The 70258-nt window shown below is 43.3% G+C and overlaps 1 protein-coding gene and 23 non-coding genes across 25 annotated transcripts in view; all 24 read left to right on the top strand.

Annotated features, from left to right (window-relative positions):
- Positions 1 to 20177: 20177 nt before the first annotated feature.
- Positions 20178 to 46895, top strand: midn (midnolin). Of its 2 annotated transcripts, none has more exons than XM_061683354.1 (8): positions 20178 to 20656; positions 22033 to 22264; positions 24279 to 24366; positions 24457 to 24519; positions 35722 to 36258; positions 36825 to 36948; positions 37057 to 37380; positions 43621 to 46895. In XM_061683354.1, exons 1-8 carry the CDS (start codon positions 20587 to 20589, stop codon positions 43881 to 43883), a joined length of 1701 nt encoding a protein of 566 aa, XP_061539338.1. In that variant the 5' UTR covers positions 20178 to 20586; the 3' UTR covers positions 43884 to 46895. The 2 variants fall into 2 exon arrangements, with proteins under 2 accessions (XP_061539338.1, XP_061539339.1); XM_061683355.1 differs by having other exon boundaries at positions 20581 to 20656; positions 21909 to 22264.
- A 10914-nt stretch (positions 46896 to 57809) lies between these two features.
- Positions 57810 to 57884, top strand: trnai-aau (transfer RNA isoleucine (anticodon AAU)). The gene has a single exon. It is a non-coding gene; the product is annotated as a tRNA-Ile (tRNA).
- A 257-nt stretch (positions 57885 to 58141) lies between these two features.
- trnai-aau (transfer RNA isoleucine (anticodon AAU)) lies at positions 58142 to 58216 on the top strand. The gene has a single exon. It is a non-coding gene; the product is annotated as a tRNA-Ile (tRNA).
- Positions 58217 to 58462: 246 nt separating this feature from the next.
- Positions 58463 to 58537, top strand: trnai-aau (transfer RNA isoleucine (anticodon AAU)). The gene has a single exon. It is a non-coding gene; the product is annotated as a tRNA-Ile (tRNA).
- A 258-nt stretch (positions 58538 to 58795) lies between these two features.
- Positions 58796 to 58870, top strand: trnai-aau (transfer RNA isoleucine (anticodon AAU)). Its single transcript has one exon. It is a non-coding gene; the product is annotated as a tRNA-Ile (tRNA).
- A 926-nt stretch (positions 58871 to 59796) lies between these two features.
- Positions 59797 to 59871, top strand: trnai-aau (transfer RNA isoleucine (anticodon AAU)). The gene has a single exon. It is a non-coding gene; the product is annotated as a tRNA-Ile (tRNA).
- Positions 59872 to 60464: 593 nt separating this feature from the next.
- trnai-aau (transfer RNA isoleucine (anticodon AAU)) lies at positions 60465 to 60539 on the top strand. Its single transcript has one exon. It is a non-coding gene; the product is annotated as a tRNA-Ile (tRNA).
- Positions 60540 to 61131: 592 nt separating this feature from the next.
- Positions 61132 to 61206, top strand: trnai-aau (transfer RNA isoleucine (anticodon AAU)). The gene has a single exon. It is a non-coding gene; the product is annotated as a tRNA-Ile (tRNA).
- Positions 61207 to 62120: 914 nt separating this feature from the next.
- trnai-aau (transfer RNA isoleucine (anticodon AAU)) lies at positions 62121 to 62195 on the top strand. The gene has a single exon. It is a non-coding gene; the product is annotated as a tRNA-Ile (tRNA).
- Positions 62196 to 62452: 257 nt separating this feature from the next.
- trnai-aau (transfer RNA isoleucine (anticodon AAU)) lies at positions 62453 to 62527 on the top strand. Its single transcript has one exon. It is a non-coding gene; the product is annotated as a tRNA-Ile (tRNA).
- Positions 62528 to 62787: 260 nt separating this feature from the next.
- trnai-aau (transfer RNA isoleucine (anticodon AAU)) lies at positions 62788 to 62862 on the top strand. The gene has a single exon. It is a non-coding gene; the product is annotated as a tRNA-Ile (tRNA).
- Positions 62863 to 63119: 257 nt separating this feature from the next.
- Positions 63120 to 63194, top strand: trnai-aau (transfer RNA isoleucine (anticodon AAU)). Its single transcript has one exon. It is a non-coding gene; the product is annotated as a tRNA-Ile (tRNA).
- Positions 63195 to 64558: 1364 nt separating this feature from the next.
- trnai-aau (transfer RNA isoleucine (anticodon AAU)) lies at positions 64559 to 64633 on the top strand. The gene has a single exon. It is a non-coding gene; the product is annotated as a tRNA-Ile (tRNA).
- A 582-nt stretch (positions 64634 to 65215) lies between these two features.
- On the top strand, positions 65216 to 65290 carry trnai-aau (transfer RNA isoleucine (anticodon AAU)). Its single transcript has one exon. It is a non-coding gene; the product is annotated as a tRNA-Ile (tRNA).
- A 260-nt stretch (positions 65291 to 65550) lies between these two features.
- Positions 65551 to 65625, top strand: trnai-aau (transfer RNA isoleucine (anticodon AAU)). Its single transcript has one exon. It is a non-coding gene; the product is annotated as a tRNA-Ile (tRNA).
- A 257-nt stretch (positions 65626 to 65882) lies between these two features.
- On the top strand, positions 65883 to 65957 carry trnai-aau (transfer RNA isoleucine (anticodon AAU)). Its single transcript has one exon. It is a non-coding gene; the product is annotated as a tRNA-Ile (tRNA).
- A 258-nt stretch (positions 65958 to 66215) lies between these two features.
- Positions 66216 to 66290, top strand: trnai-aau (transfer RNA isoleucine (anticodon AAU)). Its single transcript has one exon. It is a non-coding gene; the product is annotated as a tRNA-Ile (tRNA).
- A 592-nt stretch (positions 66291 to 66882) lies between these two features.
- On the top strand, positions 66883 to 66957 carry trnai-aau (transfer RNA isoleucine (anticodon AAU)). Its single transcript has one exon. It is a non-coding gene; the product is annotated as a tRNA-Ile (tRNA).
- A 592-nt stretch (positions 66958 to 67549) lies between these two features.
- Positions 67550 to 67624, top strand: trnai-aau (transfer RNA isoleucine (anticodon AAU)). The gene has a single exon. It is a non-coding gene; the product is annotated as a tRNA-Ile (tRNA).
- Positions 67625 to 67882: 258 nt separating this feature from the next.
- trnai-aau (transfer RNA isoleucine (anticodon AAU)) lies at positions 67883 to 67957 on the top strand. The gene has a single exon. It is a non-coding gene; the product is annotated as a tRNA-Ile (tRNA).
- Positions 67958 to 68214: 257 nt separating this feature from the next.
- On the top strand, positions 68215 to 68289 carry trnai-aau (transfer RNA isoleucine (anticodon AAU)). The gene has a single exon. It is a non-coding gene; the product is annotated as a tRNA-Ile (tRNA).
- Positions 68290 to 68548: 259 nt separating this feature from the next.
- On the top strand, positions 68549 to 68623 carry trnai-aau (transfer RNA isoleucine (anticodon AAU)). Its single transcript has one exon. It is a non-coding gene; the product is annotated as a tRNA-Ile (tRNA).
- Positions 68624 to 68887: 264 nt separating this feature from the next.
- Positions 68888 to 68962, top strand: trnai-aau (transfer RNA isoleucine (anticodon AAU)). The gene has a single exon. It is a non-coding gene; the product is annotated as a tRNA-Ile (tRNA).
- A 1246-nt stretch (positions 68963 to 70208) lies between these two features.
- Positions 70209 to 70258, top strand: part of trnai-aau (transfer RNA isoleucine (anticodon AAU)) — a 75-nt gene continuing 25 nt past the window's right edge. The window contains exon 1 of the tRNA in view: positions 70209 to 70258. This exon is cut by the window's right edge and continues 25 nt beyond it. This is a non-coding gene — a tRNA (tRNA-Ile).

Below are 70258 nucleotides of genomic sequence, written 5' to 3'. Positions count from 1 at the left end.
ATGATCGCTGGGATAGGCTCCAGCATGCCCGCGACCCTTGTGAGGATAAGCGCCTCAGAAAATGGGTGGATGGATGGATATGACTGGAATGCTTTGAGGTTGGAACTTACACATTTTCTACTTCCAAGCTGTCATCTTTGCATCATAAGACAATTGTCTTCTAATTGCTTCGGGGAAACCCTGTTTTCCATCCATCCATTTTCAACACCGCTTATCCTGGTTAGGGTCGCGGGACACTGGAGCCTATCCCAGCTGACTTCAGGCGAAAGGCGAACTACACCCTGAACTGGTCGCCAGTCAGTCGCAGGGCACATATAGACACGGACAATCATTCGCACTCACATTCACACTGTCACTGAGTGGGAACTGAACCCACGCTGCCTGCACCAAAGTCAGGCGAGTGTACCACTACACCATCAGTGACTGAAACCCTGTTTTGTAACGGAAATTTACCAGAGCAGGCTGCTCCATGTAATGTCTTTAGACGTGGTGAAGCAGCAAGTGGCTCACTGCCGAAGGTTATTTTTGAAGGCCTTGTTACAAGTAAACAATTGTTGGCTTGGTGTTTCGTACAATCAGGAAAGCACCTGGCTGCCATGTTAGTCAGAAAAGTTGGTGTTTGCTCTATTTATTTACCTATTTTTACATAATATTAGATTAAACTTATTTTTTTTGTACAATAAATATATTCTCTTTTTTGACATTCTCGTAACAGTCTTCATATATATATCTTTTTTTTACCTGACTTCACTAATTACTATAAGTGTAACATTCATTTATTCATTTTCCTTACCGCTTATCCTCACTCGGGTCGCAGGCGTGCTGGAGCCTATCCCAGCTATCTTCAGGCGAGAGGCGGGGTACATCCGGAACTGGTCGCCAGCCAATCACAGGGCACATATAAACAAACAACCATTCTTACTCACATTCACACCTACGGGCAATTTAGAGTCTTCAATTAATCTCCCATGCATGTTTTTGGTGATGTGAGAGGAAACTGGAGTCAACGCCTGCCATCTGCCCCCACCCCCACCCAAAAAAAAAAATTGCTCCCTGAAATGATTTTGTATCACGTAATGGCATGACTTGATCAATGCTGACCTTTATATGGTGAATTTGCGCCCCGTGTGGAGGTGCAGTACATCCATGTGTTCAGAGTGAATATGAATCCCAGGAATGACGTCAAAATATAGAACATTCCTGTCGAGAAATTATTTTTTGATACTGAGTCTAACAATCCAGAACTATCTCAAGTGCTGGCATTTCCCCATCCTAACATGAAAAAAAACAAGGTTGTCACTCAACAAAATACTAACTTTACTCACAGTACGATCAACGCCTGCCATCTGCCAGTGGATTTACAACTTCCTGATGGGCAGGACGCAGCAGGTGAGGCTGGGGCTGGAGCTGTGGTGCGGCCGACACAACCTGGAGCTGAACACGCTCAAGACTGTAGAGATGATCGTGGACTTCAGGAGGCATGCTTCGTCACAGCTGCCCCTCATGCTATCCAACTGCCCTGTGTCAACCGTTGAGACCTTCAAGTTCCTGGGAATTACAGTCTCTCAGGACCTGAAGTGGGAGATCAACATCAATTCCATCCTCAAAAAGGCCCAGCAGAGGATGTACTTCCTGCAGCTTCTGAGGACGCACGGCCTACCACAGGAGCTGTTGAGGCAGTTCTACACAGCAGTCATTGAATCAGTCCTGTGTTCTTCCATCACAGTCGGGTTTGGTGCTGCTACAGTAAAGGATAAACTCCGACTGCAACGGACAATCAAAACTCCTGAAAATATTGTCGGTACCCACCCCCCAACCCACCCTCGAGGACTTGTACGCTGCCAGAACTAAGACAAGAGCATGTAAAATCCTCTTGGACCCTCCACATCCTGTTCACCGCCTCTTTCAGCTCCTTCCCTCAGGTAGGCGCTACCGAACAATGCAAACTAAAACAAGCAGACATTCCAACAGCTTCTTCATTCTTGCCACTAACTTCTTAAACAGTTAACTTACAATACCATTTCACCATGGTGCCAATTTTTTGCCGGGTTTGTTGTCACATTTCTGTCGGGCCAATTATACATTACTCATGCACTCACTGCACTGCACTATTTGCATATCTGTTGCACTGCACTATTTGCATATCTGTTGTTGACCAATACTGGCCACTCATGTGTCACAAGACAAGGTACTACTGTACATCATTTGACTCTTCATTATTGTATTTTTTATGATGGATAACAAGTTTTGAACCCAAGTCAATGAAAAATTGTGGCAAACCTTCGCAGGTCACGTAAAATGACATGTAGTGCTAGATCTGGCCTGCAAGCCTTGCGTTTGACGATTGTGCTCTAAATTGTAAAAATATGAATGATTGTCTATAGAGTATCTGGATAGAAATGAATCTTTGAACATGACTGATATGGAAACAGAGCTCTGGTTGTTGTGACTCACTTTTGCAACACACTATTCCGCCCATATGTAGTAAATATTTAACTATGCCTCATCGCTGGCATTCTGTGTATATTCTGAGCCTTTCTCAGAAGTTACGGCGGATTTTCTCCCAGTGTACTTTGGCCGTTATTGCTGTCATTTTTCCACAAACATCCAAGCTCAGCTGAGAGGACACTGACCTCTCGTTTGTGCACAACAACAGCGGGGGGAAGAGGGAAATGGGCAGGGAATGGATGACGTCGCCAGTTGGAGCTATTTCGGGAATATTGTGAAGGGCGCCCCCCCTCATTCCTCCCAGGCAAGGGGGGCTGATGTGGAAACTCTCCATGTTGACCTTCTGGAGGGCGGGTCAGCAGGGGGGTTAGTGCAATACCTCAACAGACTGCGGAAAAGTGTGTGTGTGGGGGGGGGGAGGTTGAAATTTCGAGAGCGGAGCTCACGAAAGAAAAAAGTCATTAGGTAAAAAGTGACGAGAAAGTTATAAAAGACGAGGAGGGCTGGCCAAAATGGATTTAGCCTGCAGCTTCGGCTACCCCGATGGAGGAGGATTAGTGGGCAGAGATTGTGTATGTGCGTGCGTGTATTTGTGTGCATGGTTAAGTGTGTGTTTTCAACTATGTGGGAGGAGAAGGAGGAATAGGGCGATTTGGCAATTCTGAAATTTGCTTCTTGCACCAACAAAGGAAATGCCTGTATCTGGTGATCATCACACACACACACACACACACACACACACACACACACACACACAATTTCCTCTATGTGCAGAGATGGCAAAAGTATTCAGAAGTCCTCATTCAATTCCTTTACTTAAGTAAAAGTAAAAAAGTACAAACTCTGAAATGTACTTAAGAACAAAAGCAATTTTTTTACCGTCAGTTATATACAACACCTGTTTTGTTAACTTGGCACAACAACAACAACAAAAAACATCTCTGTCGATAAAAGGTACTTTCCCTCTTTCATTAGCTTAGTGTTCCTACCGAGATGAAAAAGAAAATCACTGTAAAACAGTTTTGGTAAATTCTGACAGTATAATCAGGGTTAAAATGACAGCATGTGCTACATGAGCACAACAAAACAGTAAGCAGTCGCTCACCGTGCCGCCCAACATCAAACAATTCTCTTAAATAAGATCAAGGATGGGGAATACCTCGTGAGCTCGTTTTTGTCATCGTGTGGATGTTGAAAAAAGTAGCAACCCCATTTTGACAAAGTGAAGAGTAGAAAGTACACATATCAGTTTTCAAATGTAGTGTGTAAACCCAAAAAGTTCAGAAAAATAAATACTCAAGTTAAGTACAGATACCTGAAAAATCTATTTAAGTATTGTAATGCAACATTTGTACTTCTCTCCTTCCCACCACACACACACACACACACACACACACACTAACACACACAATTTCATCTCAGTGTGTGTGTTTTCTCTGACTTGGTGTGTGTGTCCCCCTCCTTTCTCACACACACTTCTGCACAGGCTGACCCGAAAGAGCACCATTACCACTCGACTGAATGTCCGGAGTTTTGTTTCGCCACAACTAATGTGCAAGACGTCCATTGCGCATTGCCAAAATCCACCTACCCAGCCTCCCACATTCCCTGCCCACTCTCAGCTCACTTTCTCCCCTTCGCTTTCGTGCATGCTTTCTTCTCTTTCACGCACTCCACGCTGACACCTAACCTCTGTGTGACCACCACGTCCTCAGGCACCGCGCCGCAGGCTGTCAGAATAAACAAACCGGACAGTTTTAAATTTGTAGTTGCGTCCCGGTGGGTGGATTTCATTGGCTTATTTAGCACATGTTCCAGCAGGAGTCCTATTGTGTGGTCTGCAATTATCAAGTTTGTGGGGGTTTTCAAGAGACGCCGTTTGGATTTTTGTCAGAGCTTGATGACAGTGGTGGGTAGTCCAAATGTACTAATGCAATTCTACCTCAATTTACAAGTGTCCCCAGGTTTTCAAGCCGTCACTCAGCCATTGTTAGACTCCCTAGACTCTTATTAATCTTCCCCAACCTCCTATTAGCCTCTACCTTACTCTTATAATCACTTTCTATACTCGTAAACACCTTTTAAACTCTTAAACATACATCCATCCATCCATTTTCTGAGCCGCTTCTCCTCACTAGGGTCGCGGGCGTGCTGGAGCCTATCCCAGCTGTCATCAGGCAGGAGATGGGGTACACCCTGAACTGGTTGCCAGCCAATCGCAGGGCACATACAAACAAACAACCATTCGCACTCACAGTCATGCCTATGGGCAATTTAGAGTCTCCAATTCATGCATGTTTTTGGGATGTGGGAGGAAACCGGAGTGCCCGGAGAAAACCCACGCAGGCACGAAGAGAACATCCAAACTCCACACAGGCGGGGTCGGGGATTGAACCCAGGTCCTCAGAACTGTGAGGGTGACGCTCTAACCAGTCGTCCACCGTGCCGCCCTTAAACATACATTAATGCACAATACTAGTATGGTACACTATGTACATTTTATTCCTTGTAATATGTGTTTTAATTATCATTATTATTTTACTGTTTTTATGTTTCAGGCCCGAAAGCGTTTATTTGAAAAAAAAAATTACAGCATACACTCAAAATCTTGCGATATGACAAATAATGTGCGATATGAATGTGACAAAAAAATACACAATGCACTGACGCCGCAATTAGATGAATCACAATATAGTGATGGAACACTGTATTATTATTGTCCATCCATCCATCCATCCATTTTCTGAGCCGCTTCTCCTCACTAGGGTCGCGGGCGTGCTGGAGCCTATCCCAGCTGTCATCGGGCAGGAGGCGGGGTACACCCTGAACTGGTTGCCAGCCAATTGCAGGGCACCTACAAACAAACAACCATGGCCACTCACATTCACACCTACAGGCAATTTAGAGTCTCCAATTAATGCATGTTTTTGGGATGTGGGAGGAAACCAGAGTGCCCGGAGAAAACCCACACAGGCAAGGGTAGAACACGCAAACTCCACACAGGCGGGGCCGGGGATTGAACCCGGGTCCTCAGAACTGTGAGGCTGACGTTCTAATCAGTCGTCCACCGTGCCGCATTATTATTATTATTATTATTATTATTATTATTATTATTATTATTATTATTATTATTATTATTATTATTATTATTATTATTATTATTATTATTATTATTTGCTGTAAATTAGCCTCAGTATGGCTCCTGAGAAAGTGAAATATGTAAGTGACTGTGCTATTAAGAAACCCTGGAAAATTTGCATAGCGCCCGCTGAACTCTCGCTGGTTAAGTGAGCCTTCCTCAGTCCCTGCTGCTGGAGCTTGCTGTGCAGGGGGGGGGAGAGCGAGCGAGAGAGAGAGAGAGATCTACAAAGCACTCTCTAGAGGCCATGCCATTTAAAGGTACAACACACAAATTTACTTCAGTGTATGTGCTACCTACGGCTTAAAAACACTTCAGAAAAAAAGTACATCTCATCATTTTGTCTTTTTTTTGTGTGTTCTTATTTTCATACAATACAGTGCTCTTTTTCTTTATTAAAACATAACAAAACATTTGTAGGTTTTTTTGGAGGTTGTTGGTTTTTTTGGAGGGCTGGAACAGATTAATGGCATTTCCATTAATTTCAATGGGGAAAGTTGATTTGAGATACGTTATTTGTCACAGAATGTCATTGTCATAGAATGAATTAAACTCATATGTCAAGGCACCACTGCAACATATACAGTAACTGTACTTAGTAGATTTTTCAGATATCTGTACTTTACTCGATTTTCTGGTGACTTTTATCTTTTACAGCATACATTTGAACACAGAGAGGAAAACATTTTTTTTAAAATGAAAATAGATATTGTATATAATTGTAAAAATTCATTTACAGTATTTTACTTTTGTACTGAAGTACATTTCAGAGTCGGTACTTTTTAAATTATACTTAAGAGAAGATGTTAAACCACTACCTCTACTTCAGGGGTGTCAAACTAAAATTCACGGTGGGCCAAACTCAATATTTAATGAAAAAAAATCACTGTGATGTGCATGTTTACCTTTTCCGCAGAAATGTAGCGTTAAAGTTTATCATTGACAACAAACTTAAATTTTGCTTAAGCACTGAATCTGGAATAAACAAACTTTAGTATTATAAACATGAGAAATCAAATTTGCGATGAAAGACATCAGTGGTATTTGTTTGTTTTGTATTTAAATAGATAAAATGAATTCTTCTATCTCTCTATCTTATATTTATCTATCTCCAACTACCTTTCTTTTTTATGTAAATCTTTTTTCAAAGGCCAACAACAAAACAACCGATAAAAATAAGAATGTCCTTCAATAAAAATCCAAACCTCAAACAATTAACAGTCCCTGCCTCGGAGTTGATAAAGGGCATTAAAAAAACATTAACTCAATTATGTTATATTCTTTGTTACAGCCACGTTGCTCCGCACATGACAAACAAGTCTGTCTTTTACTTTAGTGAACAGACAATCTGCCTCCCACCTGTCTTGGAAGTTAACTGTTTTCCATCTTTCGTTTGGCCATTTTTGGGAAGGGGAAGTGTAAATTTGCTCAAGGAGACTGGTAGCATAGTTGCTAATGACTGCAACAGAAAGGGAAGGGGCGCTTGCCGGTCTAGACTGATGGGCCAACACACTAGCAAAGCATTCTGGGATTTGTAATATTAGTGGTGCATGCGGCTATATACTGGCGGGCCAACTCTAATACACATTAAGTATGGTCTTGTGGGCCAAATTTAATTACATCGTGGGCCAAATTTGGCCCCCGGTCCTGAGTTTGACATATATGCTCTACTTCTTTTACATTATTTGCTGCACGTCTACTTGAATACATAGTGTGACTACTTTTACGATGATTCATGCAAGCACAGTGACACACAAGTGAGAAGACAAATGGTCTGCAGAATATGGAGTCACAGTGTCAAATTTCCTTGTTACAAACGTGATAGGATGAGCCATAACAGAACATTGTATTCTCACAGTGACAACGCCTCATTGTGTTACTACACGCAAGCCGTCCTGACAATTCTTTGTTTTGCTTTGATCTGACTTCAGTACGGCAATTTTTAGGAAATAGTCTTGAGTGGAGGAGTCCCACAAGGATTGTAAGCATTGTGCAATGTTTTGTTTTCTCACGGGAATTTATTTGGAATTCACATAAGAAGTTGAGGACTATACAGTCTATATATCTCAATAAATACTGGAAAAGCTTTGTTTTCGGAGTTCTATTCAAAAAGTGAAACTTGTGTAATAAATAGACATAGAGAGTAAAATATTTCATTACAATAGATTACATCTAACCAAACAAACCAAGGACAACTTTGAATGAAATCTTACAACATTTTTAAGATACCAAACAAATCAAGGTACATTTCTTAGATTATATTAAGTTCCTGGAAGAACAAGTGCCCTGAAAATCGTTGTTTCAGACTAATTACAGTGAGATCATAATATATTCTTTCTTCTAGAATTGACTAGCAAGTACTGGTAGTTTATTTATCGATTAGTACCGCAAACATTACTACCTCCTAGCTTGTATGAAGAGTTTTCCCCATCTATCCATTTTCAAGTGCTTATCCTCATTAGGGTCACGGCAAGCTATCTTATCCCATCATTTTTACATTTTTTTTTTTTTTTTTTTGGTTTTGGTTTGTGCCACCATCAACTATTTAGCTCTCTTTCTCCAAAACAGTTCACTCAGTTCAGTTGGGTACATGAGTTTCCACTGAAAAAGGTCCCAAAATGACGGTGCCACCATCACACTGGCTGGGTGTGCCCATTGAACAACATATGGTGAAAGAATCACTCTTGTCACGCTCATCTGCAAAAAATGTTGCGATTTCTTTTCTACCCTTTCCTGAAACACTTTAGTGAATGACTAATCGGAATGCAATCAGCACAAGTGTGAAAGAGACACCACCCAGGTTACGTAAAGAGACCTCTGACTTAACTAGCAGATAACGTTAATTTTGTCACTCTAATTAGAACAGTGTCTGTATCGCAAGTCAAGACAAGATACATGGCAAACTTCTTGTTGACTCGATGATTGCAGCCACGTAGGAACGCGGTGACTAAAAGGCATGAATGGAGTGTAACACAGGAACAAAAGAGACAAAATGTTCCGAATCAGTTTCCTACAAAAGAAACAGTCACATGGATATTAGTTGAGACATATTACACTGAGCTTTATTGAGAAATGTTTTGGTCCGCATCTATTTTTTCCCTTTGGGCGCTGTTCAGTCTGAGATTTTTCTTCTTCTTTTTTTTTAAATTAACAACTGAATCATAACATTAATAAAACTGTATATACTTTTCATGTGTGTCATTATTAGTGAATGACAGCTCGTCACAGCAGAGTAATGGTGTGAATACCAGTTTTGTGAGTCCAGTGGACCCCTGCCTATTCTGTGCTTAAATGGTTGTAACACTGCAACACCGATTTTATTCATGAGCCCTTCTTTGGTGTTTTGCATTGTTTGTTAGCATTAGGCTAAACAGATTTTAATAAGGCAAAGCTATGTGGTTGTTTTAAATACAACACACGTAATTGTCTTAACAATTAACAATAATGTTAAACTGGGATTGGCAATAAGCAGCTGGAAGACTCTTTTTTGAAGAATTGTTTAGTATCTGCCAAACTTCTGCTTGTTGTGGAGTTGAGTTCACTGCCACCATATATTGCTTGTAGCTTAAATGTTTATTTATTAGTCAAAGCACTAAATCATTCAAATGACAGCTTTTATCTTGAAAAAAATATTTTAAAAAATTATGGTTTACTGTAGCTACTGTACTTTTCTCCATGCAGTCCTCAACATTTTTGATCAAGCCCAAATGAAATTGAGTTTTATATATATATATATATATATATATATATATATATATATATATATAGGCGGCATGATAGCTGGAGTTGGCTTCAGCACGCCTGCGACCCTAGTGAGGAGAAGCGGTTCAGAAAATGGATGGATGGATGGATATATATATATATAGTATTGTCATCATAGAATTGTTCCAGTGATGGCAAAGAGGACAAATGTGATGATAACCACAGAACAGGAAATTGAACTAATTGAACTACTCAGTACAATATGAGTGCCACAATAAATTGAATATCAGTTCATCCATTTATCAATTTTTCGTACCGCTTCTCCTCACTAGGGTCGCGGGCGTGCTGGAGCCTATCCCAGCTATCTACGGGCGAGAGGCGGGCAACATTCTGAACTAGTCGCCAGCCAATCGCACGCCACATATGAACAAACAAACAATCGCACTCACATTCACACCTATGGGCAATTTTGGGAGTTTTCAATCAACCTACTATGCATGTTTTGGGGATGTGGGAGGAAACCGGAGTACTCGGAGAAACGAGGTGAACATGCAAACTCCACATAGGCGAGACCGGATTTGAACCCGGGTCCTCCGAACTGTGAGTCAGTTGTGCTCACCAGTCGTCGACCGTGCGACCAATGTCCATTAAAATCCATCAAATGTATTGTACATTTGTAACAATGAGAATCATCACCATCATCATAGCTTACATTTATATACTGCCTTTCCTGGGACCCAATACTGTATTACCTAACCTACATAACATTAATAGCATGTAGCTAAAAGCAGTGCTGTTTCTTGTTTCATTATACATTGGTTAACTTTAATTTATACTTGTATGGCAGTTAATAAAGATTTTATGATGGTGACAGTTGGAGCCTGAAACAAATTAATTCCTATGGGAGTGTTTTGGAATTGGAATAACTTGGTAGTCATTGTGTTCCACTGTTCTTGATAGCTCACGATGAATTTTTTATTTATTTATTTACTTATTTTACGCTTGGCGTCGTTGTCGTGACTCACATTGAAGTAAATGGTGTCCGACCTCACAGTTACTGTAAACTGTGACTACGTCCCAGTCTGAAGTGACACGTTCTTTTTTTGTCCCCCAAGCCGCGGCACGTTCGCTTTGGCACATTCTCCGCACTCCTCAGACGAATCGCCGCCGGGCTCGAGATGTGTCATCGCTCATCTGTGCTGTGAGTCGAGAGGCGGGACGAGCAGCACTTCAGATGACTTTTTTTTGTTTTTGCTAGTGATATGGGCACTCCTTTCCACACTGATGTCCATCACCATACTACTGTACTGTAATCTGTATTAATTCAGGGCGATATTCTCCCATGTGCATATATAGGAAAATTCTCCAAATCAATTTAAATCTTTCATTTACGCACCTTCATACCAGATACACACCCTGGGTGGAGCAACCCTAAAGTGTCGGCGTTCCCTGTCAAATCTGGCCTTGCGCGCATTCCCTTTTCATCTAATGTGCTTCGTAGAAAATTATAATAATAATAAATCAAGCGGCCTGAATAGGTGCAAAATGTTATTGCACTTGAAGTTTGGATGCAGTTACAATATATGGCACCCATACTAAGAATATTGGAAAAGACTTTCAGAAAGCTATATCATGTACTGTCACAGTTGTTTTCATTTTATTTTAATTCTTTCTTTCTTTGTTAAACACAGTCTCATTCAGCATACCAACATTGGCATATACAGACTCCGCTCTCCCGCCTAACCAATCGCATGCCTAACCAGTGTTTCACGCTAATTAATTTCAATAATCTCGATTAGGGTTTTCATTGTCCCCAACCACCGTGGCCACACAGAGAGACATTTTTTACAGGGAAAAAAAAAGAAAGATGGAACTGGCTCACTGAAGACAAACAAGCGGAGGGACACAATCTCCCTCTAATTATAGCATCTAAATTCATTGTAATCCTGTTATTGTAATTGTACATTTAATCATTTGTTCACAAAGCTAGCTGCTAATGCGAAGGAAAACAAGCATATGTGACGTCAAGCCACGTGATTCCCACAATGCAATGCGGACTTCTTTTTGTGTGTGCAATAATGAAGGTCCTTATTGTTACATTAATTGCGGTTGTCCTTTCTGTGTATGTTAACAGTGGTTATTGGAATGTATACCTGATTTAACTGTCACATTTATTGCTTTATGTTGTACTCTTTGTTTTGTGTGTGAAAGAAAGACTGCATGGTCAACTCCTCTACAAGATGGTGACCATCAGGGTGTTACCTGTCTTAAGCAATTAAGGACTAATTATAACAATATCAGTGTGGTACATAATGACCCTAGAAAAAATAATAAGATCAGGAGCATTATGTTATCCTTTTTCGAATATCCCTGTAGTATAACAATAAGTGGCACATATAATTATAGACAGAAAAGCTACAATTTTTGTTTCTCAGTGCTTCGGTTACAGTTGCGTGTCCATTCAAGTCAAGGGGTTCAAGTCCAAGTGAAGCCACAAGTCAAGTTGCAAGTCCAAACGTCCATTTTCCGTACCGCTTATCCTCACTAGAGTCGTTTCAAATCCGGCCCCGCCTGTGTGGAGTTTGCATGTTCTCCCCGTCCCTGTGTGGGTTTTCTCCGGGCACTCCGGTTTCCTCCCACATCCCAAAAACATGCACGGTAGGTTAACTGAAGACTCTAAATTGTCCGTAGGTGTTAATGTGAGTGTGAATGTTGTTGTTTTTTTTATATGCACCCTGCGATTGGCTGGCGACCAGTTCAGGTTGTCCATACTGTTCCATGTAAGCGCAAGGACCCCATTGAATTCCATGGTGTTTAGAATAGCTCTTGACTAAGATCCTATTAGTGCATGCTCCTAGTACTTTACTGCAAAACTGAACAACCCTCAAACTTTCAAGGATTATGGTTCTGTCACAGTAGGAACTCCATTGATTTTTAATTATAGTCTCTCCTCGATTAAAGCAGATGGGGCAGAATATCAACTTCCTGCCAGAGCCAATTTTCAGATGACTCTTTAAACTTTCTCGGATTGATTGTGAACACTGTGTAAGCAAAAGATGCTTTTGGAAGCTGCTGTCAAACCAGGGTGGTGTATCAGCAAAAATGTATGTTGTCACTGTCGCTGATGACCATAAGAATTAAGAATCCTGCCAGTTGTATGGAATTAACTGCTGGTTAATCATGTCGTAAAATAGTGCAGGAAAAATGGAGGTCACGACGCAGCAGAGGCGCAGTTGTAGTAGTTTGCGGTTTCAAGAATGACATACTGTTAAAGCTGTTACACTACCACTGAAGACAGAAAATTGTCTGGTTGACTTTAAATCCCCCAATCCATGTCTATGACATGTACAAAACAGGTTTACCACAAAAAGCGGAAAATTGTGGTTTGGAATTTGTACTGCTATTCCATGTCAGGGCTGTTTATACAACAGCAAATTGAAAAGTCAATACACAATATACAACTATACAGCCACTGCCTCACCTCAATTACAGCTGTGATACTACTACTGAAAGCGTAAAATTGTGGGTTTGACATCTTACCCCCATTCCGTGTTGCTACCTTTTATACAATAGCAAATCTGGCTTTTACAGGCAGTGTTAAAGGGGCTACACAGATGCTGTCTAGCCACTGTTACAGCTTCGATACTATTTCCAAAGGTGGGAAATTGTTGGTCGACTTTACACTCATGTTCCTTGCTGTTTATACCACAGCAAATGGAAAAGTCAGTGCAATGGGGGCTACATAAATGCTATCCCACCTCCGTTACAACTGTTATACTCCCACCGAAGGCGGAAAATTGCCAGGTCGCAGATTCCAACATATTATTGATCCTCATGTCACACGCTTGCTTCGGCTGTCTGCGTACACACCGTGTTGTGTGACAAAATAATTATCTTTCTTCGATTACATTGTTTGTATGATCGTGAAAAGCCACAATTGAAATCACGGTCAGAATTCGATTAAATCGTTCATCCCTACTTCATACCCCAATCCATTCCGTGTCTATAGCATTTATACAGTAGCAAATGGGGAAAAAAGATGGCTTTCACCGGCAGTATAAATAGACTACACAGACTACCCCACCTCCCTAATACAGCTAAGATGGAAAATTATAGGGTTGAATTTGTGCCCCCATTCCTTGTCAGTGCAATTCATACAACATTAAACCAGAAATAGGCAATTTTTGCATACAGTGAGTGGTGACAATACAGGTGACATGTTTGATCTGTTTTACAGTCACATAAGAAAGGTATGCCGAGGTATGCTGGCACAGGGAATGCAGCGAGGTGAGGCGGCAGACGAGGTGCAGTGGTCCCACCCGCACTCAGTCAGTCAATCAGTTCTTCAATCAGTCATTCAGTCAGAGTGAATCAGCAGGAAACGACGGCAACAGGGAGAGCGGCGGTGGGCTGACCGAATGGGACATGCTTCATTTTCCTCCCAAAGCAGAGGGCGTCTCGTTGGTGACTTTGATGGATAGGAATGTTGCTCACACACACACGCCCACACATGTCCCACACATGTTGTTGTTCACACATAGACAAGCCTGTTGTAGGCACACGCAGGCTACACAGTCCCACCAGATCTCATGTCCAATGTGAAATGTTTACAACCCGCCCACGCCGTCGCTGCCTTCCTCCCCTGTCAATAAAGCCTTCCCAGAAGTATGTGAGATGCATTATGGCGTCCACGTACGGGGGTTGTACTCATGTCCTCCATCATGGAACAACTCCTGTGCAGCACATTTGGTTTCTAGGCCACTTGATGACAAATGCATGCATTAACACGCTTTACTTTGCCATAAAGGATGAAACTGGGACATTTTGTTCTTTCTGAAGTGGATTAGAACAAATGAACTGACTAGACTAGAATTGAATCACGTTAATGTCAATAGGCCAATGAGGAAATTTGCCCAGCATTTCAGCGACAAACGATGCCTCTAAACTAGCACAAAACTTTTGTTTTAATGTTTATATCCAATACATCAGGATATTTATTATGTGAAACCTCCGTCCAGTGAGCATCAAAGGTTTAGCTCTGCACATTTGGCTTTGTCGTTGATTTTTTTTTTTTTCAACTGACAACAATAAATGACTTGTCACAATTAAGGCTTTCACATTTTACAGTGGTTAATGACTAGAACACTTGAGCTAATGTAACCTCTACTGTCCATGCTCACTGTAACATGTTTTACAATAAAATCACAGGCATTAAGTGCTTCAGAATTTTGTAAAGCGACTTTGCAATAATTGTCAGACATTAAAGATATTTACACATTACTCTAAATGATAGTTAACTTTTTTTTCTGACAGGCAGCACAGTGAGCTAGAGTTTAGCATATCTGCATCACAGTCCTTAGGTCGTGGGTTTGAATCTTGGTTCCGGCCTTGCTGTGCCCTGTTGCGTGGGTTTTTTTCAAGGTACTACTTCCTCCCACATTCCAAAAACATGCATCTTAGAATCATTTAAGTGTCTAAATTGTCCATATGTGTGAACGTCTGTCTTGGCTAGAGATCAGTTTAGGGTGATCCCCATGTCTTGCGCAAAGTTAGCTAGTATAGGCTTGTGTATGTATGTATGTATGGATGGATGGATGGATGGATGGATGGATGGATGGATGGAATGTTAAATTAAAAAAAATTCCATACAGTTAGTAAAGTTTTGATTATGGCTCAGGAACAGATTAATTGTTTGATACTGTGTTGCTGTACCCAGAGAGGAACTGTGGGACTGCATGAGGAAGTCTGGCAAAGACGTACGTTAGAATAGGACTAGACCTGTTTGAGGGCAGCAGAACAGTGGTGAGGTGTGCTGTAGATGTGACAGAGGAGTTTAAGGTGGAGGTGGGACTGCATCAGGGATCTGCTCCGAACCACTTCCTCTTCGCAATAGGCTGACAGATGAGGCTAGACAGGAATCTCCATGGACCATGATGTTTGCAGATGACATTGTGATGTGCAGTGAAAGCAGGGAGCAGGGGGAGGAACATTTAGAAAGGTGGAGGCATGCACTGGAAAGGTGAGAAATGAAGATTATCTGAAGTACTGTCATCAAGAACATATTCAAGGCACTGAAGAGACAACAGGTAGCAGAACTGGAGGTGGCGGAAATGAAGATGTTGAGGTTTTCTTTCGGAGTGACCAGGTTGGATAGGATTAGAAATGAGCTCATCAGAGGGACAGCCAAGGTTGGATGTTTTGGAGACAAACTTAGAGAGAGCAGACGTCAGTGGTTTGCACATGTCCAGGAAAGATAGTGACTATATTGGTAGAAGGATGATGAGGATGAAGGTGCCAGGCAAGAAGGCTTTTGGTGTGAGAGAGATGCAGAAGATAGACTTACAGTAGATGGAAAAGGATAACGCATTGCGGTGACCCCTAATGGGAAAAGTCAAAAGGGAAAGAAGAAAAAGTGTCGCTGTATGAAACCGCATACATCTGCTGCAATATATCCCTCAAACCTGGCATCTGTGTCAAAGACTGGATCAACACTGCATGGTTAAAGAGACCTAATACTGATGTTTTGCTCTCAAGTGGCACAAAAACAAAATGCGTCGTGGAAAAGTCATGAAAAAAAAAAAAAAAAGCGAAGCATGGAATAAGATATCTTCAGATCACAATCTGGCCTCTTCTAAATGTGGATAAATAGCTGATACTTATTGGCTGTCTCCCAATGAGAGTGCAGCATAAACAGCCAGATCGAATAGACCCTGTAATTGTGTCACTGAAATACACCAATAGGTCATGTATATAGACCATTGTCTGCCCAAACAACACAAATAAGCATCATAAAAAACACACTGTAAAGATAAATTACAGCAAAATAATTAAATACGGTCTAAATATGCTATATTAGAAGTGTGTCCAACATTAAATAAGCAAAACAATTGCAGACGCAGCCGGTGGGATCATGTGTTTACCTTTGTTTAAATCAGTGGGGGCAGGAGAGTAAGTCCAGGCTAACTAAACACTATATAATATTTAATATTGTTTTTTTGCTTCCGGTCACTTGTCCCTCGCAAACACACATATCTCAAATCACTTTTTCCAGTTAAAATGAATGAAATGCCATTAATCTGTTCCAGCCCCCCCCGGCCCCCCTCCCCCCAAAAAACAACAAAAATATTTGTAATATGTTTTGTTTAATAACAAAAATAGCCCTGTATGATAATGTACTTTATAAAACATGGACCATACTAATAACACATTTGAATAGATTGTAAAAAAAAAAAAAATAGTTTGTCAATCATGATTAATTCATTGCGACTCCTTCTGGTGTCCACAACTTGGGAGGTAATATAATACAGTCATGAAGACAGAAACGAAGAAGACTTTCACAACTACTGTAAGTGACTCAGAAAACTGCAGTAATATTAGTCGCTTACCCGCTCGCTGGGGATGAAGAATATACATTATGTCTTTGACGATTGTCATATTGTCTGTCTACATGAGTTAATGCTCAGTTTGTGATGCTATGCTATGTGATGCTCTATTGATGCTATTCATGAGCCCATCTATGGCGTTTTGCACTGTGTGTTAGCATTAAGCTAGCGGGAGGCAAAGTTGTATGGTTGTTTTAAATACATAATGTGTAATTCTCTTAGTTTGATGTTTAGTTTGACAGTAAACTTCAATGAGGAATGGCAATATACAGCTTGAAGCCTTTTTTTGAAGAATTGTTCACTATTTGACAAACTGCTGCTTATTGGGAGGTGAGTTGAGTTCACTGCCACCATCTAGTGCTTGTATCTCTAATTTTTGCTTTCAAGTTAAAACTAGAAACAAGATAAAAGATGACAAATAAGTCAGAAAAACTTCTAAATTGGGTCACTTGTCTCTCACGGCACAGCAATATAGGCATTCAATCGGAAATGGGGAACTTGGACCTGCAGTGTAAATCCATCCAAAGACTTTGCGGCTTGAACGCAGCCATTTTGCAGTACCTCAGTGTGAAAGAGGCTAACGTGAACATTGTGTGACGCACACGTTGCATTTTCAGTTCAAACGTGATGTGTAGTTCTGGCAAATGAGGTCAGGTCGTTCTGCATGGCTGAAAGAGGAAGTCCAGAGTGACACACATCAGCGCACCTTAACCTCCGAAAGGTTAAAGGTTCAAACATCTCTTTTCACTTTGTTGCACTGAGTCAGCATGTGCGAGCGGGAGTGAAAGAGATGACGACAGATAAAGAGACAGAAGGAGCCATGCGAGCTAAGCAAAGGCTTATCTCGTCTTTGTTTGCACGTGGAGTCTCTGGAAGATAACACCTGTGGTTTTTTTTTTAACACACTCCACTGTCTCTCACTCACTCGCACACACTAACACTTACATGCAGGATGATTCAGTTCTCAGACAGCATGATCATTCACTGAAGTGGTGGTGGTGGGGAGGGGTGCACGACGTCCTCTCCCTGCTGTGTTTGTGATCAGACATTCTGTGCTGCTTCCAGACACATTGTACAGCTCTCTTCCTGTGCGGCTTTGAGGTGGATTGCATTGTGATAATTATCATCATACCTCACAGTGTACGCGTTTCAGGTCTGACCAGTGCTATATCCACAGTCAATGTTGGGAAGACAATGACAACAACACTTTGTATTGTCAGGTTACATTCATGTTTGTGAAGTATTAACTTTGTGGACAAGTTGTTAGTGTGTCAGCTTCACAATTCCCACGCTGCCTGCCCCAAAGTCCGGGGAATAGACAGACCACTACACCATCTGTGACTAATGATAACCATAGTACCAAAAATGGAAAGTACTTTGTCATAGGTAAGCGTTTGGCTGCTCAGTACAATTCGTCCATTTTCTATAGAGCTTGTTCTCATTAGGGTCACGGACGAGTTGGAACCTATTTCAGCTGACTTTACGCAAAAGGCGAAGTACACCGTCGACTGGTCGTTAGACAATTGCAAGGAAAATATAGACAAACAATTCATACTTACATTAACAAGTCAATTTAGAGTCTTCAATTAACCTGACATGCATGTTTTGGGAATTGGGAGGAAGCACCGTTAAAACTTACAAACTCCACACAGGAGGGCCTATACTAAGATTCAAACCCAGGATTTCTCAACAGTGAGGCATACATGCTAATCACACATCCACCATGCTGCCCTTTTTTTTTTAGCTTCATTACACATTGGTTAACGTCTCTCTAAAATTATTTTTGCAACCATCATCATTTTCCGAATATTTTCCTTATCTCATGTTAAAATACAGTACATACATTGACTCAAGTACAGTAAGTATACACCTACACTTAGATTTAGTTGGGTTTCGATGATTATCCAGGCGTAGCCTACATGTAGTAATAATTGATAAACATCCATTTTAATACATTAACTCACCGGCCATGACAATACTCGTGGACTTCATCATACTTTGTATTCAGTAAATGCCACTGATGATAATTCTTGATATAATAATGTCCTTTCATCAATCCATTTTCTATAGTGCTTGTCCTCATTAGGGTTCACATGTCAGCTGGTACCTATCCCATCTGACTTTAGGCAAGAGGCGGAATAAACTCATCCAAGCACAGGGAGAACATGAAAACTCCACACAGGAAGGCAGGAGCCCGCATTCAAACCCTGAACCTCATAACTGTGAGGCAGATGTATTAACCACTCGGTCACCATGATGCCTAGCTTTTTTTTTTTTTATTTAAAAAAATATATCAAAACGATCTAAATCTACTATTTTCTTGCTTTTCTAAATAAAAGAAAATAGTGTATACAGATATACACAACTAAAATATAAGAAATATAACTAATTCATTATAAAATTAAATGAATATAAAATGTGTAGAGCCAGGTTTGTTTTCATTTTAATGTTGTTTGTTCCTGGAGTTACTTAAAGCAAACATAATTTGTTTCTTGGCTTTGCTAACTCGTAAAGTCAATATTAAAGTCAATATTCATGTCATCCTGCATGAAATTCTGTCATTCATCTTCCATACCGCTTGTCCTCACCAGGGTCGCGGGTGTGCTGGTGCCAATCTAAGCTGAATCTGGGTGAGAGGCGTTGTACACCCTGCACTGGTCGCCAGCCAGTTGCTGGGCACATATAAACAAACAACCATTCGCACTCACATTCACGCTTATGGGCAATTTTGAGTTTTCCTTTAACCTACCATGCATGTTTTTGGGAAGTGGGAGGAAACCGGAGTACCAGGAGAAAACCCACGCAAGCACAGGGGAGAACATGCAAAATTCCACACAGGCGAGGCCAGCTTTGAACCCGGTCCTCAGAACTGTGAGGCGGATGTGCTAACCAGTCGTTCACCGTGCCGCCACCTGCATGAAATAGATTAATTCAAATGAATAGAACAACAATGTAGTAACTATAACCTAGTAACTTTCACCTGAATCCTATTTGTTCCTGGTAGTCTTGTCATGTAACAGTGTACAAACACGTTGTAACTGTACTTAAGCAGAATTTGTACCCATCTGTACGTTACTTCGAAAATGCAATTTCATTCAACTTTGACTTTTACTCCATTTCCTAAATAAAATGTATACTTTTACTCCAGTACATTTCCACTAGCCACCATTGTCATTTGTTACTCCAAAGTAAAATCTGAATAAATTATTGATGACAAGATTTGTAATATCAGAAAATTACTGTTCAATAAGTAATATTCTACAAGGTGACTTAAACTTCATCAATTCTCATCAAGTTATTTTCTATTACGGAACGTATACTTTGACTCAAGTTTTTTTTCCCAGATAAGTTATTCAAAATATTGGTTCCTGGATATGACGAGTTTGTTTACAAATGTACCTTATATCCAGGGGGCGTGGTCAGTAACCTTTCGTGCTGACGTCACAGCTCACTGACAACCCCGGCACGTAATCAACAACAAAAAAATGTTTTATTGGTGTTAAGGTCGAACGGAAACACGCTTGTGGTTTTTAATTGTCCCTTTCAACTTTTGTGCAGGTCAGGCGAGTGGGTCAGACACTAAGTACCACTGCAAACTATTTATTTCAACATTTCGTCATGGCGTTAGGAACATTCTTTCCCCGCCGGCTTACGGAAATAGAACGAACCGACCTTTGGAGGACAAGTCCACCTTAAATAAATTTAAAAAAAAAAATCATTGACATCACATCCGAGGAGTCTCCTTAAGAGGCGCCTCGCGGACGTTCTTGAGCCCGAGAGAGAGGCACTGTAGACCGAATAGATAGCTAAGAAGCAACGGGCGGAAGCGTTTTCGTACACCTTGTGGATATTTCGTTTCACTCACCTTCTTTTTGGGGGGAATTCGCCTCTGTTCTGTTCGGTTTTATACCTTACATGCCAAAGCTGGGGGAACAAATTGGACCTACTTCCACGCGAAGCTTCGCGGTTCTCGCCACAGTCATCGGTAAGTACCGTACACCTTTTGAATAATGACTAAACTATATAATATTCGTCAGCTTTTGAGGCGAAAACGTTAGCCGGCTTCGTAGCCGGCTCGTGTTAATTAAAACAATAACTTGCACGTCATTGTTGTGCTTGTGGTAGTGATAGCCGACTATCGTTTTTTTTATAGTAAAAAGAAAATAAAAAAATAAGAGGGTTAGGTCTCTATTATAAAATATATTGTATTTAAAAAAAATAATAATTAACAATAGGCCACTACGAATTGTATGCCATTATGAAACAATATTATTAGGCAACTCCTTGGCTTGATATAACCTCCTTGGTGGCCACTTGGTGGCGATCGAGGTTCTTCTAACGTGGAAGGTGGGCTAACTTTTCTCCAAGAAGAACAGGCATAACTACAGCAAATTTATATTGATATGCTATAAATATTGAAGTTTAAAAAAATGCTCTATGATGGGACATTTTGAGAAATACACACAGATATTTAGTCTTAGTTTACATACTCAAATAAATCCATTGATTACACTCATTCTTATATTCAATATATTCATTGCTCGTTCTCGTTTAGTGTTGCACACCACATAGAGAACCAAATCACACACATGCAGGCATGCAAGGAGACGTGTCGGAGTAAAGTGTGCAAACAGTGCTGCACCCATTGAGCTTTATGTAGTCACTTAATAGCAAATTTATTTTTATTTATTTATTTATTTTAACTTTTACTGCCCCTGTAATAGAAAATCGATGGATGGATAGTATTGCAATGTGTTGCTTCCACCAGAGACAGAACAGTATCCAGCCTCATTATTATAAATGATTGCTTGAATGAGATGCTGGGATTTATTTTATTATTATTTTTTTAAAACATATATTGGTGTAAATGTGGTGAAATTAGAGCGTTGTGGTCTTCATTTGCTTTATCTATGGTGTCATTTATTATGAATGGCTTTTAAGTCTCTTGCCCTCCACGTGGGTGTAAACCTCGCCCCCCTATTGGCTCGTCCCCGGGTGAGCTCTCTCGCCATTGGTCCGCCGTGCAGGGGGTTTGTCTTTAGAGTCGACGCTGGATCATCGGGATACTTTTTGTGTGCGCGACGACGCTCATTGTCGCTCGTGTTCCACGGGAGCCTGCGCGGGTACTATTGTAGCCCTACGTCGCGTCGAGTGTACTTAAATACCGAGAGGAATATACGTGCTTTTGTGTGGCGTGGACGAGCCTCCCCTTTTGTGGTATTCACTCATCCATGTAGCATTGAGCTGCGGGGACACTATAGCGACGGATCGCTCACCTCCACGCCCTCCTCCTGCTCTTCTTATTCTCCCTCGTCGACTCCAACACCTCCGGTTCATCCTCCACCTTCCCGCGACCCACAGGTTATCGGATGGACCAGCATCCCAGCGCCCGGAGCTGCACCAGCCGCGGGGCTTCTTCGTCCTGCGAGGCCGCCCCCGCCGAGCCCTCCATGAACCTGCACATCCACTCCACCACCGGCACCCGCTTCGAGCTCTCGCTGCCCCAGGAAGAGACCGTGGACGGGCTGAAGAGGAGGCTCTCGCAGCGGCTCAAAGTACCCAAAGAGAGGCTCGCCTTGCTGCACAAAGAAACGTGAGTCAAATATTTCACGTTAAGTGTGTATCGTAGTACACGTTTGAGTAGGAAAAATACATTTAGTCTGAGGAACTCTTTCTTGGCTGCAAGGGTGGGAAACGTCCAGCCCGTGGCCCTGCCATGCATTTCTCAAACCATGGAAGAACTGCTATAGAAAGTCTAAATGTACATAATATGTAATCATATTCAACATGCAGTCGATCATTGCATTGTATTTTTACAGTATGGCCTTCTGAGGACTGAAACTGCAATGGAAAAAGGTTTCACAACCCTCATTTAGTGGTAGTACTGCAGCTAAACATGCATAAAATTGCATAAAACATTCTGGCAATGTGTAAATAATCACTTTCAATGTTATTTATGGAAAGACCTTTTGATATGAGTTTTTAAGGGGGTCCAATTTAGAACACACATTCAAAGAGGCTCTCAAATATCGAATCAAATATCCATCTGCCCAAAAGCCTTCCATCCACCATACATATCTAACGACCACGGCATAATGCAACATGACATAATTCAAGCGAGTGCGCACACAATCATACATTGAACAGCACTAAGACATAATGCTGGATGTAACACAGAAAAATGTCAAAAATTAAACTCAACCTCTTATTTTTGCTCATCTTATTCTGAGAGGTATTCAGGAAACAATGTGTTTATTATTATCCTGGTTACATGGATGTGTTATATCTTAGACATTAGGAGCCGCTCTCAGTACGATGAAGTACTAAATATTAAAACTCGGCAGAAGGGTAGATTGCGCAGGTGTACCCAATGTAATTGCAATGGTGTCGCAATTATACACAAGGGGACACGTCGGTCACTGGGAGGGTATTGATGGGACGATGCATTGATTAATCCCTCCCACCTTCTAAACAGGGAGGCCAGAATTAATTGATAATGCTTGGTGCGTGTGAGTGAGAGAGACAGAGTGAAAGAGAGAGAGACTCATATAAGTGTCAATGCAAGTAACCTTACACAAATCCAATTTTATGTAGTTCCATCAGGGATTTTTTTTTTCTCTCTTCGTAACCCCATGTTACATGTCACGGGTGAGTCATGTTCTTTTTGATTTCAGCAGATTTTTGGGTGTGGGGTGTCCGTCGCAGTGGCGCGGAAGGGTGGGCGCCGCCTCGACGGGAATGGTTGTGGCTTTTCTTATTCTAACTGAAGTGAAACCATAACGCTGCAGTATTAGCAAGTGGCTAAGTGAATGAATGAAGGCCAGGTTAAGTGGGGTTTAACAAAAGTGCAGGTGGTGTTATGCAAAAAGTAAGTAGGGAGAGGGGGGCTTTAGAAGATGCAAACAGTATGTATTGTTTTTCTGCCTATACCCGCTCTTGCCCGTTGTAATCACATCATCCTTTAAAACCTGAACCCCCTCCTTTAAAAAAATAAAAATTAAAAAAAATTAAAAACCCTCCTGCCCTTATAACTGTAGATCAGCTAGAAAGTCTGTGCCGGGGGTCTTTTGTTCAGCTGCACAGGGTGAGATTTGGGTCACGCCGGCTTTTCACTCAGCTGTCCATCGCAGGTTATTGTGTCAGTCATGTATATTGCGTCACATAACATGCACCGGAAAGCTCCCTTTTAATGCAGGACTTTAAGTTATTTCACTGATCATCAAGCAGGCTATTTAATTCAAATTGATGTCTTCTGTGTTCTTCATCATTACTTATATGCAGTATATGCCCAATTTATGATGTGTTTTAGTACATTTGGTGAAGGAACCAGCTATATGGATCATAAATCGCACTCCTCAGTATAACACACAACATCAAATGCCGCAAAATATCCACTGCGAGCAATTGTCAGAGCCTCGCTATGCTTGAAATTGAAATATGACAGCCAGTCAATACTTCCCCTTCACCCTCGGCTCTTTTTCCAAACTAGTTTTGTAGTCGGCACGCCCCCGTGGCTGGAGTGTGTGTGTGTGTGTGTGTGTGTGTGTGTGTGAAGAGCGATATTGTCAGCACAGTCTAATTATCTTGTTCCTCCCTGAACCCCGCAGCAGACTAAGTTCGGGCAAACTCCAGGATCTTGGCGTCTCCGATGGGAGCAAGTTAACACTCGTACCGACCGTCGAAGCAGGATTAATGGTGAGGCCAGCCTGCTTATCTGTCTGCCGTTTGAACACGCTGTTAATTTATTCATTTTTTTTAAAAAATATGCCTTGTTTTTCTTCACAGTCTCAAGCATCAAGACCTGAGCAGTCAGTAATGCAAGCCTTGGAGAGCTTAACCGAAACGCAGGTAAGAAGTCAGCATGGTTATTAGAGTTGAATGCTTTGGGAACTTGGTCCTGGTCAGGTTCATTTTCAAAGTGAATGGGAGTCAATAGGTGTCTTCTTTTATTGGTGCTTAAATGTTGAAAGTGGGTTCTTCCCTGGGCCCCAAACTTATCACGACTTACAACATATTCCATATATTGCCATAACACGAACATATACAGGGGGTCCTCGGTTTACAGCGGTGATGTAACACAAGTTTGCAAGTTGGAATGTACCATGTCTATCACTAAGCTTCACTAACACACTAGTAAGGTCATAATTATAGCCCATAAATAAAAAAGTAAAAATTTAAAACAGTAAGTAATGTGGTAACTAAGCGTGTCTTTTAGTGCTTCTGGATGATGTTATATCATGGCGCAAACTAGTTCTAGTGTGCCATTTGTAACTGTCATATGTTGAGACCCTCGTAAACTGACGACGCCTTCATCAAACATGAATTTACTTCAGTGAACATAAACCAAAAAGCCCTTTGCCAAGAAATTTTACTGTGGCCCATGTAGTGGCCCCGGACAACAGTTCGGGAAACCTTGCAAAATATCCTTGATTACCAGATTAAAGCACAGTTAAAAAAAAACAAAAAAAACTGGGCACCTTGAGAAGACATTGTGAGTCATGCACAGTCTCATGCATGTCATCGGTTAACACGCTACCTGTTGTTACATCACCACAAACCTGATTCATTCCTTTGTCAGGTTGCTTGCACCACCTCGTCAACACAACTAAACTGCACAAAAGGAACCACACGAATTACACCAGACCAAAGAGGGCTACTGTGAAAGCATAGTTTGAGCTACTGTATTGTGTGTGTTTGTGAGAAGGGCAACTTTATCACTCCAGCAATGCTGTAGAAAGCGGATGAGCCTCTAAAGCACAAGCCTCTTTCCCTTGTCTTAATCTCCACCTCTTAAACAAGCCCAGTGAGCGTCATGTGTTAAGATATAACAGGGAGCAACGCCCTCCTGTATCCTAGTAATATTTGCGGTTTATATGTGGAATTGCCAGCCCTTCTACCTCCATGGTGATGCGTTCATGTAACACTCACATGTCCAGGCAAGTTTCCAGGAAGTGCGCTGGGGCCTCACTCGCTCATAAACCCTTGCGCTGGTTTGTCCGATGAACACCAGCTTCATGACAGCCAGTTGTGCGGTGGTGGGCCCCGACACTTTGCAGTTAAAGTGAAACCGCTTCACCAGATTCCGTCGAAATGCTTGTACGTCTTTCAGTCCGCATCAGGGTATGACTCAACCTCGGCAATTGATAGCGACATCCAGGTGACCGAGGCGGCCAGGCCAAACACGCACACAGGCGACAGCGTGACGTAGGAAGCACACGCAGTCACTTCCTTTCGCAACGTTGTGTAATTGCAAGATGCATGGAGACGTGTCAGTCAATTTCAAAACCAAAGTAGATGGGGATGCTAATTTAGCAACCTATTAGTGAATTTGGATAAACTGTGTTAGGTTTTGTGGCCTCAAACGTTTGGGTCATAAACTTCTGCCTAGTTGTCAGCAAATGAGGGATAGGCCTTTTTCTTATTTTCCCTAGGTGGCTTTTCCGCCATAGTTTCAGCAAAGCTCTTGAAGCTCAAAACGTCAGCCAGAGAGGGCTGATTTCCCTCCCTCCCCCCACCCCACCCCCGACCCCACAGATCATTTGACTAATATACTACTGTCAGTTCAGAAGAACAGCTTTATGTTGTTGTTTTTTTTTTTGTAAATTGCAAACCTCCCTTTAACATTAGGGGATATAATTATGACTTATGGGATTGCGTGCAGCTCTGCGCTTATTGCACAAAGCTGTCCGGTGACATCAGAGCGCAGTTTGGCCTGACTTAGCTCCCCGATGTGAACTTTGTTGGCCGTGGTGAGGCTGTGAACTTGTAGCACCGAAGAACAAGATGACTTCATGTGTGTAGGTGTGTGTCAGCGGATGGTTGCTCGCACTTGTGAGCAGTAGTGGGCTGCCTATCGAGCTCTTCATCTTTGCATCTTAACTGTCAGTTGATGCATTAACTTTGAATATTGTTCACCCTTGTCTCGATTCCCGGGTTGGCCTCTTACACGCATTAGTAGTCGTGTGTGCTTTTCTGTGGAATGTCTTGCGCTACATTATTGCTGTGCTCATCCTTGTTGCAAAACTAATTACAATAGCACAGTCTGGGTCAATGTGGTCAGTCTGATAGCTGGGTAAAAGGTTACAATAAAGGCATTCAGCAGCTTTAGTGTGTTTTTATCCAAATAAATTGATTCTGCTTTATAATTCATGAAGCGGAACGGGACAATATAGATCGCGCTAAGATTTGATTGGAAAATAGGAACACCAAAGCTTTCCACATTCGACCCCCACCCCCTCTTCCCCTTTAATGCTGGGGCTATCAAAAATCAATCAATGCACTTAGCTCTTAAAAGTGTCTGACACGATAACTGATACCCAAAAATAGCCTGAGGGAAATGTATGCGTGTGTTTGGCAGACTTGGGGCTTGCGGGGGTTAGCTGTGGTAGCCTGAGATGCTAACCTATGAACCTTTCCAGACCTCGCATAGCCCCCTAACACCCACATGCGTTTTCGCCATATGAGTTGGATATTTAATATACTATATTTCCTTAAATAGTGGCGGTCTTGCTAATAGACTGTTTGCCGCCTGGTCGGCAGTGCAAATGAGTCTATTCTGAATTTGCTTTACATGGATAAATAAACTTTAATAAAATGGACGGCAGCCCCTATTAGGTGTAGAATGCATCATCCACTTAAATAGATACTCAAAGTAAGTGTAATTATGTCAGTTCATAGACTCTATTGTTAACACATGGGCGGGTGAACTTCTGAGCCCATTTGGAATGTTGCTAACAAAATAGAAGCACCTACCAAGGCATGTAAACAGACTCTTGAATTAAGTGAGGAGTTTTATTGCAAGTTGTAAAGGAGACCCCTGTGTTGTGTTAAAGATGATGAAGTTATGTGGAAAGGGCATCTTGAACGATGATTAGCCATCCAGCAGACTGAACAGCTTCATGCTGTTTTAAACTTCAATTTTGCTTGACATGAATTGTAAAATGCTAGTACCATTGTCTAATAGGACAACTGGCCCCATTTCCAGATGAGGAAATAAACACCTCCCGTGTATTTGTGGAAATACGGTTTATACAGGTATATAATATATATGAACAAACTATCCATAGTTCAAAGTAAGCGGAATAATAAAAATGGAATTGGTAGGTCTTTATTGAAATGAGTCAGGGATCTCCCAAGCAGCTATCAATTAAACGGACTCTCCGCCTCAGTTTGAGCGTGATGACAAGGACAATCCTGGTCGCCTTTTAATTCCTGCTCTGCCACCTCAATAGAGACTCTATGCATGACATCTAATTGGCATTAAGCGCCTGCCTACTGACAGCCCATCAAAGCACAGCTCTAGGCCGTGCTACTCTCGTCATCAACCTTATATGGTTAGTGTGTACATCTTACATATGCACATCCCAGAAGAACAGCAAGATATATTTAAGAGGATTTCTCCTCCTGTCCAGACTGATGAGACGAGCGATGAAAGAGGCATATTCACAATTTTTGGGCGTTCGTTGGCATCGATGTCCTCTCTCCAACTATTGATCTTGGCATTTGACAGAAACAGAAGGATTATATATCCCTTCTTAGCACACAAGGGACTATTACCTCATTGATGCACATTGATGTTGGAATAAAACCCAACCAGGCAAGCAAGCAGGCAGGCAGGCATCACCCTTACCATCCCCCCGTTGCCCTACCCCCACATGCAGCCACCTCTTTGTTCCTGTCTTAAAGCACCAAACCTGACCAACTGACAAACCCTTCAAGGCATCACAGTGATTGAGGTTTTGTGGTGGACTTTTTAACTCCCCGCACCCATCCTTCGGCTTTCATCTACACGCATCCATTGGCGGACCTCACCATCTTCCCAAATGAATGCCTTGGCCTCGGCTTGGACTGCAAATTGACAAATTTCCTCTTGAATGCTAACAGATTGCTTTGGGAGGAGGCCGTGTTTTTGCCATAGCTGGGCATCCCTGCTGATTATCCCCCCCCCCCCCCCCCCCACACACACATACACATACACATTTGCTGTCCTTGCACACACTTCCATCATCCTTGCACACTTCCTCCTCCACAGGGAGCGACAGATCATGCTCATTGCCATTGGGTCTTGGAGCAGAGTGACGCAAATGAGTGCGATCTGAAAGTCTGAAGAGGAACCTTTGGGGTCACCCTCACCTCATTCCGTTTGCTTTGGCTCCTGTGAAGGGGCAGAGGAGGAAAGTCATTTGGTTACACAGCAAAATATGCTTATTCCTGCGCTCATATAGTGAAGATCTGCTAGAACAGAATATAGAATAACTGTTGTGTGCATGCGTACATCTTGCAAGGGCTCAATTTCTCTTTTCAGTCATGCATCTTGTCTGGATGGTAGTTAATCAGCTGCATTGACACTACTGGAAATCATTATAATTAGATTTAGAAGATGGGAGCGCCAGGAAACTGAAGAATGACTCAATGTGTTGGTCAATAGCATGCCCTCCTCGCCACTCTCTGAAATGAAGGCTTTTTAAATGCATGCATCTTAAAGTTCTTTTCTCTTTTAGAATGGAAATTTGCCCTTTTTTTTGTTACCTAAATGTGAATTAAAATTGAGATAATAGACAATGTTTCGATAATGGCAAGGCCCCATTGAGTCGCTGCTCATGTAAATGCGGCCTTGGAAATAGAATTAATAAGATGATCACACAGCCTTTTAGCACCTGTGTAATCCCCCTTTGTGATGTATGAATGCATCGCAGGAGTGGGGGTTGTCAAAGGTGTGTTTGCAGGGGATTTCGTTTGTGTGCATGGGCCGGCATCCATTTTTAATGTCCGCCTCTTTTATTCGCTCCCGCACACGGCGGCGAGACCAATTTCTCCATCTATAGCCATTGTTTTTGTATTCCACTGGGGACGCAGAGCTTTTGTGATTCGAGTAGCAGACGTCGTGACCGCTGGGGCTGCTGAGTGGGTGGACGAAGGAGGGCAAATTGCATGTATGATGGCCACTACCAAGTCCAATGAGGTCAATTAGGTTGCAGTGTCAAAGAACTTGGGCAAATGACAAATTATTTACAGAACCCCAAGCAGGATTTTGTCTGGGTTCACTGATAATTGAATGACAGCAGCATTTGAAAGTATATCTAAAATTGGAGAAGGAATGTGTGCTGAGTGGTCAGTCCGGGCATGTGTGAATACGTCATTCAAAACAGTAATGGCTTTACACAACGCTGCAGAAACATTTGTTCTTATATCACTACTGTGTCCTGCAGATTTGCATTACTTACCAAAATTTTACATCACAAATCACATATATGCCAATGAAATGTATTCAAAGGACTGTTTTGCCTGTCTAATCGCCCACCACTTGCCTAGCAATGGCATTAGTATTTTCAGTCCTATTTTTTTCAAGTCAATGTCAATGTTTTGACACGTTGTCATGTATGCATGAAACTTTCCAGTGTATTCGTTCTTACTGAATTGATGTCACGTAAACGTATCCTCCATCTGTCATACTGTGTCAACCAATGAGCTCCTGTCTTCTCATATTGAGGCTGCTCTAGTTTGTGTTTGGCTGGAGCCGTGACCACAAGGAGTGGCTTTTGTGGGAACTTAATTTCACCGTTATGAATGCTATTTCCTGACCGTCTCTGTTTCATATCAGGCGGTATTACTCATGCCAGTCTTCCTAATGCGGTCTTTGAAAAGCCCCTGGCTGCTTTTATGATTTGGTGCATGATGCAAGTCATTGATTTTTTTTCTGTCTTCTTTTAAGAGCAAGCAAGTTATTGCATCTTTAGCTGGTCCGTGTTTGCACAAAGACTGTCAATATCGTCCCGGTGCGATCAAACCACATCAGTCGATAGGTGGGTTAATAAGAATGGCTTCGACAGGTGAGCGGCTTTATCGAAACCAGAATATGGCCGCATGAGACAGCCTAGTCCCCTCCTCTTCTCTCCACCCTCCTGTCCCGTCCTCCAAGCCTCTATCCTCTTTCTCGGGCACAAAGCTGCTCAGTTGTTCATGAATGTCAACTAGGCGCTGCCAGCTCCCTCCATCTTCTTCCCCTCCCTCTCCCTTCTTGCTTCCTTATCTCCACTGCTGTACTTCCGCTTAGTGTGCAAAGGAAGAACGACTGCAAATGAGTTCCTTGAACCACAGGGACCCCAATAAATAAAACTGTCAGCCAGAGAAGAAAAAAAGGGAAGGAGCCAGAGGCACATCCTCACTGAATATTTCATCACCCACCACCAATACTCCCTGACACCCTGCCCCCACCACCCGCATCCGCCATTACCCCTTCTCTCACCATCTTCTCTCAATCCCTCCTCCTCTCACTGCCATTATCATGCTCGTCTCCCATCCCTGCATGGCAACCATAGCCTCCCACCAAACAAAATACCAGCACCTAAATCTGACAACACTGCGGTATTTCAAGAGGGAACAGCGTCTTCATGAACATCACCAAGCCTGGGCTAATCACGCGTGTCGTCTTCAGCAAATGTACACCTTGTTCTTCCCTTTGCATATCATGCAGTTGCTGCATGTGAAAGGGAACAATGCAAGGTTGGCTTCAAGTGAAGCCCCTCCGTTCTGCTCGTCTTGAGTCTCTTATAACAAACCACTACAGAAGTTGCTTTTGTAAAGCTTTGGAATTCAAGTGTGCTGCGAGGAGCACCGGTGGGGGGAAATAAAGATTGCAGAGAGGCGTAGGATGAGGAGGAGGGTTTCAGACATGCCTAGAAGCCTCTCTTTTGTTTGACTGTGATGTTCCAGAAAGATCTATCTGGTGTTTGTCCTGACGTCAATGGTAGCCAGCCACATTGGCTCTCTCTTGGCTGGGGTCCTGAGAGCAGACAGGCATGTTTGGACTGGAGCTGAGCTGCTATAGCTGAGACCTCTGGGAATCATTCACTAGCCAGCTCGACAGCACTTGAAAACTCCTCTCCCCCCCTGCCTCATCCCCTCACCGCACACACAAAAAAACACACACACAGAGACTTAACAGACACCCTCCCCTTGTTTCCCTCTCACAGTCTCTGTCCGTCTGGAAGAGCCGTGTTGCCACACGATTGCTCCCGGCAATGCGGCCGCTGGCAAGCAGACTGTGCCGCGTCATCCTCTCTCCCCCCCCGTACCCCCTCCTTCAGGAAACAGGGCCCCCGTTTCAGGTGTTGCACTCGGCAGCCCTCACCCCTGCCCCAGATCCTCAAGCTGCTTCTTTGCGGGCTCCTCGTGCGTGCCTCTGTCTGGATTCCACACCTGAAGATTGACTTTGGTTCTGCTTTGTTTATCATTTGTCGAAATAAAAGTCGAAATGTGCTCTGTTACTTGTGTATTTGCTGATTTTGGCCTTTTGATTTGTTTTGTCTAAACTAAAGGTTGCGGTGGTGCAAGCATGTACGACTGGAGACCCTTTTGTGAGTCAGACGTATCGGTTTGCAAACAATTTTAGCTTGAAAACGTATGTGTGAGGCAACTGTGACAAAAAATTGCCGTAGGAGGTAAAAAATAAAGAGGCAATTTTTTTGTTTTTACTAAACCTAGACTTGAGGTTGGAAGCTTTGTCTACTGAACATCCATCCATGCATTTTCCGAACGGCTTCTCCTCCAGGTGTGCTGGAGCCTATCCCAGCTGACTCTGGACGAAAGGGAGGATACACCATGAACTGGTTGCCAGCCAATCGCAGGGCACATATAGACAAACAACCATTTGCACTCACATTCACACCTACGGGCAATTTTAGAGCCTTCAATTGACCTGCCATGCATGTTTTTGTGACGTGGGAGAAAACCGGAGTACCTGGAGAACACCCACGGAGGCACGAGGAGAACATGCAAACTCCATACAGGCGAGGCCAATTTTAACCCGCAACCTCAGAACTCTGAGGCAGATGTGCTGACCAGTCGTCCACCGTGCCGCGTCTGCTGAACACACACTTAAATATAAATTTAAGAGGAACAAGAGCACCCATAGCACAGAGATTATGGTCAAGTCTTGGGGGCAAGGCCAAAAATTGTGCTTTGTGGCCACTCGAAAACTGCATTTTGTAGACTAATGATGATCTTTAGTTAAACATGGTCCGACTTTTTTAAAAAAGTGTTCATATAATATACACAGGCAACGGTATTCGAAAGACAATTCTGTTTGGTAAGAGTGAGCAGCAGAGCTCGCCAACTACAGGCCTGGCATGCATTTTACAGCATTGTTTTAGCAGGTAACTTTCACTGTCTTTACCAGGTTGTTGCTGACTGAACATAACCTTCAACATGTGCAAAATCAATTAGCCTATCTAGAATATTTATTAGCTAAAAGGCAGTTTAAGGAAAAATTTCCTCCAAACCTGGAATCTCTTCTGGATCCACGGGAACACAATGTAACAAGGTCTTACAACACGTTACAAGCTGATTCGATGAGAACTGACAGAATGATTATTGTCTAAACATGTTAAACTCTTAATTGCTGCCAAATGCACAATCTATATTCGATTTGGATTAAAGTTGGTTTATATTGCACCTCTTGCAATACGTAAGATGTGGTTTCTCACGCTCCAAATTTTCAAGGGGACATCAGTGGAAGAATAACTGCACAAGTGCACTTTGTTAAAAAACAAAAACGGGTTGAACTAAGATGCACACATACAATGATTATGCTGTGTGCAAAGGTAATTTGTTCTTTTTCCTGACGCTCTTGTGCTGTAGAATGAAGGTTTGTTATATAAATCTACCTGTAAGTCCTGTACAAACAAAACAGGCCGCACCAGGGTGGAGCTTGGAGTGATGGCGAGAAACTTCTCAGGAGGGTTCCACCCCATCTTTCAACCTTCCTCTAACCAAACACCAGCTTTGACCCCCCCCCCCACTCACACCCCCTCCACGCCGGGCTTGTGTAATTGACTGTTTTGGGCCAACAATACTTGTTCTCTTGACATCTGCCAACCACCCACCACCTGACCCTCACTTCTAGGATTGCACCTTCCCCCAAATATGTTACGTTGTCTATTATGCCCTTGCCAAAACCCCTCACATGCGGCGCCCAACCCTGTTTTCACACCCTGCCTCGGGCTTGCTGGGTTTGTCATTTTACCACAACAGTGTCATCATGGTGGGTGTGGACTATATCAACAAGACCCTGATAGGCAGCGTTTACACTCTCAAACTGCTGGGTTTATGTTCTTCTCAAAAGCCTCCCCTGTATGCTGATTGTAATCACCTTTTTATTTACTTTTGAAATGTTCCCATGAGCTCATCCTTGTCCTTTCAGCTGCCTTTCCCTTTTATTTATTTTTTTTTTTTTTTGTTGCACGCCCATGTCAATACCAACTTGCAAAGGTCACCCTGACAGTATGGCGTGGCGACGGTCAATAGAGAAATAAATAAGCAGCCCTGGAGTGATTGAGGGCAGAGCCTGCTGATTGACAGGGTTAACCACCGGCCAACATCTCAGGAGCACGCCCAAAAGTCTTGACAGGGTGACACCTGGGCTCTTTTTTTTCCCCAAAGCCTCTTTCACACACGTCAGAACTATAACACATCAGAGTCGGAACAAAAGAGCCAGATTTTTTCTGCCTTTTTTTGTATAACCCAATAAAGCGAGTTGCAGCAACTGTGGGTGCTTTCGCACAGCAACAAGGCATTCCCACAATCAGTTAATTGGATGTCGGGTCTCAAACTTTACCCCCTGGTTCGACCTTTTTGAATATTGCCTGATCGACTTCACCCCCCTCCCATTCGGCGATCGTACCATGTAAGCAGAACAGCAACGTGATATGGGGAAAAAAAAGACACTTTCACAGGCTTGATTCTGCTTTGGTTGCCCCTACATTCCTCCGCTCATGCTGCCTCTCCATTCTTATCCATCATCCTGTTTTCCCTGAATATCCTCCCTCCCTTATGTCCTACCAAACCTCCCTTTATAGACTCAAAGCTTGCGAGCTGTAGGAGATGTTGAAACCTTATTGGACAGACCCATCACGATGCATTTGCGACTGCTAAGGCTTTCAGATGCTAAGAAATCTTTGTGCCCTCTGAGTGACTCTCACAATGAAACACACATCACATGCACACATGGTTTTAGCAACAAGTGGCAAAAAGATGCAGCAAAGTCACATGCGTGCCAAGGCCAAGACAACAACACTTTTGTTGTTTAATGTGAATCCTCTAGCCAAGTTGTGACAAGTCTGCTGTGTCTGTGTGGATTTCTTGTGTGCCCATCCGGGCCACTGGCGGGTCAGTGAATACCCATCGAGACACACATTTGGCCTCTCTTGCTGTTGTGAGTGCTCCAAAAATGGGCATCACTTCCAGATCCGCCATACACAATTGTCCATTTTGTGCGTGTGTGGCGGGTGGGGTGTATTTCCTGGACGGAGGACTGATTTTTCAGGCCCTAAGCCAGAGAGAAGGGTGGCTTTTGTCCGCGCACTGAATGACACTGCTGACTAAGAACGGGCCCAAAGGCAGTGGTAGGCGAGTGAGAGTGGGCTCTGTTTGTGTGTTTTCAAACAGTCAGCCTCATCCAGCAGATGTAAATAGCCCAGTGTTATAGAATGGTGATTGATTGTAGGATTGGCCTAATGTGGTGCGTCTGTGTCTCCATTAGAGTGGGAGCTCAAAGCTCTGTTGTTTGTGCTTCAACGGCTGTCCACTGTTCACTGACAGAAGAGGAAGTCAACGCGCAGGGGAGCTTCTCAGTTTTTGACTGCAACAGTTCTCAGTTGCCTCTGCCAATGAGGCTGTATTCATCAGCCAGTTTGTTGGTAATGGGCATTATTGTGAAATAAACTAAAAGCATGGGACAAGGATGAACCCATTACAATTTGGCAGACTTACTTCGAATCTCATTAGTTTTCCAGTGTAGCGGGGAAATTAACAATCGGTATCTCTTTGACCAGTCGTACAGTCGTCACTTGAGTTTCTGTTGAGTGGATGGACAACCTGCTATCATGTCATGAATGATGTTATTGTTGTTTGTCTCTATATCTCTTTCCTTTCACTTTTGGCTCAGATCAAACCACAAATAAAGTGAAGCACTTTACAATGTTAGTGTTAGTCCATAGTTCTGCAGTTAACTGGCTCGCTGGCTGTATTGAAAATCAAATCTTTTCTCTATAGGTCAGCGACTTCCTGTCTGGCCGCTCTCCCCTCACGCTGGCCCTCCGCGTGGGTGATCACATGATGTTTGTCCAGCTCCAGCTGGCAGCACAGCAGTCTGGCGGTCCGCAGCTCCAGCATAGGCACCTTATCACCCGGGGCAACTCAGATGCCACGATGGGCCAGCCTACAGGACAGCCTTGTCTCCCTCAGCCGCACTCCCACCTCCACTCTCATTATCCACACAGCCCCCACTTGCCTCAGCCAGGCACCTCCTTATCCTCTTCCACGAGCACCTCGACCTTCCCTCTTCCCTCCACACAGCACCAGTCTCTGCCCCCAAGTTACCATCAGTCCCCGTCGTCTGCTCCTCACTGCAACCCAGCCACCCCTCCTCCTCCTTCCCGCTCCCCTCCCATGTCTCATGTCCCCGGGAGTCTGTTCCGGTCTCCTCCCCATCACCTGCGGGACCACCACCACTACCACCAGCCTTCCTCAGGCCAGAGCAGCCACAACATGAGCCAGGCCAGCCCTGTAGCCCCCGTTTTGTGCCCAGAGGTAAACCTGAAATATCATCCTACTATGCATGATGCTGGATTAAAATGTCTGGGAATTGTTGATTGTCGGTAATATAGCTACCGTCTTCGGAGGTTTGTGCCTATGAGAATAGCTTTTCAAAAAATTACAAAACCAAAACATCGAACCAAAATATCTGACCAAATTGCCCCAAAAGTGGAACAGAACTTTACTTTTTATTGTGCTAAACTGTTAACATGTCACGGCCACTGATGTGGGAATGCTGGTTCCCTGCACTAGAAATAAAGATATAGTTTAGGAGTTACATAACTCCCACCTCCAGGTGGTATTGCTGAGGTTTGACTTTTACTCTTAAATTAGTTGCCCAAATTTACATGTTTAGTCCGGTCTTACTTTGTGGTAACTTAATACTGTGTCATTTTAGTGGGTAGTGTGACCCGCAGATACTATTGCTTTTAATGTACATTGTACTCGTACCGGTTTCAGCATCATGACGTAACTGTCACTTAGCACTGGGTGCTCAAAATCTCTTCTACTGAAATTGAAACATGATGATAGACTCAATTTACTCCCATTGATTGTTCCAGGCCAGCTGCAGCACCAGCAGCCCCAGTAGTGGCACCAGTTCCTCAGCGCGCTCCCGTAAACCTGGCGCCATCATTGAGAGCTTTGTGAACCACGCTCCTGGAGTCTTTTCAGGGACCTTTTCAGGTGAGATTTATTGATGGACTGAGCAATAAACATGCACTCCCCTCTTGAGGGTGTGAGCAGGGCTATATTTAGAGATGTGGTGTATTCCTCTGCTTCCTCACTTCTCAGGCACTTTGCACCCTAACTGTCAGGACAGCAATGGCCGCCCCAGGCGAGATATAGGTACCATTCTTCAGATTCTCAATGACCTCCTGAGCGCCACACGCCACTACCAGGGCATGCCGCCGTCCCTCACCCAGCTTCGCTACCAAACCCAGTGCAGCACGCCCAGCTCGCCGTCCCCGTCACCGCCTCCCTCGCCCCCAGTGGTCGGCACGACTGGACTCTCCGCCAAAGCTACCTCGGTGCCCACTGGCAACCCCAGCAGCCCTCCACCGGCCCTTCATCCACTGGTGCAGTGCCAGAGCCAGATCCGCATGTGCAAGCCCCCTGGTGAGTGACTCTACACATGAAAGCATGACATGGAATCACAGGCACACCAACAGGCGCATTAATTCACTGCGCATCCTTTTGAAGCTCTCATGAAGCAAATGTTCCTGCTGTTGCCTTGAAAGACCGTGTGTTCATTTGCAGTTCATCATTTTCTTGATCAGCTCATTTTTTTGCCTTGATAACGTGCCAAAGAAAAAGTGGAATGAAACAACCTAAGAAGTTAGGATAGCTTTTTGTGTTGAGACTGATGAGAAAAGGGGAAGGGGCTGCTTTCCTAAGAAATGCGATACAAGCATCTCCAGACTTGTTCAGTCAGCCGTCACTTGTCACGCAGCAAGTTGGCTTTGTTTATGTGCACCAAGGAGATAGGTTTACCCCTCCCACCCCGGGCAAAGCTATGTTTAGAGTAGATTAGGCTCTGGCTGCTTTAAGATGACAGGGGTTTGTACAGGTCAGGACTAGTAGGGACTGAACAACGCTGGACACACCCATGCCCAAGGGCAGGGCTGGTGCAGGTGCTGCAGTTCAGATGACACTCTTTTAAAGCACCTTTCCGGCCGGAGACACTAGATTTGGAGTGTCAAACAGATGTCCAGCACAGATAACATTGAGCCAGTGTTGTAAGGTTACACTAAGAGAAAACAGCATTGTCTTGTGTGGCCTCCTTATCTCCTTTTGGGGAAATGGTGAAGTAGTCCGTTGGGCTCAGTCCTGAGATGCAATGAATCTTTTTCAATGTTGGCTTTTGTGTGAGTAGAATAGAGGTTCAGTTTTAGCAGCTGACTGACTAAGAGTGTACTGTCAGTTGAGCATCCCCCTTTATCACCCCTAGTGCCCTCAAAAGTGTCCAGTGAACAGTTGGAATAACACAGTCTTATTTTCCTAACTTAAGGAAGACCTTTCCCTCACTGCCTCCACCCCTGTTACTCCCACCCTCCCCTTGTCCTGTCTCTACATCTGCACTCACCAGCCCACATATTGCACCCCCCCTCATATGCTGTCCAAAAACAGCCTCGCCTGTAAAATCCATCTGTCCATCTTCCTCCTATTCACCCTCCCCTGCTTCGTTTTCCATGCTTGTTGTGCATCAATACTGTACATTCTCTGTGTTCATTTGGCCTTTAAATAGATTTATTCTGAACTTCAGCACTGGGGAGTTGTTACAACCACAACACTAAGCCTTCATTCATCATACGGGTGCTGAATCCTGTCCTTTAGCCAGCCAACTGCCCATGGATTGACCATGGCTTCCATTGGAGGAAAAAAAAGAATGGGTCAAAGAAAAGCTTGTCTTGTGGCCTGTTTTGACACTACAGCCCTTGCCCCAACTTCCTGCTCACCATCTAAACTTCTGGGAACTGATATGAATGGGGAACCAGCTGTGCCAAACCCGGTCTGGCTCACTGAGACAATAAACCCTGGTCTCTGGCATCCTGTTTCGTCTGATCTCCTAAGGAAGCCATTGACGAAGCGAGCTTGGGCAACCTTATCTGCCGACACCTGACGGACGACTTACTGGACTTAACACTGCAGCTTAACTCCACTGCACAGCGGCCTGCCTCCATTCAGCCGCAGGACTAACCAGTGGGTTCCGTCTGCCTAAGTATGTGTGCACACTTATACTTGAGACAGGCTCTTGAAAATGTCACATAGCTCTGTTCTCTCCAGAGAGCCTTTACCCTTTTCCACTGCAAGTTCATGTACGGGGAGGATAAGACAAGCGTAAATAAAAAAGCTTGACACACTCCGTCTCAAACGCCTGGTTAAAAGCTTGGATTCATTGCTCTAGTGAAAGGAGTTGCTGAGTTTGAGGATTTTTCAGTTTAGGACTGACGGCCTGGCAGGCTGATTGTTGGATAAATTCCATTACTTGGGAGGGTGAACCTCCCTCCAGCCCTCCTGCCCAGTCAACACCATTGTGTAGGGGCCAGGGACAGGGGCTGCATACAGGGCACCAGGCTGAGCCATTGTAGAGTAGAGGAAGGGAGGGCTTTGGGATTATAGTGCTGCCTTTTACTCCTTCTCCCACTGCAGCTGCCTTAGTTCAACACAGGCCCACAGAATAGAGCTCTGAAAGCTCCTGCGCCCCCGTCCCCCACCTTCCGGATCTCTTCACCCCCAGTTGTCCCCTTTAGATTTGTCAGGTCACATTAGCGTCCAGGGCAAACCAAAGGGGAAGGGCGGGTGAGGGAGAATCTGAGATATTTTCCTCTCTGCATTTAAGATCTGACGATCTTGAACTGATTGCATCGCACCTGTTATCCATCGCTAAGACCCTGCACACACGTGCGGCGGCAGCTCAGTGAGCTCAGCGACCGGTGACGCAGTATAGCGCGGCGCTATCGAGCGAAAAGGCAGTCAAGCACATCAGGTGCCCTTTCATTGTCGACAAGCAGAGAAGAAGTGGGAATGCAAATGAAGTCTATAAGTCATTGAAGAGCATGTGTCCCTGCAGGGTTATCAGTGGCCTTTCACTTGCTGTCACAACGCTCATTTTAGCCCCCCGTTTATGATCGGCGGTGCATCTGATTGGCCGGTTAGCTGTTTTGTACAACAGAGCTACATGGTTTCTCAGGTGGCTGGCATTGGCAGCTCAGAATATCAAGTTAAAGTCATTTTACTGTACCAAAGAAACCTTCAGTCCTTGGTTTGATTGTTTCTGAATGTTAGTCAATAAAGCCAGTTATTGCTTACCTCTTCATTGCAAACTTGTAATGATTTCAATCATTAAGCTCCATCAGTCCTTGTCCACAAAGGTTTAATTGAAGGCCCAACAACATATAAGAACTCCATTTGGCTTTGATTCAACTTTTGTGGATAGGGACTCACGTTGCAGTCTCCCATGGATGACTGAGAATTTACAAAGACATGAGAGTCCTTAATTATTGTTTAAGTTCATCTTAATGCAGCTTTGTTTGGTTTATTGTTTACCAAAGTAAATCAAAACCAGAATATTAAAGCCTTTGTTACACCAGCCAGAACAGGTTTTTTTTTTTTGCAGAAGATTCTATTATACTACACACTATGTAACCTTCCAACAAATTCCAAAAGAAGACACTGTAAACATAGGACTACTATAATGGCGGACATCCAGCATTTCCGTGGTCTTCCCATTTCATTCCTGTGTGACTTTTTGTCGACCGATCGGCAGACTGCAGCCTCGCTCCACCCTTTAGGTGTTGGGTACTAAATAGTTTCACAGTATCTGACAACTTCTGACACTGAAAAGGCAAAAACTGTATTGAGCTCCCGGGTCATAAAAGAGGTTGCTTTTAGCAAACACTGTGTTAGCTGTCCCCCTTCTTCGTCTTTTCTTCTCTGGTTACCACTCCCCAAATTTCCCAAACATACACTTGTAAGATCAGGCATCATATCAAAGCAAACAGCCTCGAGCATTGCCACAAATGAACACCAATCTTAGTGCCATTAATAAAATAAACTTCCATGTTACCCTTGTGTCTTGGTACTGCATCCCCTCAATTATTTTACCCTCCTCCAACTCCTGCCCTTCTCCCTTGATTTTGATGCAGGGCTGGGCTAACACATCGGTTATTCATAGATCACTTCTTCTTCTTCTCCTACTCCTCCTCCTTCTTCTTCTCAGTCTCTGTGGCTACCACGGGGCTTCTGTCAAAATATAAGCGGACAAAATTTAATTGTTTGTCTCTCCAATTCACTTCCTATTTCTCTCTGAGTCCTCCAAGGGTATTGTGCTCACGTCAAAACTCCACAGTCAGGCTCTGGGCCAGCCAGCCAGCATGCATGCATGCATGCATGCATGTGTGTGCGTGTGCGTGTGCGTGTGCGTGTGCATGTGCGTGTGTGTGTGTGTGTGTGTGTGAGCATGGTCTGTCCCTCTTAGCCAACCCTAATAATAGCCCTACTGTCATAAACATAGACTGGAGATCCCTGCGGCCAGCTGTGTCCGGCCCAGCCGCCCAGGGCTCCGGTAGTGACTCTGATGAATGGTCACGCGCGCGCGCACGCACACACACACACACACACACACACACACACACACACACACACACACACACACACACACACGCACACTCTCACACTCACTTTGGTGGCGCTCCAAGCACATTCCCTAAACACTTGCCAAGCCAAAGGCCATAGACCTCCTACTGCACCATCAAACTTCTTTTATACTCTCTGTCGGTTGTATCAGCGACTGCTTGTTAGAAAGTAGAATTGAATGTGTGGCCATATTTTTGACATAAGGGGAAACAGGAGGACTGGAGAGGGAACAAGAGCCTTGCTGTGATGTATAAGAGTGTCACATGGAGCTGGGGCAAAGGGACAATGGTCTGAATGTAGGAGACCCCCTGCTCTGTTCCTTAGAAATGTCCTTTTAACATCCTTGCTGATCTCCAGCAACCAACGCCAGCAAATTTCCCATTCACAGTGGCTTGTATTTATAGCAGCAAAGGAAAAAGGCTCAAGGGGGGAAAAACCAAATGAAGCCCATGCTGGGTTGACAAGTCATTTCGATGAGGGTAGAGCAAAGGAAGACACAATCGATTGGGGAAAACTGCCACCGACGGCTGATCCTTTACCCTCCGCCCTCCATCCCCGCTCTGCCCCTGGGGGAGGAATTCCTTAACCCTCCCCTTCAGTGCCCTTCCTCACACTGCCCCACCCAGCAGCATCCCTTGGGCAAAGAGAGGAGGAAGGTGGAAATGAAGAGGGAGGTAGTGGGTGAGGTGGGGGCGGTGGGCTTCGGGTCAATGAGCTGAAAGTAGGAAGCCATGAAGGAAGAAAAAAAATTGAAGAAAAAGCCAATCTCCCTGGCTCTCTCGCTCTCTCTCACTGCGTCCAATTTCCATTCGCTTGCATTTTCTATTGAAAGCCAATAGCGTTGTCCTGCGCTTGAGATGGATGGCTGCACTAGAGCTAAGGTTTAATCAATAGGTCTTTTTAATTTGCCATCGATCCACGTTAAAAGCTACTGCTGCTGTTGCTGTGTGTGCCGTGTACGTGTGTGTGCATACACTTTCGCCCCCTTATTGTGTGTGTGTGTGTGTGTTTATATGCGCAAATATGTGATGCCGGATCAGAGCCACAACTAGGCGATGGCCCGCCCTCTTTGCTTTATCGACATGGGAGCCTGTTATTTCATTATTTAATTCTCAGACAGATACGAATGCAGCTGGCTAATAGATTGTGGTTACGCCGCCTACCTTCCTTCTGAGCCCTGTATACAGTATATATAAAATCTATATACTGTACGTGTGTATATAAATGTGTGTGTGTGTGTGAATATACTGCTTAAAATGCATATCAGAAAGCATCTTTTTTATGTTACATGGCAGTATTACTGATTTTCAAGTCAATTATTGTTGGACCAGAATGTTGGCTCCTAACTAACAGAGTCATGGTTAACGAAAACAAATACACCACACTGGAATTTTTCACCTTTTGTTTACAGTCCAGCCTTGGTTTTTTATGATTGATTCTCAGTGCGATAAGGCTCCGCCCACTCAGTGATAAGCTGCTATTTGAAGCCTGATAATGCTATTTGTAAACGGATTAAACGGATGGATGTTGTGGTCATGTAAACGTATCCTTGGTGACTGTAATAAACTCACATGGTGCATCATGCTTATGATAAGACAGGCAACGCTCTCTTTGAAGGTTCTGAACTCCTGTTTCTATGTCAATACTGTTTTTCCACAAAATTGTGGTTTGGCTAAACCTTTTGGTGCTTAAAAACCTGTACAATTTTTAGTTGTCTAAGTTATAGATGTCAGATTTATACAGTAACCTTAAACTTGTAATTTTAGCGTATTCTGGATTAGACTTTTGTCTTCCATAACTACTTCAGGTGATGACCCTCCGGCGCTTCCCATACCGTTGTTGTGTGGGATCCTGGAGGCTGAATAAAGTATTGCAACACTACAGTGTACTTACGCTCCACAATTTACAGGAGCAACCAATAAACGGTTGGAAGCAATGATACTATTGGTATTAACAATATGTAGTATTGTTTCATTTTTTTAAGGCGAGGCATCTCTGTACTTTTGTAGTACCGGAATACTGTACAACCCTTGCAAGCAATAATAATATCCTATTCTTCCCACAAGAAAGAACAAGAACAGGAACCCAGACAAGAAACACAAAACAAACTCTAATCAAGCTGTGGATGCTGTTTATTTACACCAAATTGTGTGATTATTATTATCCCCCCCCCCAAAAAAAAACCCCCATCTAACTCAGTTTTCTTCTCTCCTGATCCAGGTGACCGAGTCCGGCAAACGGAGAACCGCGCCACCCGCTGCAAGGTGGAGCGCTTGCAGCTGCTGATGCAGCAGAAGCGCCTGCGCCGGAAGGCCCGGCGGGACCAGCGCGGCCCCTACCATTGGCTCCCCAACCGCAAGGCGGGCCGCAGCAACAGCAACAGCAGCATGTCCAGCGAGGGCTCCCTGGACCTGGACTTTGACGACTCCGTGTGGAAGCCCGACGTCAAGGCCGACTTGAAGTCCGAGTTTGTCATGGCCTGAAAGGAAGAAGGATGTGCAAAGCAAAGTTCGGGGGAGTTTGCAGCGGGCAGGGGAGCGGATCAACAAGGGGGCAGGCATGAGTGTGTGATGATAGGAATGACCCCCTTGTAGACTTCAATCACATTATCCTTCACAGCAACAGGACTTAGTCTGATGCTTGGATTTGGACTCTTCACGTACGGTCTCATGACAAAGATGAAACCTTGAATATAAGCATAGCAGAATTCCGTGGGTGGTGGTGGTATTTTTTTGACGTGTGTGTGTGTGTGTGTGTGAGAGAGAGATAAGGCACACACTGGACAGTGACTTAGAGCTCCAAGTGGACTTCCCAACAGGACACAAGCACCAGATGCCTCAGTGTTCTCTCCCAAACCGCCCAACAATGGCAGAGCCGCCGAACTCTTTGGAATATTGCGATGGGCATTCTTTACTGATCTCCAAACTCACTCGAGCAGTCCGCTTCTGACCTGTTACAGGCTGGTTCAATGTTGTTTGTTTTTTAAACATTCTATTTTCTGAAGCAGAAAAAAAGATGTAGCATTGTTCACAAAGCATTCAGGTTTTCATAGAACAGTTCAAAACGTTGATTTGCACAGGATATTGATTTCTAACTAGTGTGCAGAAATAATATGGAAGTATTGATATCAACCTCAGTGATCGTAATGATTTAAGGGTTGACAGAAAGTGCTTTAGATGGGGGATTTTAAAATCTTTACAAAAACGAATTATGACATTTAATAAGAAAAAAAATTGTTTTTTTATTTTATAAAAACCTTGCTGTTTTCCAAAAACAGCAGCCGTCTGCGGCTTCGTGGTTGACTACCAATAAACATCCATTCAGTCGTTCATTCATGATGTGGTTCATGAGTTCACAGCGGTCTAATGACACGCAACTCACAACCCAAGTAGTTTATGTACATAAATGTGACGACTGGCAAAGATTTATTAGACTGTGTGTTGTTCGTCCCCCCTCATATTTGTTGTTTTCTCCTAGGTTTATCCAATCAGCTAATTATATCCCCCTCCCTCACAACCATTTTAAGTTCCTCTAGCAATTATATTTTTATGGACAAAGTGTGGGGAAAAGTGTGATTAGTTTGTTACCTAGTGCCTCCACCAGGACATCCATGAACATATCACAGTTTTGCTGCTACACACCTTGACAAAAAAAATGAAAAAAAAGTGTCAGGAAGCGTTTTCTTTGCATGCGGATGACGTGGGGATGAAATGGACAAAGGAGAGCAGAGGTGAGGGTTCACATGCATGAATTTTTTATGAAAATAAAAAAAAAAAAAAAAAAAAAATGCTGCTTTTGTTAAGGTTTTTGTCATTATTACTTGTGCGTGTTCAGGGGGAGGCAGACAAAAAACTGTACTGAAAGTATTAACGGCAAACCAGAACAGATGATTTTAAGTGTGACACCCCCCCCCCTCCACTGAACCATTCATGTTAAGTGACAATGAAGTTGGAACCTTACGACGCAACCAATCCCCCTGCCCCACCCCACCCTCCCTCCCCCCCCAAAAAAAACCCACCTAGAAACTATTAAGCCCTCTTTCATGCCAGGAGACCGAGGATCATGTATGGACGCATTTGCGGAGACCCGAGGAACCAGCGGAATGTTTTCCACGGAACTTTGTCCAAACTATCGAGCGTCCCGCCACGATTGCACTCCCAAGAGGTTGCAGTGAGAGATTACCTTTTTTGGGGTGAACCTCATCTTTTTGTTAAGTGGCCTTACCTTTCACTAAGAAATTGGAGACAATGGGGACGGGAATGTTTGTTTGTTTTTGTGTCGACTTGTCATCAAGGCACCACTTTCATGGCCATTTTTACACTGCCTGTATCAGCCCACGTTTGTCCACCTGCTTTTTGTTTTTTTGCTATTCTCTATAAATGACACAAAATGGAGGTACAAAGTCAGAAGTGGCAATTCTCTGCTTTTGGAAGTAGTGTCCCAAAAAACCCACAAAAAAAAAAAAAAACCTCAAACATCCTTTAGGAGTAGCAACGGAGGTGGGACAGACCCCGTGTAGCCCATTTTACACGGAATGTACAAAAACATTTTTCCACCTTTTCCCCATTCTGTATAAACTGCAATGACACGGAATAGGGAGGCAAAGTCAACTTGGCAGTTGTCCACCTTCAGAGGTAATATTTGCCTGTAAAAGATGACATGTTTCCTCCTTATTCCACCATTCTGTTTAAACTGCACCGATACGAAATACGGAGAGTAAGTTGGCTTGTTGGCTGTCCATCCTCAGAGGTAGTGTCTGCCTAAAAAAGGCCACCATTTTCCTCATGTCTTTTTCGTGTAGTTGTTGTATAGGAAAAGTCTCCTACACGGACTTGGATGACGGAGTTGTCTCCGCAATTATCTGCCTTTAGAGGTATTATGAGAAGCCCCTCTTTCACTGTCTACATGGGGTGTCGCCATTTTTCCCCTATCTTGTGAAAGCCAGCACCTGTATAAACTGCTTTGCAATTTTCCAGCTTTGTAGTATCTCCCTGTAATAGCCGGCATTTTCCTTCCCTTTTTCCCTGTCGCTGTTGTGTATAAACTTCATCAAAACGGACTTGGAGGACGTTAACCTGCCCGTGTAGTCTGTTTTATACAGCATGTAAAACCCCACATTTTCTTAATTTTCCGACTTCTGAGGAAGTATTAGATCAGCGTGTGAAGGTATTGCACAATGCTGTCTCTCTCGACCTTTCCCGCCTTTGCTGGGCTCCGTGTAAAAGGCAAAGGTGGATAAATAGTGGGTCTTTTTTTTTTTTTTTTTTTTTTTTATAGCAGGATCTGTGTAAAAGTGGCTAATGTCTCCCAAGGACACGGGGCATGTGTTGTTTTGTGTTTTCTAGCTGGTGGAGTCTCTATTCTGTCAAGGCTTCTGTGCCTTAAGTGTTGCCCTTGCTGTGTCGATGAAAAGTTGCGATGTTCCTCAACGGCTGTCTTCATTTCGTCATCCCGACCTCACATCCCTGCAAAAAAAAAAAAAGGGTAAATTTGAACTGATCACGCTATTAACATGGCACGAAAGAGCCAGAAAGGTCCTGTGAGGACCACATGCACTTCCTGTTCCCTCGGATCCAACATTACCAAAAGGACAGTTTACCCGCCCGCCCCTCCACTCCCTTGTCAAATTCTATTTATTTTCTTTTTGTATATCTATGAACTATACTCTGTGTGTGCCTCACTCCTGCGTGAAATTGAAAAACAAGACAAATGATGATAGAGCATTACAGAGAAGGATACAAAAAACAAACATTGTCAATGAAATTCCAGATCACAACAGTTTCAGTTGCCTGTTCTTTCTTGTAGCCAACTATTGAAATTGTACCAGATTCAAGAATACAATTTACAATGTTCTAGCTCTAGACCGGTGTAGCACATGTGTGACTGTATTAATTTATGAAACCAAAATGGTAACTGTGAATTACAGTATTTTATTGTGCATTTTTTTCTTTTTTTTTTTTTAAGTCGGGGGGGGGGGGGGGGGGGGGGGGGACAAGGCAGCAGCTCTCGCTCGTGTCTGGATTTTATTTTGTTTTTTTGTTGGTGGAAATATAACAGAAACAAACCATGTTTCTCAAAAAAAAGAAAAAAAAGAATATATGAATATATTTTTTTCTTAAGCAATACATTTCAGTGTGACTTGTGATAGAACATTTTCTTTTTTTAGGTAATAAATAAAAAGCCAAAATGAGAATACAAGCTTGTATCCACGAGTGTTCATTACATCCGCATTCGATAACATTGAGTCAAAGCTGTTATTCGGTCTAATATTTCATGGCAGAATCTATTTGATCAAGTAATGTGATAGAATCAAGAAGAGAAGCATTTGATTGATAACGTGATCTTACCCTGATTACATTTAATGACTGGAGCATACCATGATTGCTTGTGTTGGTTCTGATGAAACTACCCCGATAGAAACATCCATGAATCATGACACAGTCTAGGTTGACAGGTAGTATCTTATCTGTAACACAGGCCAAATGGTTCCTTTAGACCCCTTTATAGCTATTCTGTGTAACAGGACAGACTATGACAAGAGGGACAAAGCGGACGTGACAATTTTCTGCTTTCACAGCTATATGTATTATAAAACCTTAGTAGCCCCTTTACACTGCATGCAAAAGCCAGCATTTTATTTTCCATGTTGCTATAGTGTATAAATGGCACTACCGCAGAATGGTGGGACGACTTGACGATTTTCCGCTATCAGAGATATTAACTGAATTATTGTAATAGAGGCGTAATAGTGCCTTTGTAGTCCCTTTTACTCTGTAATACATGTCATTGTTGTGTATAAACGGCACTGACACTGAATGGAGGGATAAAGTCACTCCGGCAATTTTCTGCATTTGGGGGTAGTATCAGATCTATAACATCAGCAGGATGCTCCCTTTGTAGCTCATTTTACACTGCATACAAGTGCTGCCATTTTTTTCCATGCCACAGTTGTGTAAAGATGGTATTGACACAGAATGAATGGTGGAAAGAAGTCAACCCGTCAAATCTTCCTGCTTCGGATGCAGTAGCAGATCTGTAACATAAGTGGGACGATGCATTTGTAGATAGTTTTACTCTGCATATAAAAGCTGCTATTTTTTTTCCATGTCGCAGTTGGCTATAGACAATATTGACACGGAATTGATGGATGCGTCTACCTGGCTATTCTCTGCATTCAGAGGTCGTATCACTCGCTAGCTATACTGTAATTGAGGTGTGACAGCATCTGTGTAGCTCCTTTTACACTGCCTGTACAGAAGGCATTTTTACATCTTTTCCCCACATCTTTGCAAATGGCACTGACACGGAATAGGGGGAGAAGAAGTCGACCCCGCAAGTTCTTCAGAGGTAGAATCAGAACAGGACATCATGCGACCAACCAGTGTTACACTACATACTGTATGAATTAAACATTTTTCTGATTTGCCCTAGGAATCTTTCCGCCTTTTGAGGTAGTACCAGATCAATTTGTCAAATGGTTTTTTTTTTCCAGCTCGAGATCCAAACGTTTGGTTCCTCCCCATGATCTAAGCTTTCTTACATCTTTTACTGCAATAACATGGACAGATATGGACATAAACTAATGATAAAGAACACAGATGTGTATTCTCGACATTAAATGTGGATCAGAACATGTGAAGCCTGAGACGGGCAAGCAGTTAAGTGTTGGCGAGTCGGTGCTGCCAGCTCTGACTTTTGTAAGTGCGAAGGACAAGAAGAGTGGGAAGAGGGGATTTGAAGGTGGATTGAACATGAAAGGACGAAGACGCAGAAGCCAAGCAGACCTGAGTAGTGCATGTCAACTAAACCTTCACATTAAAGCTGTTTTGTAGTGCTGACATCAACTGAAGCAGTTGTGGAACCATTCAGTCTTTCTTCAGGGTGGCCTGTTATCACTGAAATGTAATACTTTATTGTACAAAAATTATGCACTTTAATTTATAAAAGGAATTGTTGAAATGAGGGTTTAAAAGAGAATATTTTTTAAAATTTGTGTTGAAAACGATACACCTCCAAAATAGCCTACAGTGTTTGTGGCACAATATAGTTATTTTTTTTAAAAAGTGATTAGCATTGCGTGAGGTGAAGTTGATTTGTGTTTTATTTAAACATTGCTTTCAATATTGCTAACAAGCATGCATACAAGTGTCAATAAAAGTTCACAACTTCAGTTATATGTACTGTAAAAAAAAAAAAAAAAGAATACAGGTGAGCATCTTGTTAACATTCTTCTTGTCACGTGTTGAAAGAAGTTAAACTCTAAATTCACATACATTCCTCTGTTTGTTTTTCTTGTTACACTCCTTGTAGCGGACTAGAACTATAAGAAGAGACTGACTATAACATAGATTATAAAGAGATTGACCAGAAATATGAAACAAAATCATAAGACTCTTCAACTGGTTCAAATTGATGCTGCCTGAATACTGACTAAAACTACTTTGTATAAGAAACAATCATAAGACTCTCCAACTGTTGTAATATGCTGCTGATCAAATGCTGACTAGAACTACGAGAAGAGGCTGACTAGAACAGAGACTGGCGGGATTGACTTGAACGACAGGAAGAGATATAAGACTCTCCAACTTTTCCAAAATGTTTCTGCCCAGGTTATCTGCCTATTTCCAAAAATGTGTCTGCAAGGGAGCCCCTCTGCACTTCCTGGACTACAACTATGAGAAGAGACTGGAAAGACTGACTAGAACTATCAGAAAAGATCTTATGACTCCCCAACTGGTGTTAAATGCTACTGCCTGAGTACTGACGTGTCTTTTCAACTGGTTCAATAATCTACTGCCCAATAGACTGACTAGAAAAGGGATTATATAGACTGACTAGAAAAAGGGATTATAGAGCTATTAATTAAAACTGCGAGAAGACACTGACAAGAAAACAGACTCTAGAGAGATGACTACAACTATGAGAAAAAATCATGAGACTCTCCAAAAGATCAAAAATTCTGCTGCATGAGTACCGACTAGAACCACAAGAAAATGTTACAAGACACTCAAATCTTTCCAAAATGTTGATCCACGAGAAGTGACTGACTAGCATAGAGCCTCTGGAGAGACTGTCTTGAACTATGAGGAGAGGTTAAAAGAAACTCCGATTGGTGCAAAATGCTGCTGCACGAGGACTGACTAAAACCACACAAAGAGACTGACGAGGACAGAGACTCTGGCGAGACTGACGAGGACAGAGACTCTGGCAAGACTGACTAGAACTAACAGAAGCATATGACCCTCCAACTTGTCTTAATTGCTACTGCGTGAGTACTGATTAGAACTATGAGACGAAATAAATGTGTCTTTTCCAACTGGTTCAAAATGCTACTGCCCAAGAGCCTGGCTACAACAGAGATTCTAGAGATACTGATACAAACTGGGAGAAGACTGATGAGAACAGAGACTTACAGAGATGTCTAGAACTACAATTAGGAATCATGAGACTTTCCAAAAGGTAAAATAATTCTGCTGCTCGAGCACTGACTACAACCACAAGAAGAGGTTACAAGATTCTCCAACTGGTCCAAAATGGTGCTGGTCAAATGCTGACTAGATCTACGAGAAGAGGCTGACAAGAACAGAGCCTCTGGAGAGACTGACTTGAACTATGAGAAGACGTTACCAGACACCCCAATTGGTCCAAAAGGCTACTGTCTGACTGCTCAGTAGAAATATGAGAAGAGATGATGAGACTCTCCAACTGATCCAAAATGCAATCACCAGAGTCCTGACTAGAACTACCAGAAGACATCACCGTTGGGTTTTTTCTTTAGAGCAGTCTTCCTCGCCTCGGTCGCCAGAGTTCTTGTTCATGTGAGGTTCAGCAGGCATAGGCAAAGGTGTAAGGATACGCCTTGTGCTAACTTTCGTTGACAATTGTCGTTATATAAAAAAAAATTTTTTTTGATTATAAATACACATCATATGGCATTTTTTTAGGGCGTTCTTTTTTTTCCTTTTTTTTTTTAACATTCTCATGACTTCCAGTCAGACTGCAACTGTCAAGAGGCTTCTTCTGAGAAGTTGCTGCCTCTTTCTCGCAGTCACTCACGGCTTCCGCACCCAACCGTCTTCGATGACAGACATGGGCGAGCGAGGCGCACTGGTACAGAAAGAGAGAGAGAGAGGCTCCATAGAGTTGGGGTTTTCTCCGTGTGATCTCAGATAACATATGCTGCCGTATTTAAAAAAAAAAAAAAGAAAAAACACGCAGGCGTGTACACATTGATGTAAACAGTCAACAGCAGATCTTGCAGGGTGTTGTTGTTGTTGTGCCTGCTTGTCATAATGAGGGCTGGTTGTGCACGTCAAAGCAAAGTGAGCCTACCTGTCAGGCTGGTGTTTACACATGGTGTTTTCCAATGCTATTTTATTTTTGACATCAACAGCAGTCACGCATGCCGACGACTGCGCTGCAATTTATGAGGACAGTCTGTCCATCACTTCACCTCGTCCCACTCTGACAATAAAAAAACACTACGACTGCCAATTAGCGATTTTTAATTGCCTTAATAAAGCAAGAGAGTTAAGGGGGGGGGGGGGGGGAATACAATCGGCTTGCATCAGTAATATTTGTATACACTATTCTATTCCATTATAAAAAAATATTATATTAAGGTAAAGATAGAGTCCATTTTGGTGTACAGTATATTTACAGCCATGTGTCATCAAAAACGTCAACCGTACAAAACCTCGCCTTGACCAAAGATGTATTTCTACAGCTCCAGAAACTTTTAGTTCTAACTAATAGGTTCCAGTCAGTTATGTTCAGTGCTGCAGATGCCACCCAAATGGTTCATGGACCACTTGAAAGTACTACCTAAATGTTCTTTTAGCCCCATGATAAATTACCCCAGAACTCTGGGATCTATCCATCCATCCATTTTCAACACCGCTTGACCTCACTAGGATTACGGGTGAGCTGGGTGAGAAGGGGGGTACATGCTGAACTGGTCGCCACTCAATTCCAGGACGCATATAGACAAACAACATTTCACACTCACATTCAGAGCTATGGAGAAATCTAAAGTCATCAATGAACCTAGCATGCATGCATACATTTTTGGAATGTGGGAAGAAGCTGGAGCGTCCCAAAACTCCAGCTGAGATTTGAATGCCACATCTCACAACTTCGAGACGGTCGTGTCAACCACTAGACCACCGTGCTACCCACTCCAGAACTAAATTTGGACAATAGTTCCAGTCGTCCAAACACACAATGGTCCTCCAAAAGTTTCTATTTGTGATATGGGCTCAGTATCATCTCTGTGTGTACAAAAATAAACAGTGGAGCCAAAGTTAACTTTGTGGTTTAAATTAATACAATAAAAATAACTAAATGTTTAAAGAGATTTTAAATGTCATTCATTTTAAATATTTTGATATGTCAGCCGCACACTGAACGGCGAGGCCGAGACCCACTGAACTGTGACGCAGTGTGCTACTTTTCATGAGTGCCCAACCATCGGCCACTGGTTTTTCTGCCATCCAAAAATATTATTGGCGGTGAACAGCATCACAATGTAGATGTAACAGCCAATCAAGAATGCACATGACCGTTCAACAAAAAAAAAAAAAACGACATGTATCCGGGATTTTATGCGTAAGCGAGACCCAGCTGGCGGCAGGCCATGGCAGCACCAAGAAACGTTACCAATATATTGTATATTATATTGTTTTACAAAATATTTACCTATATTTATAATTTCATATGTACCTGTGGTTAAAGCAAAACGTGGAGAGCCTCTGTCGCGGAAATGCAAGGGTGTAGTCAATGAATGGGGCGACCAATCACTGCCAACCTCTCAAAATATCCTCACTCTCTCCTTTATTGTGCCCCATTTCCTTTCTTTGTGGCATTCTGCATTCTTCCTTGATAATTTCACCAAGTTTTTGTGGTTCAATAAAAAAGATAACACAGTCCAGTTATATATGGAGCCTCAAAACAACATACAGGGTCTTAGGTTTTGCCGGTCAATGTACAGTACTTAATTGCATTGTGAGTCGTCAACTGAATTTTTTTCATTATGGTTGACTTCAGTCGCTTTTGGCCGTGTCGCTCGGTGTGTAGCCGGCTGAAGCATGTTGAATTTAGTATAATAAAGCAATAAATAATACAAAAATAATAGAATACAATTATTATCTCCATTGTGAGTTTGTGGATTTAAGGATAATAATAAATAACAGTAAATAAATACTCAACTCAACTCAAATGTATTGATTCATACAACCACAGCTGACAACAAGTACTGTACACAGTTAAGAATCAAACTTCGAAAGGAATAAATTACCTAATCAATTAATACAGTGCAACTTTCCAGGGTAATCAAGGCCCAAATCAACTATCATGCAGGATCTTTTTGTTATTTTTATTTTTATCAGTTCAAACCTTCTTTGCCTCTTCCAAGAAGCTAGTGGCTGGCAAGATGCTATACCGACACAATTAAAAACTGCTGTTTCCTGCTGGGGGGAGGCGTTGACAGGAATAGCCCCATTGACTGATGAACACAAGATAGCTTTAACTTGAATAGTTCATGAGGAACTGGGATCTTTTCCCTTTGACGACTGTTCTATATACATTTGTCATGGGTGTGTGTTCTGGTTGTTGTCTTCCCCCTGTCTCGTACACACCTGCTCCTGAGAGCATCTTCCCCACCTGTGCCTCGTTTACCCTAATTACCCCTTGCATTTAACCTCGTGTCTCATTCTTTCTGTTCGCCAGTTCGTTGTACCTCGTTGTCACGTTCCAGCATTCCTTGTTTCCACGTCACCGACTCATAGTAAGACTAGACCCTGTTCCAATTATTGACCTTGCCTCTTTGCCTCACGTTTTTTGGATACTGTTGCCTTTTCGGATTGCCTGCCTGTGTACCGACCTCTCCTCGTTGATTAAAACTCTCTTTTGTGGAACTGTCCATTTGTATTGGAGTCGTGCGTTTTGGGTCGTCTCCTCTGTTCCGTTCATGACAACATTGGGATTATTGACACATTTTTGAGGAGGAGCCTTACTTCTGATTGTAACAAACACAAAATGTTGTCTTTGTAGTTTATTCCTTGCAAAAAAAAAAGAGTAGAAAATAGAATGCAGTAAACGAGGTCTTTTGAATAACACAGCAGCTGCTGTCACACTTATACTGAACGTAAGCCACATCATGATCACAAACACAATACACAGTAATTGTTACCAGTTACTGAACAGTGAGTACAAAAATGAGCCACATGTTGCGTCACCAAGATTAACTGATCACGTCGCAGCCTGTGCTGGTGCATTTCCATTACAGACAGAAAGGATTATTCACATTTACAATAGGGAACCGACGGCAGTATGGTTTGTCTATATGTGCCCTGTGATTGGGTGCCGACCAGTCCAGGGTGTACCCCGCCTCTCGATCAAAGTATGCTGAGATAGGCTCCAGTTGACCTGCGACCCAAATGGTTGGACATAAGCCTTTTTGTACAGGCAGACATTTTGACAAACCATGTACCAGATCCTTTTAGACCGCCATATAACCTCGCCAGACTTTCATCTCTTCACCCGGGCTCGGCTTTGTGCCGTTTGATTAGTGAGCGCCATATGTCTGGGCGGGTGTACACATCCTGTTTGCAGGGTTTATTTTAACCATGACTTCTGGGCTGTGTCGCCGGGTCAAGCTGTGAGATCGTACACACACACACACACATACATACAGCCACACTGATGGCGTTGGACAGCTGAACACCTTCGACTGTGACTGTGTGTGTACACGTGTGTGTGTGTGTGTGTGTGTGTCTGAGTGTGTCTGAGGAGGATATCAAAGGTTCTCCTAACAGCTGCATAAATATCCACCAGGTAAAGTCTCAAACAGAGAGCCACTCTGCTCCTCGCACAAAGAAAAACTAGACAAAAGACAAGACCCTGCCGAAAAGACAAGACCCTGCCGACCGTGTAAACTACCCCCCCCAAAAAAAAGAAGTTTCCACAGCGGCCTCCAGAAAGCATTGCTGAAAATGCAGCTTTCATCACATCCAAATGCTTATTTGCCTGTCCACTGAGACCATTTAAACACATGCTCAGATGGGGGAGAACATTTCCAAGAATGGTGGTAGTGTTATGGTTCACATAGTTGAATTTTCTGCAGTTGGCGTGGGATAAAATCTCAGGTGGACGTTGTGGACTCATCGGGTACAATTTTAAAGGTGCAAGACAATTTTTGATGACAGTAGGTCAGACTAGTGTCAGTGAAGCGTACCATGCTCAAGCACAGACTGAAGGTCTGAGTTGTGGCCTGTAATTACTTGGGCACATATTGTCCAGTTCATGCCGTCTTTTTTTCTACACGCCTGGCTTAAATGTCACTAGTGAGATTCATTTACCGAAGCAGATGCCACAGGATCTCTTGGTAGACGTGTTGGTTTATCTTCAGGGTCTGTGGCAAAATCTCACAGTGGAAGATGCCCTCCATATCAAATAACTTCATCATCATGACTTTGGACTTAGATTGTCTTTGCATTCGGTGCTGTCAGACTCAGAGTGTACCATACCTGAGCACAGATTGAAATGCTCACACCAGCCTGTAAAACCAGACTCACGCTGGCCTGCCCAATACCGGGTAATTACTTGGTTTGGGTGTGTAAAAGAGAATACTCAAGTTTCATGAGAGGTGAGCTCAGCTGGTTAGACCATGACGCAAAAAGGCCAAGACCCCTTTACGTGCAATCACGTTTGGTGACACGAAAGCTATTTCAAGTAATTTGGATCAATACAGGACAGCAGCAAAGACAACATTGCTCTCGTAACGTATCCATGTTTGGTTCTCTTTTACAAGCATTAATTCTGGGTCTAGGGCCACATCAAATGTACCACACTTGAGCATCTGGCTTTATCACCCAGTGAACCACTTTGCTGGAGCCCAATACATGGTAACAACTTAGTTTGGATGTTTATGTGAAGCTGGTAGAATTTTGTAAACGGGACGCTCAGGTGGTTTCGTGCTAATAACACCAAGGTTGCGAGTTTGACCCCTGTCTGGGCAATTTGTTTTGGCAACAGGAGCTCAGGCCACAATCATGCTATTCCCTGTTATTCAAGTGAATTAACGGTCAGGAGGACGGCCCACATTCATCCATCCATCCATTTTCTGTATCGCTTATTCTCACGAGGGCCGCTTGCATGCTGGAGCCCAGCCCAGCTGACTCTGGGTGAGACACGGACACTCTGAACTGTCACCAGCCAATGGCGGGGCATAGATGAACAAACGACAATTCACACTCACATTCACACCCACGGGCAATTTAGAGTTTTTAATTAACCAACAATGTATATTTTTGGGATGTGGAAGGAAACCGGAGTACCCAGAGAAAACTCATGCAAATTCCACAAAGGTGAGGCAGACATGCTAACCAGTCTTCCACCGGAAAGACATTGCTTTGGCAAAATAATTTTTGATTTCTGGTCTTTTACATGCAATCTTGCCAGGCACAAGCCCACATCAAGTGTACCATGCTGGAGCATGGAACAAAACTGTCACATTTGTCCAGTACAACTTTCTGGAGCCCAATAGAAACCACTTGGTTTGGGTGGGTACCTGAAAGTAAAGAAATCTGTGGTTGCTTTTTATTTGCTAGCAATATTGCCAGGCCCAAACCCATATTAGGTGGACCATGCTTGAGCATTGATAGAAACGGTCAGATTTGTCCTGCGGCAGTCTATACGGTAAATGAATGGTTTTAGTTAGTACGTATGACCATCAGTGTTATATGGCCGGTTAGCTCAGTTGGACTAGAGCGTGGTGCTAATAACGCCAAGGTCACGGTTCGACCCCCGTACGGGCCATTTCATTTAGCGACATTAGCTGTAGGGTAGCTCATGTTTTTTGAAGTCATTGGATTTAATAACAGCCACACAGAAAACCAACTTTCTTTTGGTAAAAAATCAATGGTTGCTTTTTATTTGCTAGCAATATTGCCAGGCCCAAACCCATATTCAGTGTACCTTGGTTGAGCATGGATTGAGACGGTCACGTACACTGCTGGAGCCTATAAATGGTAAATGCATTTTTTTGGTGGGAACATATGACCGCTAATGGTATGTGGCCGGTTAGCTCAGTTGGACAAGAGCGTGGTGCTAATAACGCCAAGGTCACGCGTTTGACCCCCGTACGGGCCATTTCATTCAGTGACATTAGCTGTTGGGTAACTCCTGTGTTTTTTAAGTCATTGGATCTAAAAACAGCCAAGCAGAAAGCAAACATTGTTTTGGTAAAGAAATCTATGGTTGCTTTTTATTTGCTAACAATATTGCCAGGCCCAAACCCATATTAGGTGGACCATGCTTGAGCATTGATAGAAACGGTCAGATTTGTCCTGCGGGAGTGTATATGGTAAATGAATGGCTTTAGTGGGTACGTATGACAGTCAGTGTTATATGGCCGGTTAGCTCAGTTGGACTAGAGCGTGGTGCTAATAACGCCAAGGTCACGGGTTCGACCCCCGTACGGGCCATGTCTTTCAGCGACATTAGCTGTAGGGTAACTCATGTTTTTTAAGTCATTGGATTTAATAACAGCCACGCAGAAAGCCAACTTTCTTTTGGGAAAAAAATCAATGGTTGCTTTTTATTTGCTAGCAATATTGCCAGGCCCAAACCCATATTCGGTGTACCATGCTTGAGCATGGATTGAGACGGTCACGTACACTGCTGGAGCCAATAAATGGTAATGCATGGTTTTGGTGGGTACATATGACAACCAACAGTACGTGGCCGGTTAGCTCAGTTGGACTAGAGCGTGGTGCTAATAACGCCAAGGTCACGGGTTCGACCCCCGTACGGGCCATTTCATTCAGCAACGTTAGCTCATGTTTTTTTAAGTAATTGGATTTAATAACAGCCACGCAGAAAGCCAACTTTCTTTTGGTAAAAAATCAATGGTTGCTTTTTTTTGCTAGCAATATTGCCAGGCCCAAACCCATATTAGGTGTACCATGCTTGACCATTGATAGAAATGGTCAGATTTGTCCTGCGGGAGTGTAGATGATAAATGAATGGTTTTAGTGGGTACGTGTGATCATCAGTGTTATTTGGCCGGTTAGCTCAGTTGGACTAGAGCTTGGTGCTAATAACGCCAAGGTCACGGGTTCGACCCCCGTACGGGCCATGTCTTAAGGTGACAACAGCTGTAGAGTAACTCCTGTATTTTTTAAGTCATTGGATTTAATAACAGCCACGCAGAAAGCCAACTTTCTTTTGGTAAAAAATCAATGGTTGCTTTTTATTTGCTAGCAATATTGCCAGGCCCAAACCCATATTCGGTGTACCATGCTTGAGCATGGATTGAGACGGTCACGTACACTGCTGGAGCCAATAAATGCTAATGCATGGTTTTGGTGGTTACATATGACACCCAGTGGTACGTGGCCGGTTAGCTCAGTTGGACGAGAGCGTGGTGCTAATAACGCCAAGGTCACGGGTTCGACCCCCGTACGGGCCATGTCTTAAGGAGACAATAGCTGTTGGGTAACTCCTATGTTTTTTAAGTAATTGGATCTAATAACAGCCAAGCAGAAAGCAAACATTCTTTTGGTAAAGAAATCTGTGGTTGCTTTTTATTTGCTAGCAATATTGCCAGGCCCAAACCCATATTAGGTGAACCATGCTTGAGCATTGATAGAAACGGTCAGATTTGTCCTGCGGAAGTGTATATGGTAAATGAATGGTTTTAGTGGGTATGTATGACCATTAGTGTTATATGGCCGGTTAGCTCAGTTGGACTAGAGCGTGGTGCTAATAACACCAAGGTCACGGGTTCGACCCCCGTACGGGCTATTTCATTTAGCGACATTATCTGTAGGGTAGCTCATGTTTTTTGAAGTCATTGGATTTAATAACAGCCACACAGAAAGCCAACTTTCTTTTGGTAAAAAATCAATGGTTGCTTTTTATTTGCGAGCAATATTACCAGGCCAAAACCCATATTCGGTGTAACATGCTTGAGCATGGATTGAGACGGTCACGTACACTGCTGTAGCCAATAAATGGTAATGCATGGTTTTGGTGGGTACATATGACAACCGGTGGTACGTGGCCGGTTAGCTCAGTTGGACTAGAGCGTGGTGCTAATAACGCCAAGGTCACGGGTTCGACCCCCGTCTGGGCAATGTCTTAAGGTGACAATAGCTGTTGGGTAACTCCTGTGTTTCTTAAGTCATTGGATCTAATAACAGCCAAGCAGAAACAAACATTCTTTTGGTAAAGAAATCTGAGGTTGCTTTTTATTTGCTAGCAATATTGCCAGGCGCAAACCCATATTAGGTGGACCATGCTTGAGCATCGATAGAAACGGTCAGATTTGTCCTGCAGGAGTGTATATGGTAAATGAATGGTTTTAGTGGGTACGTATGACCACCGGTGTTATATGGCCGGTTAGCTCAGTTGGACTAGAGCGTGGTGCTAATAACGCCAAGGTCACGGGTTCGACCCCCGTACGGGCCATTTCATTCAGCGACATTAGCTGTAGGGTAGCTTATGTATTTTGAAGTCATTGGATTTAATAACAGCCACACAGAAAGCCAACTTTCTTTTGGTAAAAAATCAATGGTTGCTTTTTATTTGCTAGCAATATTGCCAGGCCCAAACCCATATTCGGTGTACCATGCTTGAGCATGGATTGAGACGGTCACGTACACTGCTGGAGCCAATAAATGCTAATGCATGGTTTTGGTGGGTACATATGACAACCAGTGGTACGTGGCCGGTTAGCTCAGTTGGACGGGAGCGTGGTGCTAATAACGCCAAGGTCACGGGTACGACCCCCGTACGGGCCATGTCTAAAGGTGACAATAGCTGTTGGGTAACTCCTGTGTGTTTTAAGTAATTGGATCTAATAACAGCCTAAGCAGAAAGCAAACATTATTTTGGTAAAGAAATCTGTGGTTGCTTTTTATTTGCTAGCAATATTGCCAGGCCCAAACCCATATTAGGTGGACCATGCTTGAGCATTGATAGAAACGGTCAGATTTGTCCTGCGGGAGTGTATATGGTAAATGAATGGTTTTAGTGGGTACGTATGACCACCGGTGTTATATGGCCGGTTAGCTCAGTTGGACTAGAGCGTGGTGCTAATAACGCCAAGGTCATGGGTTCGACCCCCGTACGGGCCATTTCATTCAGCGACATTATCTGTAGGGTAGCTCATGTATTTTTAAGTCATTGGATTTAATAACAGCCACACAGAAAGCCAACTTTCTTTTGGTAAAAAATCAATGGTTGCTTTTTATTTGCTAGCAATATTGCCAGGCCCAAACCCATATTCGTTGTACCATGCTTGAGCATGGATTGAGACGGTCACGAACACTGCTGGAGCCAATGAATGGTAATGCATGGTTTTGGTGGGTACATATGACAACGGGTGGTACGTGGCCGGTTAGCTCAGTTGGACTAGAGCGTGGTGCTAATAACGTCAAGGTCACGGTTTCGACCCCCGTACGGGGCATGTCTTAAGGTGACAAAAGCTGTTGGGTAACTCCTGTGTTTTTTAAGTCATTGGATCTAATAACAGCCACACAGAAAGCCAATTTTCTTTTGGTAAAAAAATCAATGGTTGCTTTTTATTTGCTAGCAATATTGCCAGGCCAAAACCCATATTCGGTGTAACATGCTTGAGCATTGATAGAAACGGTCAGATTTGTCCTGCGGGAGTGTATATGGTAAATGAATGGTTTTAGTGGGTACGTATGACAGTGAGTGTTATATGGCCGGTTAGCTCAGTTGGACTAGAGCGTGGTGCTAATAACGCCAAGGTCACGGGTTCGACCCCCGTACGGGCCATTTCATTCAGCGACATTAGCTGTAGGGTCGCTCATGTTTTATTAAGTCATTGGATTTAATAACAGCCACGCAGAAAGCCAACTTTCCTTTGGTAAAAAAATTCATGGATGCTTTTTATTTGCTAGCAATATTGCCAGGCCCAAACTCATATTTGGTGTACCATGCTTGAGCATTGATAGAAACGGTCAGATTTGTCCTGCGGGAGTGTATATGGTAAATGAATGGTTTTAGTGGGTACGGATTACCATCAGTGTTATATGGCCGGTTAGCTCAGTTGGACTAGAGCGTGGTGCTAATAACGCCAAGGTCACGGCTTCGACCCCCGTACAAGCCATTTCATTCAGCAAAGTTAGTTCATGTTTTTTTAAGTCATTGGATTTCATAACAGCCACGCAGAAAGCCAACTTTCTTTTGGTAAAAAATCAATGGTTGCTTTTTATTTGCTTGCAATATTGCCAGGCCCAAACCCATATTCGGTGTACCATGCTTGAGCATGGATTGAGACGGTCAGGAACACTGCTGGAGCCAATGAATGGTAATGCATGGTTTTGGTGGGTACATATGACAACCAGTGGTACGTGGCCAGTTAGCTCAGTTGGACTAGAGCGTGGTGCTAATAATGCCAAGGTAACGGGTTCGACCCCCGTACGGGCCATGTCTTAAAGTGACAATAGCTGTTGGGTAACTCATGTATTTTTAAGTCATTGGATCTAATAACAGCCACACAGAAAGCCAACTTTCTTTTGGTAAAAAAATCAATGGTTGCTTTTTATTTGCTAGCAATATTACCAGGCCAAAACCCATATTCGGTGTAACATGCTTGAGCATTGATAGAAACGGTCAGATTTGTCCTGCGGGAGTGTATATGGTAAATGAATGGTTTTAGTGGGTACGTATGACCACCAGTGTTATATGGCCGGTTAGCTCAGTTGGACTAGAGCGTGGTGCTAATAACACCAAGGTCACGGGTTCGACCCCCGTACGGGCCATTTCGTTCAGCGACATTAGCTGTAGGGTCGCTCATGTTTTATTAAGTCATTGGATTTAATAACAGCCACGCAGAAAACCAACTTTCTTTTGGTAAAAAATCAATGGTTGCTTTTTATTTGCTAGCAATATTGCCAGGCCCAAACCCATATTCAGTGTACCATGCTTGATCATGGATTGAGACGGTCACGTACACTGCTGGAGCCAATAAATGCTAATGCATGGTTTTGGTGGGTACATATGACAACCGGTGGTACGTGGCCCGTTAGCTCAGTTGGACTAGAGTGTGGTGCTAATAACGCCAAGGTCACGGGTTCGACCCCCGTACGGGCCATCTCTTAAGGTGACAATAGCTGTTGGGTAACTCCTGTGTTTCTTAAGTCATTGGATCTAATAACAGCCAAGCAGAAAGCAAACGTTCTTTTGGTAAAGAAATCTGAGGTTGCTTTTTATTTGCTAGCAATATTGCCAGGCCCAAACCCATATTAGGTGGACCATGCTTGAGCATTGATAGAAACGGTCAGATTTGTCCTGCGGGAGTGTATATGGTAAATGAATGGTTTTAGTGAATACATATGACCATCAGTGTTATATGGCCGGTTAGCTCAGTTGGACTAGAGCGTGGTGCTAATAACGCCAAGGTCACGGGTTCGACCCCCGTACGGGCCATTTCATTTAGCGACATTATCTGTAGGGTAGCTCATGTTTTTTGAAGTCATTGAATTTAATAACAGCCACACAGAAAGCTAACTTTCTTTTGGTAAAAAATCAATGGTTGCTTTTTATTTGCTAGCAATATTGCCAGGCCCAAACCCATATTCGGTGTACCATGCTTGAGCATGGATTGAGACGGTCACGAACACTGCTGGAGCCAATGAATGGTAATGCATGGTTTTGGTGGGTACATATGACAACCGGTGGTACGTGGCCAGTTAGCTCAGTTGGACTAGAGCGTGGTGCTAATAACGCCAAGGTCACGGGTTCGACCCCCGTACGGGCCATGTCTTAAGGTGACAATAGCTGTTGGGTAACTCCTGTGTTTCTTAAGTCATTGGATCTAATAACAGCAAAGCAGAAAGCAAACATTCTTTTGGTAAAGAAATCATGAGGTTGCTTTTTATTTGCTAGCAATATTGCCAGGCCCAAACCCATATTCGGTGTACCATGCTTGAGCATGGATTGAGACGGTCACGAACACTGCTGGAGCCAATGAATGGTAATGCATGGTTTTGGTGGGTACATATGACAACCAGTGGTACGTGGCCAGTTAGCTCAGTTGGACTAGAGCGTGGTGCTAATAACGCCAAGGTCATGGGTTCGACCCCCGTACGGGCCATTTCATTCAGCGACATTATCTGTAGGGAAGAAACGGGTCAAAGCAGGTTGAAACGGGTGGAGGAAGGTGTCAGGTGTGTTATGTGACAGAAGAGTCTCTGCTAGGATGAAGGGCAAAGTTTATAAAACAGTAGTGAGGCCAGCCATGATGTACGGATTAGAGACAGTGGCACTGAAGAGACAACAGGAAGCAGAGCTGGAGGTGGCGGAAATGAAGATGTTGAGGTTCGCTCTTGGAGTGACCAGGTTGGATAAAATTAGAAATGAGCTCATCAGAGGGACAGCCAAGGTTCGATGTTTTGGAGACAAAGTTAGAGAGCGCAGACTTCAATGGTTTGGACACGTCCAGAGGAGAAATAGTGAGTATATTGGAAGAAGGATGATGAGGATGGAGCTGCCAGGCAAGAGAGCTCGAGGAAGACCAAAGAGAAAGTTGATGGATGTCGTGAGGGAAGACATGATGGCAGTTGGTGTTCGAGAGGAGGATGCAGGAGATAGGCTTACATGGAAAAGGATGACGCGCTGTGGCGACCCCTAACGGGACAAGCCGAAAGGAAAAGAAGAAGATTGCCAGGCCAAAACCCATATTCGGTGTACCATGCTTGAGCATGGATTGAGACGGTCACGTACACTGCTGGAGCCAATAAATGCTAATGCATGGTTTTGGTGGGTACGTATGACAACAAGTGGTACGTGGCCGGTTAGCTCAGTTGGACGAGAGCGTGGTGCTAATAACGCCAAGGTCACGGGTTTGACCCCCGTACGGGCCATGTCTTAAGGTGACAATAGCTGTTGGGTAACTCATGTGTTTTTTAAGTAATTGGATCTAATAACAGCTAAGCAGAAAGCAAACGTTCTTTTGGTAAAGAAATCTGTGGTTGCTTTTTATTTGCTAGCAATACTGCCAGGCCCAAACCCATATTAGGTGGACCATGCTTGAGCATTGATAGAAACGGTCAGATTTGTCCTGCGGGAGTGTATATGGTAAATGAATGGTTTTAGTGGGTACGTATGACCATTAGTGTTATATGGCCGGTTAGCTCAGTTGGACTAGAGCGTGGTGCTAATAACGCCAAGGTCATGGGTTCGACCCCCGTACGGGCCATTTCATTCAGCGACATTATCTGTAGGGTAGCTCATGTATTTTTAAGTCATTGGATTTAATAACAGCCACACAGAGAGCCAACTTTCTTTTGGTAAAAAATCAATGGTTGCTTTTTATTTGCTAGCAATATTGCCAGGCCCAAACCCATATTAGGTGGACCATGCTTGAGCATTGATAGAAACGGTCAGATTTGTCCTGCGGGAGTGTATATGGTAAATGAATGGTTTTAGTGAATACATATGACCATCAGTGTTATATGGCCGGTTAGCTCAGTTGGACTAGAGCGTCGTGCTAATAACGCCAAGGTTACGGCTTCGACCCCCGTACAAGCCATTTCGTTCAGCAACGTTAGTTCATGTTTTTTTTAAGTCATTGGATCTAATAACAGCCACACAGAAAGCCAACTTTCTTTTGGTAAAAAAATCAATGGTTGCTTTTTATTTGCTAGCAATATTGCCAGGCCAAAACCCATATTCGGTGTAACATGCTTGAGCATTGATAAAAACGGTCAGATTTGTCCTGCGGGAGTGTATATGGTAAATGAATGGTTTTAGTGGGTACGTATGACAATGAGAGTTATATGGCCGGTTAGCTCAGTTGGACTAGAGCGTGGTGCTAATAACGCCAAGGTCACGGGTTCGACCCCCGTACGGGCCATCTCTTAAGGTGACAATAGCTGTTGGGTAACTCCTGTGTTTCTTAAGTCATTGGATCTAATAACAGCCAAGCAGAAAGCAAACATTCTTTTGGTAAAGAAATCTGAGGTTGCTTTTTATTTGCTAGCAATATTGCCAGGCCCAAACCCATATTAGGTGGACCATGCTTGAGCATTGATAGAAACGGTCAGATTTGTCCTGCGGGAGTGTATATGGTAAATGAATGGTTTTAGTGAATACATATGACCATCAGTGTTATATGGCCGGTTAGCTCAGTTGGACTAGAGCGTGGTGCTAATAACGCCAAGGTCACGGGTTCGACCCCCGTACGGGCCATTTCATTTAGCGACATTATCTGTAGGGTAGCTCATGTTTTTTGAAGTCATTGAATTTAATAACAGCCACACAGAAAGCTAACTTTCTTTTGGTAAAAAATCAATGGTTGCTTTTTATTTGCTAGCAATATTGCCAGGCCCAAACCCATATTCGGTGTACCATGCTTGAGCATGGATTGAGACGGTCACGAACACTGCTGGAGCCAATGAATGGTAATGCATGGTTTTGGTGGGTACATATGACAACCGGTGGTACGTGGCCAGTTAGCTCAGTTGGACTAGAGCGTGGTGCTAATAACGCCAAGGTCACGGGTTCGACCCCCGTACGGGCCATGTCTTAAGGTGACAATAGCTGTTGGGTAACTCCTGTGTTTCTTAAGTCATTGGATCTAATAACAGCAAAGCAGAAAGCAAACATTCTTTTGGTAAAGAAATCTGAGGTTGCTTTTTATTTGTAGCAATATTGCCAGGCCCAAACCCATATTCGGTGTACCATGCTTGAGCATGGATTGAGACGGTCACGAACACTGCTGGAGCCAATGAATGGTAATGCATGGTTTTGGTGGGTACATATGACAACCGGTGATACGTGGCCAGTTAGCTCAGTTGGACTAGAGCGTGGTGCTAATAACGCCAAGGTCACGGGTTCGACCCCCGTACGGGCCATGTCATTCAGCGACATTAGCTGTAGGGTAACTCATGTTTTTTTAAGTCATTGGATTTAATAACAGCCACGCAGAAAGCCAACTCGCTTTTGGGAAAAAATCAATGGTTGCTTTTTATTTGCTAGCAATATTGCCAGGCCCAAACCCATATTTGTTGTACCTTGGTTGACCATGGATTGAGACGGTCACGTACACTGCTGGAGCCTATAAATGGTAACTGAATTTTTTTGGTGAGAACATATGACCGCAAATGGTATGTGGCCGGTTAGCTCAGTTGGACAAGAGCGTGGTGCTAATGACGCCAAGGTCAAGGGTTTGACCCCCGTACGGGCCATGTCATTCAGCGACATTAGCTGTTGGGTAACTCCTGTGTTTTTTAAGTCATTGGATCTAATAACAGCCACACAGAAAGCCAACTGTCTTTTGGTAAAAAATCAATGGTTGCTTTTTATTTGCTAGCAATATTGCCAGGCCCAAACCCATATTCGGTGTACCATGCTTGAGCAATGGATTGAGACGGTCACGTACACTGCTGGAGCCAATAAATGCTAATGCATGGTTTTGGTGGGTACATATGACAACCGGTGATACGTGGCCAGTTAGCTCAGTTGGACTAGAGCGTGGTGCTAATAACGCCAAGGTCACGGGTTCGACCCCCGTACGGGCCATGTCATTCAGCGACATTAGCTGTAGGGTAACTCATGTTTTTTTAAGTCATTGGATTTAATAACAGCCACGCAGAAAGCCAACTCGCTTTTGGGAAAAAATCAATGGTTGCTTTTTATTTGCTAGCAATATTGCCAGGCCCAAACCCATATTTGTTGTACCTTGGTTGACCATGGATTGAGACGGTCACGTACACTGCTGGAGCCTATAAATGGTAACTGAATTTTTTTGGTGAGAACATATGACCGCAAATGGTATGTGGCCGGTTAGCTCAGTTGGACAAGAGCGTGGTGCTAATGACGCCAAGGTCAAGGGTTTGACCCCCGTACGGGCCATGTCATTCAGCGACATTAGCTGTTGGGTAACTCCTGTGTTTTTTAAGTCATTGGATCTAATAACAGCCACACAGAAAGCCAACTGTCTTTTGGTAAAAAATCAATGGTTGCTTTTTATTTGCTAGCAATATTGCCAGGCCCAAACCCATATTAGGTGGACCATGCTTGAGCATTGATAGAAACGGTCAGATTTGTCCTGCGGGAGTGTATATGGTAAATGAATGGTTTTAGTGAATACATATGACCATCAGTGTTATATGGCCGGTTAGCTCAGTTGGACTAGAGCGTGGTGCTAATAACGCCAAGGTCACGGGTTCGACCCCCGTACGGGCCATTTCATTTAGCGACATTAGCTGTAGGGTAACTCATGTTTTTTTAAGTCATTGGATTTAATAACAGCCACGCAGAAAGCCAACTGTCTTTTGGTAAAAAATCAATGGTTGCTTTTTATTTGCTAGCAATATTGCCAGGCCCAAACCCATATTAGGTGGACCATGCTTGAGCATTGATAGAAACGGTCAGATTTGTCCTGCGGGAGTGTATATGGTAAATGAATGGTTTTAGTGAATACATATGACCATCAGTGTTATATGGCCGGTTAGCTCAGTTGGACTAGAGCGTGGTGCTAATAACGCCAAGGTCACGGGTTCGACCCCCGTACGGGCCATTTCATTTAGCGACATTAGCTGTAGGGTAACTCATGTTTTTTTAAGTCATTGGATTTAATAACAGCCACGCAGAAAGCCAACTCGCTTTTGGGAAAAAATCAATGGTTGCTTTTTATTTGCTAGCAATATTGCCAGGCCCAAACCCATATTCGGTGTACCATGCTTGAGCATGGATTGAGACGGTCACGTACACTGCTGGAGCCAATGAATGGTAATGCATGGTTTTGGTGGGTACATATGACAGCCAGTGGTACGTGGCCAGTTAGCTCAGTTGGACTAGAGCGTGGTGCTAATAACGCCAAGGTCACGGGTTCGACCCCCGTACGGGCCATGTCTTAAGGTGACAAAAGCTGTTGGGTAACTCCTGTGTTTTTTAAGTCATTGGATCTAATAACAGCCACACAGAAAGCCAACTTTCTTTTGGTAAAAAATCAATGGTTGCTTTGTATTTGCTAGCAATATTACCAGGCCAAAACCCATATTCGGTGTAACATGCTTGAGCATTGATAGAAACGGTCAGATTTGTCCTGCGGGAGTGTATATGGTAAATGAATGGTTTTAGTGGGTACGTATGACCACCAGTGTTATATGGCCGGTTAGCTCAGTTGGACTAGAGCGTGGTGCTAATAACGCCAAGGTCACGGGTTCGACCCCCGTACGGGCCATGTCTTAAGGTGACAATAGCTGTTGGGTAACTCCTGTGTTTTTTAAGTCATTGGATCTAATAACAGCCACACAGAAAGCCAACTTTCTTTTGGTAAAAAATCAATGGTTGCTTTTTATTTGCTAGCAATATTACCAGGCCAAAACCCATATTCGGTGTAACATGCTTGAGCATTGATGAGAACGGTCAGATTTGTACACTGCTGGAGCATGTATATGGTAAATGAATGGTTTTAGTGGGTACGTATGACCACCAGTGTTATAGTGGCCGGTTAGCTCAGTTGGACTAGAGCGTGGTGCTAATAACGCCAAGGTCACGGGTTCGACCCCCGTACGGGCCATGTCATTCAGCGACGTTAGCTGTAGGGTAACTCATGTTTTTTAAGTCATTGGATTTAATAACAGCCACGCAGAAAGCCAACTCTCTTTTGGGAAAAAATCAATGGTTGCTTTTTATTTGCTAGCAATATTGCCAGGCCCAAACCCATATTAGGTGTACCATGCTTGAGCATGGATTGAGACGGTCACGTACACTGCTGGAGCCAATAAATGCTAATGCATGGTTTTGGTGGGTACATATGACAACCGGTGGTACGTGGCCTGTTAGCTCAGTTGGACTAGAGTGTGGTGCTAATAACGCCAAGGTCACGGGTTCGACCCCCGTCCGGGCCATGTCTTAAGGTGACGATAGCTGTTGGGTAACTCCTATGTTTCTTAAGTCATTGGATCTAATAACAGCCAAGCAGAAACAAACATTCTTTTGGTAAAGAAATCTGAGGTTGCTTTTTATTTGCTAGCAATATTGCCAGGCCCAAACCCATATTAGGTGGACCATGCTTGAGCATTGATAGAAACGGTCAGATTTGTCCTGCAGGAGTGTATATGGTAAATGAATGGTTTTAGTGGGTACGTATGACCATCAGTGTTAAATGGCCGGTTAGCTCAGTTGGACTAGAGCGTCGTGCTAATAACGCCAAGGTTACGGCTTCGACCCCCGTACAAGCCATTTCGTTCAGCAACGTTAGTTCATGTTTTTTTAAGTCATTGGATCTAATAACAGCCACACAGAAAGCCAACTTTCTTTTGGTAAAAAAATCAATGGTTGCTTTTTATTTGCTAGCAATATTGCCAGGCCAAAACCCATATTCGGTGTAACATGCTTGAGCATTGATAAAAACGGTCAGATTTGTCCTGCGGGAGTGTATATGGTAAATGAATGGTTTTAGTGGGTACGTATGACAATGAGTGTTATATGGCCGGTTAGCTCAGTTGGACTAGAGCGTGGTGCTAATAACGCCAAGGTCACGGGTTCGACCCCCGTACGGGCGATTTCAGTTCAGCGACATTAGCTGTAGGGTAGCTCATGTTTTATTAAGTCATTGGATTTAATAACAGCCACGCAGAAAGCCAACTGTCTTTTGGTAAAAAATCAATGGTTGCTTTTTATTTGCTAGCAATATTGCCAGGCCCAAACCCATATTCGGTGTACCATGCTTGAGCATGGATTGAGACGGTCACGTACACTGCTGGAGCCAATAAATGCTAATGCATGGTTTTGGTGGGTACATATGACAACCGGTGGTACGTGGCCCGTTAGCTCAGTTGGACTAGAGTGTGGTGCTAATAACGCCAAGGTC

The sequence above is a fragment of the Phycodurus eques genome, chromosome 8 (genome assembly GCF_024500275.1).
Source record: "Phycodurus eques isolate BA_2022a chromosome 8, UOR_Pequ_1.1, whole genome shotgun sequence".
In the NCBI taxonomy this organism is placed as follows: domain Eukaryota; kingdom Metazoa; phylum Chordata; class Actinopteri; order Syngnathiformes; family Syngnathidae; genus Phycodurus; species Phycodurus eques.
Note: the sequence above shows the minus strand (reverse complement) of the source record. Positions and strands in the feature narration are given on the sequence as shown.

Coding starts and splice junctions, on each gene's coding strand:
- midn (XM_061683354.1), top strand. CDS start 20,587: ATGCCAAAGCTGGGGGAACAAATTGGACCTACTTCCACGCGAAGCTTC. Junction 22,265..24,278: donor GCCTTGCTGCACAAAGAAAC/GTGAGTCAAATA, acceptor TGAACCCCGCAG/CAGACTAAGTTCGGGCAAAC. Junction 24,520..35,721: donor AGAGCTTAACCGAAACGCAG/GTAAGAAGTCAG, acceptor TTTTCTCTATAG/GTCAGCGACTTCCTGTCTGG.